The sequence below is a fragment of the Quercus lobata genome, chromosome 5 (genome assembly GCF_001633185.2).
Source record: "Quercus lobata isolate SW786 chromosome 5, ValleyOak3.0 Primary Assembly, whole genome shotgun sequence".
NCBI classification, from domain to species: Eukaryota; Viridiplantae; Streptophyta; class Magnoliopsida; order Fagales; family Fagaceae; genus Quercus; species Quercus lobata.
The window spans coordinates 57069879-57141967 of NC_044908.1; the positions used below are offsets into that span (position 1 = coordinate 57069879).

The 72089-nt window shown below is 33.0% G+C and overlaps 1 protein-coding gene, 2 long non-coding RNA genes and 3 pseudogenes across 3 annotated transcripts; 3 read left to right on the plus strand and 3 right to left on the minus strand.

The window, feature by feature from the left end:
* Positions 1 to 1951: 1951 nt before the first annotated feature.
* Positions 1952 to 5722, plus strand: LOC115990761 (annotated as a pseudogene).
* A 1102-nt stretch (positions 5723 to 6824) lies between these two features.
* Positions 6825 to 11724, minus strand: LOC115990762 (annotated as a pseudogene).
* Positions 11725 to 11915: 191 nt separating this feature from the next.
* Positions 11916 to 12353, plus strand: LOC115990763 (glycine-rich cell wall structural protein-like). Its single transcript, XM_031114555.1, has one exon. It carries the CDS (start codon positions 11916 to 11918, stop codon positions 12351 to 12353), a length of 438 nt encoding a protein of 145 aa, XP_030970415.1.
* A 1313-nt stretch (positions 12354 to 13666) lies between these two features.
* Positions 13667 to 18988, minus strand: LOC115989341. Its single transcript, XR_004091890.1, has 3 exons — positions 18829 to 18988; positions 15997 to 16146; positions 13667 to 14047 (listed from the first exon to the last, which is right to left on the minus strand). It is a non-coding gene; the product is annotated as an uncharacterized LOC115989341 (long non-coding RNA).
* Positions 18989 to 33318: 14330 nt separating this feature from the next.
* On the plus strand, positions 33319 to 35423 carry LOC115989110. The gene is made up of 3 exons (XR_004091781.1): positions 33319 to 33381; positions 33498 to 33587; positions 34983 to 35423. It is a non-coding gene; the product is annotated as an uncharacterized LOC115989110 (long non-coding RNA).
* A 22189-nt stretch (positions 35424 to 57612) lies between these two features.
* Positions 57613 to 60038, minus strand: LOC115990764 (annotated as a pseudogene).
* Positions 60039 to 72089: the final 12051 nt, after the last annotated feature.

The following is a 72089-nucleotide window of genomic DNA, read 5'->3' on the forward strand; positions in this document are numbered from 1 at the left end:
AATCTTCTTACAAATCGGGTATTTTATAGATTGGATAATGGTTAAAGTTAAACCCCAACAATTCTTGAACTACAGTATGTCTAAAAACACCAATATTCTTGAAGAGAGAGAGAGAGAGAGAGAGAGATATGAGCTATAAAAAATTGGAAATTGAGATGAATCTATATTCAAATTCTTGTGTTAACAACCTAACTATTTCCTAAAGGGAACTTCTCAAATTATCAAGGCAAAATCAATGGAAGCGAACATGAAATTGATGATGATGATTATATACATGATACTGCACTGATATCAATAACAAAGAAGACATAGATCGATTTATGGCAAAGGACTAAGGGCTGTTACCTAAAATCTTGCACGTTGGAATGAAATGCCAATCTGCTCCATACTTGCCAGTTGCCAGAAGAGAAAGGCAGCAGCAGTTAACTTTTCTAAAGAGAGGAAGGAGATCGACAGAATTTGTCAGCTTGTCATAACTGGAAGGTTAATAAAAGATAACAAATATAGCAACAACTTTTCCTGGAACAAAGTTATTGCGGAACATCTATTATATTTTACCAAACCCAATTGGCAACTTTTAGAATGTAACAAAATCATGAAAGTGTATATTGCAGCCTCAGCATGAGAATATAATTCCATTAACAAGTCAAATCAAACACCACCAATAAAAAATAATCGATAACGGTTTGAAGTTTCAACCATGCATAGATTTGAGTAGACAAGCGAGACGTTCCCCTTCGTAGCAACTATACATATGATTATCAACCCCAACAAAAAGTCATAAAATTCATTCAAAACAAAAATACTAATATTGTTGACAACCCAAAAAACAAAAACAAAAACAAAAAAGTAATGAGAGAAAAGGTCACCTACTCTTGCTCTTGAGGAGGAAAGAAGCTTGCTTTTGAGATTTCCATATCGTTTATTGAAGCTTTCTTTCTACTTGGCATGGTTGGCCGTCGGTATTTGCCTTTGCACAGCAGGTGTTTGACGAAAAGTCGAAAAGCTCCCGAGAGATTATAAGTTAGACTTGCGTTAAATTCAGACCCATAGAAAATTAAAAATTAAGCCCTTTTGTTCAATGCTCCAATCAAATCCGCAGTTCACATCCTCCAAAATATTACAATGCTTGGAATGAAAACCCAAAACATGAACAAGAACCAAACCGATTTGGAAGGTTGATTTGATAACCATAAACACAAGAGTCCAATTGACTGTGTTCTGTAAAGAGGCCTTAGTGGGTTTGGGTGTATTGTGGCTTTGTGTGATTGGACTTTTTGTGCAACTTTATGGTGTGGTGGTGGAGGTTTTAATTATTATTTGAGTGTCTTCTGTTTGGGCCTTAGTGGCTGTGGGCTATGTGGCTACGGCGGAGGTGGAGGAGGACTGAGAAAGTCAATTGGTTTTCTCACGGGAAGTTAAAAAAGGGGTTCTAGTGGCCAAGGGAGTCAAAGCCCATTGGGTTCCATATATGGCATGGCATATTCAAGGGTCTTCAATGACTAAAGGGTGACTTTCATATTATTGGGTCTTATCTATATTTATATCTATATTTATATATTTAGGATTTTTTTTTTTCAAAATAACACTCCTTTTTAAACAATTTTGTTAGTTTGTATTGTTTCCAAACTATTTATGAACGTAACATCTCGAGTCTAAAATAATCGACTTCTTTGTAGTAACTCGAGTCTATAGAAATTGATTTCCAATAGAACTCGAATTTGTAGGAAACGATTTCTAGTAGAACTCGAGTATTAGAAACAGTTGATTAATCAAATCATTTGATTACTCTTGAAGAAGGGTAATGAGATTTTTTTTTTTTTTTTTTTTTTTTTGATAAAGGGTAATGATAAAGTTGATTAGCTAAAGTGGTAGATTTCTCATTTCAGTAAGAAAAAAGAAAAAATTGCCTCACAGTCACAGCTAGACCAAAAAGTAAAAGAACTAATGAATGTCTTCGTCCAAAACGGAAGCTTTCACCATTGAGGAGTTCGGTTGTGTAGCTATTGTTCTTCAACTCTATGATATATATATATATATATATATATTTTTATATTAAATAGTTACAACATACTACAAATCTTGTAACTCGAACTTTGTCTCTCTTAGACCTCTAAGTACTCTCAGCTAACTTCTTTATAATTTTTTTTTTTATCCACTACTTCTTTATAATTAGTATGTGCTTGATGATCTAATTTCCATCATCTTATTTATTTTATAATTAATGTAAAGATATAACTACACTAAAAAAAAAAAAAAAAAACAGTGATAGGGAAAAACGTTTTACCAACCATCCTGGTCATCACTTGGCAGTTGCTAATTGATAGGTAATAATAGATGTTTTTATAATAGTTTTTTTTTTTTTTTTTTTTTTGAATGAGAATTTCAACTCATAACCCCCGCTCCTAATAATAGCTCTTTATTATCATACCAAGACACCAATCAGTTTTTAGTGTAGGCGGAGATTGAACCTCAAATCTCTTATTCAACCATCAAAGACTTTACCAATTGAGCTAACTGGAACCCACTTTTATAATTGTTAATTGATAGGTAATAATAGACCATAATTTCTTCATAAATTGATGTGAATGTTCACATATGTCCCTCAATAAGTTGTGAAAAAGATAGTAAAATTTACTGTCTGTAGCGTTGTCAAAATTAATTTAATTTCCATTATAAGAACTGTGCCTAATTATCACAGTTTGATAACATTGAATTGTTGCAGCAAAGAGTGTTGGTCTCCCAAATCTGGACTCTTACCTTGATTAATTCCTTGGGGACAAACTTCACACACGGTGCAAATTTTGCCTCATATGCATCCACAATCAGACTACCAACCAGTATTATACCTGCTGGTACATTTAGTCCCTTCTACCTCGATGTCCAATACTCACAATTTTTACAGTTCAAGTTCAGATCACATTTGCTAAGGCAAAAAGGTAAAGTGGGTCAATGGGTAAACACTTCACTTGTTCGTAATATTATGTATTTGTTGAGAATTGAGGGTGCTTATAACAAACATCTATGTTATCAAATGCATTTTTACTTTGTATTGGGCCTTTGATTTTCTTGTAGGAGAAATATATGCAAATTTAATGCCCAAGGGGGATTACCTTTCAAAAGCTTTATACACATTCGATATCGGTCAGAATGATCTTGCTGAGGGGTTCTTTTTTGGTAACATGACCATAGAGAAAGTCAATGATTCTATCCCTGATTTAGTAAACAAGTTCTCCATTAATGTTAAGGTTAATTTATATTAATATTGATTAGTGGTTGATAATGGGCTGGCTTGACCTAGACCTATTACTACAAGAAGAAACATCCTTTTGTTAAACCAATTACAACCGAAAAATAAAAAATGAAATTTGGTAACTAAACTTTGTTTTATTAGTTCTAATCAAGTGAAACTATGGTGTAGAATATATAGGAAAATTATTATGTACTCTCGGAGTATCATAAATGTGTACTCTCTCATCTCACATGAATGGTGGATCCCACTAATTAAATTTATGGTGAGACCCACCATTCATGTGAGAGGAGGGAGCACGCATTTATGGTACTTCCAGAGTATCTAATAATTTTCCGAACATATATAACTTGGGAGCTAGATCTTTTTGGATCCACAACATGGGACCAATTGGCTGCCTTCCCCTTATTTTGGCCAATAGTTCAAACTTCAAAGGGACAGTTATGGTTGCACAAAGCCTTATAAGTTATAATGATGTAGATCAATATTTCAACCACAAATTGAAGGAGGCCATAGTTCAACTCAGGAAGGATCTTCCTTCAGCTGCATTCACATGACATATGTGGATGTCTACTCTGTCAAGTACTCTCTATTTAGGTTGCATTTGAATAGTTTGTTTTTTGTCAACTTAAAGCATTCTCATCAGGTGTGCCAAATGCCAAATATTTGGCATTTGGCACACAAACACCAAAAAACCCTTCTCATGAGGTGTTCTACATCCTATAAATTTTGACACACGTGAACAGTACCGTTCTATTTTTGGAACGGTACAGACAAATGTGCTATAAAAAAAATACTTTTTTATTCCATTTCTCTCTCTCTCTTCATTTATGACTCTCTCTTTCTTTTTCTTCTTTCTTTCTCCGCCTCACTTCATCTTCTTAGTTCTCACCTCTCTTCCTTTTTTTTTTTTTTTTTCCTTCTTTCTTTCTCCAAAACCTCCACCTCTCCCTTTTTCTTGCTTTTATTTTTCCCCTTTTTTCTTTTCTGTCACTTTCTCTGTGCCTTCTCTATCTTTTTTTTTTTTTTCCCCTGTCACTCTCCCTCTCTTTCTTTCTTTTTTTTCCTTCGCCTAAGCCGTTGCCATTGAGATCGGCCGTCACCGTGGAGTTCGGCCTTGCCGTGGAGTTCAACCTTGCTGATGAGGCAGTCGCCATGGAGATCTTTGATTGTCACGCCCCGAACCCAACTATAAAGATAGGCACGTGACAATTGCCGCACGCTTATAAAGTAAGCACTCTATAAGTGTGCAAGGCTTTCTTAGCAACTAAAATTTATCCTCAAAAAAACTAAATCAATTAAATCCAAAATACCTCAACAATTTCTTTAGGAATAGATCTCCAATAATTTAATAGGAATAAAATCCAAACCTTACATACATAATGCCAATTGGCCAATAAATATAAAACTATTAGAAGACCATCCAATTCCAAAATCACTAAGCTTCTTTTCCCACTCACAACACAATCATCAAAACTCCCAAAACTTGTTATTCTTCATAATCTGAAATTGGAGGGGAAAAAGGGGGGTGAGTTGACAACTCAATAAGTAACCAAAACACTAATAAGTTCTATCAAGCAATAGATCTATAAAGTAATAAGATGTAATATGAGCCTTCAAAAGTCATAATATGCTATGGGTTTTCAAAAAAAATAACTAAAGAAATTTCATAGTCTTAAAATAATAAGTTGCAAATAGATTATATACTTTAATCTTACAAATATATCATAGATGGTTTAGGAAGTAGTTAGTTTTTCATATATCAAAAGTTATAACTTACAATAGGTTCTAAAAATACATAAGCAGTTTTAAAGACTCAAATTAGTTCAAATACTCAAACGTAATTCATATTCTTAACAATCTTATGACTATGGTCACGCTATATCCCCGTGACTGGGCATCAGAGTACCAATGAATAACCCCCATTGGTTTGGGTATCAGAATACCAATGAATGACCCCTATTGGTTGGGTATCAGAATACCAATGAATGAACCCCATTGGTTTGAGTATCAAAATCAATTCATAGTCAAATTGTCCATAATCATATGTAATAAATCATAGTTTCTAACAAAAATATATCTTATTCAAATACGTATATATAATTATATATTCAATAATCAAATATATTTGTGATATTTCTATATTCTTATTTTAAATCAATATAGCTAACAAATATCAATTAAATAAAATAAATCTTATATTCAGTGCTCATATGTATTTGTGAAAATTCTTTATTCGTTACTTTGAATCAGTATAGCTAAAAACAATTAAATAAGATACATCATATATTCAGTAATCAGATATATTTGTGATAATTCTTTACTTGAAATTAGTAATACATTAGAAATAAAATTGTAATATCTGTAAACAAATTTTAGGAGTTAAATAAAACCAATTAGGATAAGGTTACTTACTTCAATCCAAAGCCTATTCAAAAATCCTTGCAGGTTTCCAAGACCAATCCAATGTAAACCTTTTAGCAAACTAAATAAAGAATTTACTCCAAACAAGTGTGTCACTTAGATCCTTGGACCTCAAATCTCAAGGCCACCCAACACCACAAAGACAACAAGGCAAAGATGCTTTACACGTGAAAAGACTAAATCCTTGGAAACCTCCAAATAATTGGTATTGGCTTCATCTTTTATCTATTAATAAGGAACCTTAATGACAAGTCAGTATTGCCCATAGTGGCCAACACACATCTAGTTACGTTGCCCTCAATAAGAATCATGGAATAAAAGTGACATGCTTTTGGTGGTGAAATTTTGCTTAACTGGACATATACTGGTTGGCTTCTTAGATAGGAGAAAAGATGAGGAGGAGGGGGGGGGGGGGGGGGGTTGTAGACGGCAACTCCTCTTAGAAAATCTTTAGACATAAAAAAATAAATAAATAAATAAATAAATAAAAAAGCAAAGTCCTTAGGGTGGCTAGGGTTTACATGATACAATTAGGGTATTAATATTGCTAACTTCAATATTTGAAATTACTAAATTACCCCTAAAAAATAATCTCCTTTTTATTTTATTATTTTTTTTTTTTTTGGGGACCGGGTATTACATAAACAATTTTTTGCGGAGATGATCACAGTACGTGTTTCCCCACCCCAAAAAACTAAAGACCCCACAAGCCCTACTAATAACGTTGGAAACATAACAAAATTTAATAGTCTCTCTGCAATGACAGCATTCTTCTGGCTATTTATTTAATTATAAAAAAGAAAAAAGAAAGTCCAAAATTCATCCAAAATGGTCATTAATTCATTCTAGTTTATTTCATAGGACTAACTTTCTTTTTTTGAGAGAGATATTTAATAGGACTAACTTCCGTATGTTAGACTATTTCAGAATATAAACAATTGCAATAAGGAAGACAAAATTAAAGAGTACATTATAACCAGTAGTACAAGATTATTATTATTTATATTTATAGGTGCCTATGAATCTAAATGTCGTGACAAGCTATTTTCAAAGGTATGGGTGGATCTGAAAAAGATCCGGTTGAAATTTGACAAAAAGACAAACTTGTTAGCAGCCTCTATATAGTGAATTCCATCCCAATTTACTCTAACTAAGGGGCATTCACATAAACCAACAAATATCTGGCTTCCATTGACTGTAATTGTTCCTCCACAGCCAACATTGTTGCTGTAATTGTATATGCCACCATAGCCATAACAGGCAATGAGGGGGATTTCAAATCCTGTTATTTTCAACCAAACAATTAATAAACATGAAATTATGCTTCATTAATAAAATATTTTAAATGAAGGAATAAAAATGATAAATGTTAAAGATCATCTAAATCTATAAGATTGATCATCATTAAAAACAGGGACAAAACTACATTTGGACCAAAGGGTCGTGGCACCTTGATTTTTTTTTTTTAATAATATGTATACCAGTTAAAATTAAATTATAGTATAAACTTAAGTTTTTATGGTATTTGGTTTAAAAAATTTGTCAACTTATTAAAATTTATAGTTATTTTTTTTATTTTTTATTTTTTATAACTTTATTAAGCCCCAGATAAATTCAGTTGATCTTCGATTATTAACCAATTCAATCAGCAATAAATTTTCCTCTATCCAAGTTGCGAAAATCAAATTGACCCAAAGAGACCTCATGAAATAGAAATAACTAACTGGCCTAAATCCATATATAGTCCCCTTAAAGAAAAGGTTAATTAATACATGAACTGCCGGATGTGGATTCATGCAATTGTTGCACTGTCATGTGAGAGGGAAAAGTTATTTGGCTTTTTTTTTTTTTTTTTTAACGTTTTTAAATGTTGTCAATTTGTGCATGAATCTCTAGTGTTATCACAAAATCAATAAGGCAAAGCTCTTTGATCTAAGCATTAAAAAATAATAATGATGGTTAACTGTGTCTATAGTTTAGTGTGAATAAAACATAAAGTTGAGTATTTTTGATTGAGTAAATAAAATAAAATAAAATAACTATTTTTATGTCAAAATATTGGTCTTATACATTTTCTCAAAGTTGTATTCTTCTCTCTTCTCAAAGTTATATTTTTCTCTCATTGTCATAATCATAAATTCATTTCAATTTTTTTTTTTTTTACACTTTTTGGGTTTAGAAATTAGATAGTAGAGTAAATGTGACAACAAAATTTATGGTAAGTCTCTTGCTTTAGAATCAATGGAAATTACCATGAAATTCTATACATAAATCAATCATATATGATTTTTGGGATTTAAAAAAAAAAAAGTTAAAGATGATAGCAATTTATTAAGAAATTATTATTATTATTATTACTGTGGGGGGTGGGGGTGGGGGTGGGGGTGAGGCACCCTTACCCAAGTAGGCCTGAGGAGTGATTGGGCCCAATTCACAGCCAAGTTGGGGCTAGTCTAGCTGAGGTGCTCTACCACCGCTAGCCAAGCAACCCGGGGATTACTTTTCACCTAAGGAGGCCTCATAAAGGGTATCTTATGGAAGACTAGGAGGAAGCAACTGAAGCTAAAAGACAAAGAGTTACAGAATGGCATGGTGACAGGTGTAGGCAAGAGAGAAAGGAAGCTTTTGAGTAAAGCAACCATTACCTCCGCATTAAATACACCACAACAACCTAGTTTGTTGCATTAATGGCAGAATGACCATTGAATAGTGTCCATACAGCCTCTATCCTACTCTACCACCGCCAGCCAAGTAAGAATGTGACAAATATCTAGAAGTGGAATAACAGCCCTCTAAGTGGAAGGTTGGGATGTAAATCAAATGGCCACAAAAGTGGAAAGATCCCACATGAACAGGGATCGGGAAAAAAACAAAGGAAAGAGTTGGAGAACTGAAATTGCAAAGTTCAATCATGTGTAAAAATTGTCCTTAACCAACCTGAAGATAAAATACAAATTCAGATGTTATTAAGACTTAGAAATACAAGAGCAAATCTGGAAGTTCATCCTCTCATTTTTTATTTCATCTACCTACCGTCTCAAAAAAGCCTAAGTGTTGGTCTATATCCCTACCTATACAAAATAATTGTATTAGGCCCAACCACCAAGGCTTACCTTGGGTTTTTGACCCCCTACAATAGTTATTATTATTATTACCTTAAATTGATTTTAGTTTTATTTTTCATCTATTAATTTAATGTTAAATCTTTTTATAAATTCTCATTCTTAAATGGTTAATTTTTTTTTTTTTTTTTCATACTTTGGCCCCCAAAGGTTAAATTTTGGTTCTGCCCCTTTTTTTTTTTTTTTTTTTTTTTTTTTTTGTGACAATTCAATAGCTTAGGGAGGGAGAAATTAAATTTTGAATGTCACCATTGAAAACATTAAGATGACTCCTTACATGATTATTAATACTTTTATGTTATATAATTTTTGTAAGGGCACGTTTTACTCCCAAAGCCCAAATGAAAGGTCAATGGCCCAAAGAGCCCAGAATAATAAATTTGTAGAGAGTGGGCTTGGAACCAAACTTTCAATGAGTTAAAGTGGACAATGATCACTGTAGGTTAGTTGTATTGGAAAGCATAAACAAACGGTTTAGACAAGAAAAGTCCTCTTCGGATTAGTCTGAGGAAGGTTGTTCTTATATATTTCTCTTAGACTTATATAAAATTACAATTTTTCAGTTTACTGTCCTTTTTCTACAGAATATCTGATGATCCCTTTGTAATGGGATTTTCCTTCTTTATATTCCCCTTTCTTACTTCATCTTAGCCCTCCATGTGTAAATTAAATTGCTGGCTTTGATACTTGTCTCATCAGCACATTCCTGAAGTCTTTGTGGGTAGTTGTAAGGCTGAATGTTATTGTTCAAGTATCACATCCACATTAATACGACCAGGGGGTTTGTTGCAGAGTATTCAATACTATGGTAGCAGCTTTCCTCTCAGATATTTCCTAATTCTCTTTTGTCTTACCCCTATCTGATGTTTATCTTTGCCAACATGATTGTCTGTTGCCTTATTCTTGACGAAAGGTTGGACCTATGACCTCTACCCTGTTTAGCCAAGGAGGTACTTCTCCTCGAACGACATTTCCAGTTCCTCATGACCAAACTCCTTCCACAAACCATTGTCTTGCAAGCCTCCGTTAGTATTACTTGGCCTCGGATATGGGCCACAGCCCAATACCCATATTTGGACCCTTTATCCCTACAATTTTTAATATAAAGTACAAATTATCATAAGGCTTACCCTATTCCTTGGATTTACTAAAGGTTTATTTGTGATCCGTTTATTTTACTAAAACTAAAATTTTTTTGCTGAAAATATAGTAGAAAAAAGTAAAAGTTAGCTAAAATAATACAATGAGATCCATGAATAGTACCAAAAATTACAGTGGGACCCATAAATAGTGACAAAAATAAGCTGAATAGTAATACAAGTTGACAAAAAATAAACTATTCAAAAAAGCAACCTAAATAGAGAGTACTTGATAGAGTAGACATCCACATATGTGAATGCAACTGAAGGAAGATCCTTCCTGAGTTGAACTATGGCCTCCTTCAATTTGTGGTTGAAATATTGAGCTACATCATTATAACTTATAAGGCTTTGTGCAACCATAACTGTCCCTTTGAAGTTTGAGCTGATGGAAAACTGGCCAAAATAAGGGGAAGGCAGCTAATTGATTAGCACTAATAAAACTAAATTTAGTTCCCAAATTTCATTTTTTATTTTTCGGTTGTAATTGGTTTAACAAAAGGATGTTTCTTCTTGTAGTAATAGGTCAAGGTCAAGCCAGCCCATTATCAACCACTAATCAATATAAATATAAATTAACCTTAACATTAATGGAGAACTTGTTTAATATATCAAGGATAGAAGCATTGACTTCCTCTATAGTCATGTTACCAAAAAAGAACCCCTTAGCAAGATCATTTCGACCGGTATCGAATGTATAAAGCTTTTGAAAAGCAATCCCCCCTTGGGCATTAAGTTTGCATATATTTCCTCCTACAAGAAAATCGAAGGCCCAATATAAAGCAAAAATGCATTTGATAATATAGATGTTTGTTATAAGCAACCTCAATTCTCAACAAATTACATAATATTACGAACAAGTGAAGTGTTTACCCATTGATCCACTTTACCTTTTTGCCTTAGCAAATGTGATCTGAACTTGATATGTAAAAATTGTGAGTATTGGACATAGAGGTAGAACGGACTAAATGTACCAGCGGGTGTTATACTGGTTGGTAGTCCGATTGTGTATGCATTTGTGGCAAAATTTGCACCGTGTGTGAAGTTTATCCTCAAGGAATCAAGGCAAGCGTACAGATGTGGGAGACCAAGACTAATTGCTGTAACCATGCAATGTGATCAAACAGTGATAATTAGGCACAGTGCTTATAGTGGAAATTAAATTAGTTTTGACAATGCTGCAGACGGTAAATTTTACAATCTTTATCACAACTTATTGGGCAACATATGTGAACATTTGCATCAAGTTGCACAAAAAGTATTGTCTATTATTTATCTATAAGTTAATTAACAATTATAAAAGTCACTCCGTCTCCATAAATGTGTATTTCATCCTTCCACATTGTGGGTCTCACCAATTCAACTCATATGGTAGGTCTCACCAACTCAATAAATTGATGGGACCCACCATGAAAGAGGATGAAATACACATTTATGAAGTCCCTACTAATTTTCCGCTGAGAAATGCGAGCACCACCACTACCTTAACCTCTCCCACCGAGCCTCCATATCCACCTGACCCACCATCCAAAACCACAGAAACTCGAAAATGATCAAAACTCAGTTGCCCAAATGGCATTTCAGAACGGTCCAAATTCTTAAACTCGGCTTCATGGCTAGAAAATAACGGGTGAGATTAAGAGCGGCACGAAGAACAAGTACGAAACCCGCTAATCTGAACTGGGTTTGCGGGAATTCGGGTGGAATGTGAAATTGGTCTGTGAGAAAACCCCATGAAACGGTAAAAGAGTGGAGATTTGCGGATGAGTGATGCTGGGTTTTGAACCATTTTTGTTTCTGTGAAGATTGAAGAAAAACAGGGGTTGTGGGAAAGTCTGTGTGACTCTGTGGTGGGTTTTAGTTTTTGAGCTAAACTGCCTAAAAGCCTACTGTTCTCATAGTCTCTAATCTGATCTGAGAACGGAATTCAACAATTTTGTGTAAGTCAAGCTTCTCGATCCTCCTCCTCCTGTTGAGCCAATGAGCTCCAATAACATTCTAATTATTGTGGGTTTTGCTGCAATAGTACCTGGTTTTTTACTGATAACTCTTGTTGTTAGCCTCCTCTGTTATTGCTACCACAACAAGTTCACAGAGAATGATCAGCTTGCTCATGATAGAGGAGGTTCTCTTGATGTAGAGGAGGGGGGTGGTGGACATGGAGGGGACGAGAGCAGTGACAATAATGGAGGGGATGGTAGGAGTGAACATGGAGGAGGCAATGGTGATGTAGAGGAAGGGACAGGTGGACATGGAGGAGATAGCGGTGATGGAGGGGACAGTGGCGATGCAGATGGATGGTATGGGAGTGCTGATGGAGAGGACGGTAACGTCGAGGAGGGGACTGGTCGACCATGGGAGGTTGTCTTCTTATTTTTATTTTTATTTTTGTTACACACTGTAGAAGTTCTACTTTAGAGTTTAGAGTAATGCAAGCACCGTAGAAGTTCTACTTTAGAGTTTAGAGTAATGCAAGTATATAAGGATGTGGGGTGGACATCAAATCTACTGTATGGGGGAGGGAGAAACTTAGAAAAAATTGAAATCTCAAGTTGTTAATGATAATTTAATACACTCAATTTTATTTTATTTTAAACAATTTTAGTATTATGAATGATTCATTTGGGATTCTAAAGTTTGTAATTGCATAGTTTTAAAAATTAAATGATTAGATTTATAGAGTTAATATTTGATTATATTTTTTAAAAATAAAAGATAAATTAATTGAAAAATGAATGATGATGTGGCGCAATAGGAGTTTTGCAAAATTAAATACAATGCTTTCATTATTATAACATGTTTTGATTTTTGTTGAATATTATTTTTTTTATTTATTTATAAAAGATGTACACCATTTCACTTTAGAATATGTGCAATAAATTGCTTCACAAAATTTGTAAATTTAATTTCAAAGTGTAATCTTTGATTTAAATATGTCGTAATGGATGTGTTGCCTTTTTGCCATCAAAACGTTGCTATGGCTCTTCTAATATCATTAATTCATTTTTCTTATTTTTAAATGATATATATATAAATAATCTATTTGTCATGATTATGTTTTCCACTAGTCACTAACTTGCGCTGTGCGGGGAAAAGTTTTACATAAATGTAAAACTTATATAACATATGTACAATCATCTTGATTTATTTATATTCTTCTGTTAAATGCATTTTCAATTTGTCGTAAATATAAGTCAAAAATTATTCCAATCAAATAATAGTACCTTAAGCTAATCCAAAATAATATTAATTTTGCCAAATTCAACATTAACTTCTATTTGTCAAATCCCAATAGCTGAGTAAAAAAATATTATCAAAATCCTATTACTTAATTCCTTTATCTTCTTGAACTTCCACACTAACCAAAAAAAAAAAAAAAAAAGACGCCTAAAATTTAGGAGTATGTACATGTACCATCTAGCCAAATTAAGTACAATTTTAAAAAATAATTGAATTAAATTTTGAATAACATTCCAATCCCAAAAGCCCTTTTTCTTTTCTCACAATTTCCTATCAACCCAGCAGAGAAAAAAAGCTGAGTAATAATATTATTATCTATAAGAGGTGAAAAAAAAGGCATGTGAAATTTGATATTTCAATTTTTTTTTTTTAAATGAAATGCATGAAACTCCAATCTACCAAATCATCAAATTATTATAACAATATTACTATTTAAACGGAAAAAAAAAAAAAAAAAAAATACTAGCAATACAAAAATACATTCACTCAGCTAAAACCAAAACTTTCATCGGACCAAATCAAGACATTCTTCAATCTTTATGCACTGCCAAGTCTCTACCTAAAGCATGAACTGAAAATGATTTCTTTTGATCAAGAAAAAACAGTAATCCTATTAAATGCCAACTACCTTAATATTTGCTAATCTCTACTAGCTAACTATTACAGTACATCAATAATTATTGTATCTCTAAATTCAGTAGCATTTAATTGGTGCAACCTTAATGCAGCTGTAGCTCTTGAACAATACAGTCCAGTATGAGACTTGTTACCAAGTATTTTTCCTTCTTGGACTCCCACTTGAACTTCTGTTTGGCCTCCTCTTCCACAAGCTTCTAAGCAATGAGCTTCTCAGGTGCCAACAACACCAAACCCTACAAAGCAAGCAAACATTTATATACAAATCCTAGACGACAAAACCTTTATTTAAAAAAATAAATAAATAAATAAAATACAAATGCAACATCCAGAAAAATTCCATAAGAAACATATTGACACCTTTTTTTGGATCTTAAATAATAAAACTTTAAAATACAACCCTAGGCAACTGTCCATTCACTAAAAACAAAAATAGCAAAAGTTACAAAGAATGATATGTTGAGCACAGATTATTCCCATATCAACACAAACCTTAGGCTAAGAAATCACTCTGCACATCCCCATCATATTTTTGCAAGCCCATAAACAACCTCCTTCACTCCTTAGAGCATAAGGAACCATCATTATCCATTCTTTAAAGCCCATGTAGAGTTTGAATGAAAAGAACCCAATTTAAAAAGATTAGTAAACCAAAGTTTGAAATTGGACCTAAAAACCACAATTTCATTCCCACTTACAAATAAAGAGAATAGATAAGGGGAAAATCCTAAAATTAAGTAAAACCATCACTAACCATTCTTTAAAGCCCATGTAGAATTTAATCTTTTAGGATATTTCCCTAGATTCAAGGAAAAATAATAGAGCGGAAAAGGGAGGCTTGGACATGTTGATGGGAAATTGTAACAAAGAGTCAAATGTAACCCCTGCTTAATCATGTTCAGCTACAAACACACACACACACACACACACAAATGCAAGCACCTGTAATGAATGAAGAAATTATTAAGGTGTTCTTCTCATATGAATAATGGTGTAAGAAGAGTTCCCAAATCTATTGGATTGAAATAACCAACGAAAGTAAAATTTAATAGAATACCAAAGAAACATCTTAGTAGAAATAACATAACTACCATTCCATCTACAAAAAAGACTTTGACAATACAAAAAACTATAAAGATGAAACTGATTCCCCATCTCTGACATCAGTATTGATGAGTCGTGAGAACTTGAATGCTGCTTTTAGAACAAGTAATGCATTTGCTCTGTGACAAAATAACTGAAACTCTGAGAAAATGGTGGGCTAAAGATTGTTAAGATGGGAGCATCAAGAAACCGTTACTCAATGGTGCCTTCTACAAAGTAGGAGTACTATTGCCTGTCACCTTCAAGGAAAGTTCTTCAGTACCACACGAGTAACAGCAGTGTGGAGAAGCTAGGGTTTCTGTGGACAAAATCTTGAGCCATTTGCAAACTAAAATGGATTAATTACCATTCAGCAAGCCCTTAATCAATTAATTTACCTTCCTTTGCCTGATGATAGTTCATGGATGTAAACTTTCATAACTTTTGACTGAGGAAATCACTCTAACCAAAATCATTGATCTTGCAGTCCTTGCCCAGCAAAAAGAATCTTAGGGGGACTGATCAGAGTAATAGTTCCAGTGTGCATGCAAGATAATTGACGAACTTTAAGCTATAGAAAAGATGCCATGGAATCTTGCTTCAAAACAATATGAGAACAAAAGATTTCACCAAAAAACAAAAGCTTCATTCTATAGTTAGACAGATTGTGTTTCCATTTCATTCATCTCTGATAGTAAACTTTCTTTCATATGTTCATTCATCTTAGAAAGTACTTCCACCGAAAAATAATCAAGATCCCAATAATCATTCAATGATCTGATTTTACGATTCATTCCTCCTCAAGCTCTCAAACTCCATTAAACGGTGAGCTTGAATCACTTAATTAGAAAGAGAAATGTTCCAGAAGCATTGGCTACAAGCTTTACCTTTTTATGTCTCTTTCCATTTCCATCTTTCATTTTTAATCTATGCCCTATGGACTCCTATATGCATTTACTATTTCCATGGATCACACTGGTGCAGAAATAATGTTTAGTTCTAAGCAGCATATAATTAAAAGACTTGGGTAAAAAATAAATCACATTGTATTCATAAACCAAAAAGGAGGGAAGAGGGGGGGGGGGGGGTATTCTTCACCTACGTTGGTACCAAGATACATGCTGCAATTTGAGAACAGACTGACTAATGTTACTGAGGAATTTCAAGGTCCAGTCTCCTGTCAACTACTTCTCCTGTTGAATCATCTGGAAATGCATCCGGATAGGTAGCCAAAATCCTTAATTTCATGCTCCTGTTAATGAGAGAGAGAGAGAGAGAGAGAGAGAGAATTAAATCACCAAATGGCACCAAAATCTAGATAGCCAAGAGACAACAACCAAGAATTTAAACTTTTAAGTAAACAACTTGAATCAAGATAATAAAATAGATCTGGGATGATGTAAGAATAAGAAACTCGGCATACATAGAGCTTCATAATCAATAGTATAGTTGCAAAACACGTCAACTTTACAAGTCAATAGAAAAATTCAGACAATCGGGCAGTAGGAAATAATTCATATAAAAGAAAATAGAGAAGGTAAAGGCAGCAGCAAGATAAAGTTGGAGATCCACTCTAGCAAAATATTTTGAAATGAAGTGCAGCATAAAAGGCTGCACAAGACTTAATGATTCAACAGAAAATATGGTAACTGAACTCATAATATCTTCATCCACACAAATTTGGATAAAAAAAAACTTATGAGCCAAATAAAAAATTGCAACCTGCCATCTGTAATATAAAAATAGTTTCATACCAATACACACAAATCTTCATAGGTTTTGAACAAATACAGGTCTTTCCAAGTGAAGAATGAATATATGAATGGAAATCTTAAAGTTCTCTTAAATTATCAAAAAGCCCCACCTTGTTTTCATGGTATTGAATTTAGTTTTTTGATTATTGACTCCATGTGTGCCTGAAAGCCATTCAATTCCAATTTCAAGCATGTAGATATGGGTGTTCAAGACACCAAGAAAACTGAGAAAACTGATTGATTTCAGCCTTTTTCCTCAGTTATCATGGTTCACTTTGATGCTTATTCAGGAAAAAAGGCACCTATTATATCAATTCAGTAGAAGTCTAACACACCACTTAAAACCAAATCAACCAATCAAATTATAATTTAATTTCTAATTATATTAGTATGCATGGAAATATTTTAAGCAGAATAAAAAATCTTACAAATATGTTCACACCTAATAAATTCTTCTATTTTTACATCCCAAACACTCAAGCCTCCTAATCTCTTGCCTCCCAGACTACCACACATCTATCATTTCATTATTTTCTGTTCTAGTTTCTTATTCATTCTTTATTCTTCTCTTTACTTTTCATTATCTATTTTTTTAAGGGTCCTGTTAATGAGTGCCTAAGGCATTTATTAATGGACCACTTAAGGAACTTTGAATACCAGTTTTATAGGAAATAAAAAAAGCCATCACAAAAGTCAGTTGCTTTTTTCTTTTCCATAAAAAGTTTCTAAAAATATTTCCTAAACCAACGCCTTAGGGCATCCATTAAATTTACATTTTATTAATTCCCTTTCCTTTGACATTCATCTTTTTTTTTTATTTCTTCTCCCTTGTCTTCTCCATTTTCCTCTTTTCTTCTTCCCTTTGTCTTTGTAAACCAATTTTCTCTACTCTCTCCTCTCTACATCCTCTTTTTTTTCTCTACTGCTTCTGCACAGTTTTTGCCCCTCTTCATTGTAACCACTCACACTCAGACACCAGACACTGCAGATCACTGACCTATTGGAAATCTCCATCTCCATCAATATCTGCCATCCCATTCTAGGTCTTTGCCAATCTCTGCCGATCTTGGTCTTCTTAGCGTCTTTGGTTGCTCTGAAATTCACAAACCAATGCACTGCACCAACGGAACTTGAGCTTGGTACAGCTTATTTAGAAGACCTCCATCACTCAAAACCATCATAACAACCGACCCAGAACACCCCTAGTGTAGATAGTTAAAGATGATGAATTTGCCTCAAAGAGTAGTTAATTTCGAACTTATCAAAAAAAGAAAAAGAAAAGAGCAGTTACTTTTGCCTTTCAGTTATATTAGAAACGTTACAGTATTCTAAGTCTATTATAGTATTCTTAGTTTTTCTTCCATATTTCTACACATTACTGCCCATATCAATAAAATGTTCTTATAGAATTCGATTCTGTTGCTGTGAGCATAAAAAGGTAATCATTGATTTGGAAATATTATGCTAAAAGAAGGGAACAACACTAAACAGACAAGATGCTAGGGAGATGAGGGAGAAATAGGTTTCTAGGTATCACACCTAGATTGCATCAGAATCACTGTAGAATTTCTTCAGCATCACATATGGCCTAAAGCATCACACATATAATTTCTTCAGCATCACAAGTCAGATTAAGGTGGGAACACACAAACCTCAAACTAAGCTTTGCTTCAGACATTTTTCAAAACAACTTAAGTGAAACCATTTCATCCGTATATATAGGCATATAATGCTAAAACCTAATAGGACTTATTAGGCTTTGCCTCAAGTTCCAGTATGTGCCTAGCTAGACTTGATCACAATCAGAACAAAATTATGATATAAACAAACAGAATATATTCTCATCCTACAATTCTTTCCTATAGTAAAGAAGAAAAAAAAAAAACAATTGTAATAACCTATCAGCTCTGGAACAAGTGGAACTTCCTGGAGGGTGAGTCCTTGATTTCATTTGTAACTAAACCAATAATAAACTAAGCAAATATGAACTTAGAACAAGTTCAAATCCAGGAATGCGAACAGCATGAATTGGAGAGAAGCATTAACGAAGATTGAAAATATTCAAAAAGATTAATAAATGTGTACAAGGTTTTGTAAACTTAAAAAATTAATGAATTGGGACAAAGTCTTTGTCCTTCTTGTTGTTTTTGTTGTAATAGAAAAACAGCATATTGTCTAACCAAGAGAGAGACTGAGAGAGAGAGAGATGTCCAAATCGTCAGCATTGATAAGGGTTTTGAATTCACGAGAAACCTCAGCTGAAGCCGCTCTTATCGCCTCCTTCTCCGTTTGCTCCATCTCCATTTCTCCACCTACTGATGATCAGAGAGAGAGACGCTAATGATGAAATGAAACTTTGGGCTATCTATAAGGGTCTTCATATTTTTGGGCTTTTTATTTGGGTGGATTTAACAAGACCCAACAACTTAGATAATATAGGAGCTAGACGTTGGGCTTTTTTTTTTTTTTATACTGAATAAGCACACAAATCTAAAGCAATAATGATAAAGTACTAAAACAACACATTTCGTAACAAAGAAGACCCTCTTCAATAGAAAAATCATTACATAAAAATAGTTGCAGCAATCTACTACAAAACCTTTTTTATAGCTAGATTCTCTAGTGCAAAATGTACAAACAACTTTCCTTTTACATTTTTATAATAGTTGCCCTTATATTTGGAATCTTCCTTAACCATGACCTTCTCGTCAATTGAAACTAAAATTTATATATATTATATTGATAAAATCGTTCTTGTGTGAGTACAATAAAACAATTATATAAACTTTTAATCTTCACTTTTTCTCGCTCCACAAGTATAAATGCATGTAAGGTGTGGAGGGTAAGGGTCGGGGTTTAAGTCTCCAGAAGAGAGTTTTACAGACATATACACTTAGATTAAACTAGATTAGAATCTCTATCTTATATATATAATAATAATAATAATATATTAACTTTTCCTAATATAACTAAATTTATTTCTTTGATTAATAAACACAACCCCAATTGAATGAAAACAATATCACACAAAAAAGCCTAATAAATTTAGATAATAATTACAGAATTACTAAAATATCATTGAAATTGGAATAATCGAATAAAACATAAAATAAAATATAAAAATCTAATTAACTATGATGACCATTTATTCTTAGACTTTGCCATTAACTCAAGCTTTTGAAGAGTATATTGTTACTCTAACCACGTTATTTACGGTTGTGCCATCATTTATCTATGAGTATGTTTCGCCAAGTACGTAGGCCAACTTTGAGCCAAATAAAAGTGGCTACACCCATGTCTTTTAAGGTGGGATTAAAAGTTGAGTCATGTTTTCTTTTTTAACAAGAATAACCAGGATTTTAAAAAATCGGACAAGACAGCCCAATTCAATTAGTTCGACTTGGAATTGATCAACAATTTGGTTCGATTATGCTAATAAATCTCTATATTAATGGAAACTCAAAAAGTAGTAATTAGAGATTTGACCTATGAAATTACGAATTAGTAGGCATGGTAAAACAGGTCAGAATTTTCTGACCCAATCCGATCTAATCCGAAAAATACCTGACTCACTCGATTTTTTTGACCCGAAACAAAAATAGGTTGACTCGTGACCCAACCTGCGTTTTTTATGGGTCAATCTGACCCGACCCAAACCCGAGCCATTTTTTAAAAAAAATTTTGTGGTAAAAATAAAAAATAAAATTAAGACAATATTGGTTTAATTGTTTGTAGTGAACTTTAAGGAAACAATTAAGATATTTACATAACTATATGCAAATTAATTGAAAGATTAATGATTGAGCATTCTGTAATGAGTAAATATTTTTAGATATCAAATAGCAAAGTACATGCCAAGATAATTTGGTTACAATACAGTTAAATACATAGATTTAAAATTGTAGACATGTATGAAAAACATTCACAAGTGTAAAAATAGTGAAACCAAAATATCAAATTAACATAAATTATGAATCATTAGACCTATTTTTTAACAGTTTATGTCCAAAATAAACGGCTTTTCAAAATAAATTATGATATTTTCTAGAGTGTGTGTTGCTTAACAATAATATGATATTCATAAAAGAGACAATGTATAAATAAGTAAACAACCAAACTTTAATATATATCTCAAATTGAAATAGAGTGCCAACCACAATTGACAATAGATTATAAAATTAATTTTTAAGATTGTAAATTTCTTATATATTTTTTATTCTTTGTCAAATGAATTATCTAATAAGTTATTTGTAATTTTATTTTATATTTTAGGATGTTGATATTGTGTAGAAATAAAACTTGTGTATTTTTTTAACTTATCTTTGTGTTATTTTGTTTTAGATAGCAATGTTAGGATTTGTATAATTTTAAAATTATTGAATAAGTATTAATAAGTGTAATTCATTCTTAATATAAGTGGTGAATTCAAAGTAATGCATTTTACATCAAGTAATTTGTTGCATGACTTTCTAAATGGCAAAGACATGTTGTTTTCTTTTATAATTATAAAATAAAAAATAAAAAATAAAAAATAAAAAATAAATTCATGTGAAAAATATGGGTCAACCCAACCCGGCCCGAACCCGATTGACTTGAACTCGTTTTTAACCTGCTTAAAATGACATGTTTTGACTCACAACCCGTTTGACCCGCAACCCGACTCGAATGCGATCCGACCCGTCCGTTTTGCCATGTCTACAACTTAGAACAAAAAAAAATAGGGTTTTAGTGAGTTAGTTAATTGAGCAATAATAACACAAAGTACAAATATAGTCAAATTATAAAATTATTAAGATAACTTTATTCTTGAGTTTTAAATCCTAATATTTCAATAATAAATAAATTGTTTAAATTTCATTACATGATCAATATTCCAAATTATTTTTATTAAATATATTAATATTAATAAATTGATATGTATACAGTTAAGGGGTCAGGTTTTAGTTGCACAATGTAACTCTTTGTAATTGCACACCACATTATAACTTTTAATTAAAAGAGTACTGTAATAAATGAGCTTGCCAAACATTAATATCATTAGAAATCAATTATTGTTTCATTATAAAATGTTTAAAATTCTAGTTTTCTAAATTTTAAAATTATAGATAGAGCATGAGTTTGTAAATTACATAGTAAAATAATATCTAATTAATATGAAATTTGAAATACATATAAAGAGTAACAAAAATATGCAATCATAAGGTCAAGTTTTCAAAATAATAATTGTATATAAAAAAATAAAATTAAAAAAAATAATTATTTAGTAAAACATCGCAAAATGTTAAAACTTGTGTAACTTATAAATCAAAACTTTAAAGAACCTATTTTTTCCATCAAAGAACACTATCTAGAGCTCGTGATATTTGATCCACCAAACAATTCCTTTTACTGGAACGGGATCTATTGAGAGCTACTGCACCATGCAATTTCATTTCAAGAATTAAGGTTAAAAGCTAAAAAGTTCATTTTGAATTCCAACCTTTAGTTGGATCATTTTTTGTTGTTGAACTTTTTAATTTTTACCTTTTCACCTTTTGAACATTTTCCCTCTTACTTAAATTCTATTGCCCGATCCAAAAGTAAAAACACAAATTCAAACCTAAATCATGGGTCCGCCAATGTTTCAGACTCTTATTTCTCAAAAACCAAAAAAAAAAAAAGATTCAGACTCTTGAGTTGGAGATTTTTCCTCGCATTGGTTGGCGACTATGGAATCATCTAAACGAAGTACGTCGGGGATCTACTCAATTGTCTACAATATATATGCCTTGGCCTACATAACAATGATACCAAGAAAATTAGTATGAGATACATGAATGAACTTGGTTGTTGAATCGGACCCATGATCGTATTTATATTGAAGCTTCATCCAAATGGAATTGTCATTGATTTTATTGCAATATTGACTGTTAAATTGTAGTTAATGATCACAACCTGTTGTGTGCCTGGAAATCTATTGCTTTTGAGCTCTGCTCTGTTGAAGTTCTTGAAATATGTAACCTTTATGCTATGTTTGGAAGTTTGGAGGGAGGGGAGAGTAGAGGGGAGTAGAGGGGAGGAAAGTAGTGGGGAAGAGAGTAGAGATGAATGGTTATCCTCCACCTTATTTAGATGTTTTTAAAATTAAGTAAGGGGGAGGGGAATAAGTAGCATTTTCATAATTTGTAATTTTGTTAATATGGTAAGGGTAAAATTTATATGGTCAAACATTTCTATACTCTACTCTCCCTCCAAATCTCTCCAATTTGGGAGAATTAAAAAAAAGGGGTTAGAAGTAATTAGAAACCCTCCAAATCCTTCCAAATCCCTCCCTCTCCTCCCTTAAAATACATCCAAATAAGGTAATCTAACTTACTCTCCCTCCTTCTACTCTACTTCCCTCTGCTCTCCCTCCATTCAAACAAGCTATTAATCAAGCATATATTTATAACTGAGCCTTCACTCATGTAATAACTTATTAAAATTTGGTCAGAGAACTGAAAAATAATTAAGAGAAGGGAAGATGTTTTAAATAACTTATTTTTGACATTTTTCAATTCTTTGATATTCAAATGTTTAGTGACTTTAACATCTTCGTTTAGCAATTTGCTTGTTATGAAGCAGATACATCTTATTTCAAAGTTATTGATTAATTTTTCATTTTCTATTTTTTATTCTTAGATAAAGTTATTGGTTAGTTTTTAAGTTAAAATGGTTTAGATTTTTTAAAATAATAATAATAATAAATTAAAAAAATAAAAGGGTTTGGGTTAGGTATAGGTATCCATGGACAATAAATCTGGGTAAGAATTGGGTTTGGATGCTAATGGGTATTAGAATTTGGGTATCCATGAGCTAACATTTCTAGTTAGGTTTGGGTATACCCGATCTAAACCCTACCCAGGGCCATACCTAGTGCCATTGATAAGGGTTTTGAATTTATAAAAAAACCTCCTCTGAAGCCACTCTTATCGCCTCTTTCCCCGTTTGCTTTCTTTCCTTTCCTTTCCTTTTTTTTCCCTCCTCTAACCTTGTTACTGCATCACTATGATGCAATTAGGCAGTTGCCTAAGGTTCCTAAATTTTAACCAATGAGGATATTTCTATACCCTTAAGAGCATTAATCAAGTTCCAAATATTAGACAATAGGTATAAAAAAAATGTTACAAAGGTTAGGCCATTTTGTAAATGCCTGTAAGTCTTGTCTTCCCACTCCCTCCTTCCCCATTCCTTGTGTCTTCTGTTTATATTATCTATAAAAAAAAAATTAAAAATGTTTAATAATGCAATTTTCACAAAAAAATAGTTACAATAATTTAAAAAATTTTCCAAATTAACATGCCAACTAGGGCTGTCCACAGGTCGGGTCAGATCAGGTTTGGGGTTGAATCGCACCCGACTCGATTGAATCAAGTGAATGGAATATGGACTTGCGACCAACCGAAAGTTCGGGTCAGACCCAATGGCACGGGTCATCAGTTGAACGGGTTGAAACCATTGGGTGATTTCGGGTCTGAATCACAACAAGATACAAATCAAAACCCAAAACAAATAGTTCGAAAAAAAAAAAAAAATCAAAACCCAGAAAAAAGAGAACAGAGAAACCAAAAACCCAAACAATAACAAAGAAATCAAAATCCAAATAACACAAACCAAGTCAAAAACAGTAGATCCATGAGATCAAAATGAAAAAGAGGGAGATAAGACTAAACCCACACCACCAATCCTTCCCCCACCATCACCACATCCACAAAATCAATACAATTTTTTTTTAAAGAAAAAAAACAATAATTTTTTTTACTAACCCATAAACTACAAAGATTAGAGGAGATTTCAAGTAGATTAGAGGAAGGATTCATCGAGATAAGGAGTTTCAAGTTGACTTTTGAGTCAGCGACGGTGGCAGTAGGCCCAACTCGGCGACGGCAGCGATATGGAGGCTAGGGTTAGGGGTGGCAATAGAACCCAACTCAACAACAAGAGACGGCGGCAGTAAGAAGGCTAGGGACAAGGATTTGAGAGAGAGAGAGATCAGAGAGAGGGAGAGTGCTTTTCTGAAACTAACAAGTTTGAGGTGTGTTTTTTGTTTTTGGGAAAGGTGTTAAGGGCTGACTGCTGAGGTGTGTTCAGCATAGAATGCGAAAGATAGAAAGTAACCCAGGTCAAAGTTCTTTTTAAAATTATGGGCGGTTGGGTCGTTTTAAACGGGTTAGAATTCAGGAAACCCAAAACCGACCTGTAAAACCGATTTTTAAACTTATCAGACCCGCACTCAACCAATTTGGGGATTCAGATCCGCCCGTGGTCTTCATGTTGGATCGAGTCAGGCGGTTGGATTGGGTCAAACAGGTTGATGGACAGCCCTAATGCCAACTCACACATGGGCTCACCGTAATCTCTAATTTAATTTTTTTTTCTACGTTTAGTAAAAAAAAAAATATATATCTACTAATTTAGAAATATTATGAAAATTTGTGACCCTAGCATTATTCAAAAGAAATAGTTTAAAGTAATGCTACTTCCACAATATTCAAATCCTTGGTGGCAATTTATTATTGATAGGTAAAAAAAAAATAATATTAGTGATGGACCCAAATTAAAACCAATAACAAATTATCACATTGAATTTGTTGTGAATTTTTTATGAAAAATATTGCAAATGTATATATCGTTACTCAATTGATTATCAAAGACAAAAAAAGGTTTGTGGGGGGGGGGGGGAAGGGGAGTGGGGGAATAGCAATGTGTAGTTGTACCACTTTCTACTCAATTCTTTGTTTTTAAATATATTTTTTTAAAATCTTTGTAGCTTTATATATATATATATATATATATACACACACACGCACACACCAGCGAGGCTCTTTTTTTTTTGGGTAAAGGTTAATAATTTGCATCTATTATAATTTGGAAATATATTTTTTTATTTTTCAAACAAATAAAAAGGATAAACTTTAAAGATAAGGAAAAATAAGATGAACGTGAGGGGAAAGAAGACTAAATTTTAGGAGTTTTCTTAGTTTTATTATTATTTTTATTTTTTAAATTTGGGTGTTTTACTTTTATTCTAATGAAAAATGAATAAAAAATACTAAGAGAAGTTACCCTTCATTAATGAGATTATTTTTGAACTATGTAAAGTCCAGTTCAAAGAGAAAAATCTTCTTTTATATATATATATATATATATATATATATATATTACTTGTTAACGAAAAAATTCATTTTCGTAAAAAATTAATTAGGTCTAAAAATAGTAATCAGATAATTTGTTACTAGCAATGAGCACAAAATAATAGGTAAAAGAAAAAAAGTGAAAATCTCAAGAATAAGGGTATGTTTGGATAGAACTTATTTTGTTGAAACTGAAAACTGAAAACTGAAAACACTGTAGTAAAATAATTTTTAAATGTGTGAATAGTGCTGTGGGACCCATTTTTAATGAAAAAGTTGATAAAAAATGAAATTTGTGGGTCCATGAACAGTGCACAAGTACACTGTTCACAGTTGAAAAGTCAACAAAAATGGCTCTGAAAAAAAAAAAAAAATCTGAAAACGCTCAAAGTTGAAAACGTGAACATGGACGTGCTATCTAAATTGCACCTAAGTAAGAAAATTTTCAACAAAAGTTATACAATAATTTAGATGAACAACTCACATATGAACAAGAAATTTATTTTAAAAAAATAAAAAATTTTACATCTAAAATAATTAGAAGAATAGATTTTAAGTAAAAGAAAAATATTTTTTTAATTAAATTTAAATATATAAAATGCCTCAATTGTTTTCATTTATTCAAACACATATTTGCATTTATAAATGAAATTAAAACAAATTTTTTCTTAAGAATAATTAAATTCAATGCAAATATATTTATACATTTAATTGGAGAATCTAATGTCTTGCATATAAATAATTGTTTCTAGATTTTACCCACAAATTTCTTTTTTTTGGAAAATTACTTACAAACTTTAATAGTTGCTCTGCAATGAGATGCTTCTTTGGAAAGCCCAAACTTCATCCAAATTCGGTCATTCATTCTAGTTTATATTATATGACTAACTTCAGTATAGCAGGTTGTCTCAAAATAAAAACAATAGCAACAACGAAGACGATAATTTATCTTTTTATTTTTTTTAGAATCAAGAAGTTGAAAATTAAAGAGCAAGATGGCTGACAAGGGACAATATGGAGGATTTGTGTCACAAGACGAAGACGGCCTTCTACTTTGGACTTATGACATAATGCGGCCTTTTCATTTATTTTTCAACAGTGACTCTAGACCTTCTACTTTGGACTTGTTTGTGGCACAACACGCTTGCAAATTGAGCCACTAAATTGGGCCACTTGGGCTGTTACAAATATAATAAGCCACAGGTAAACCTTTAAAAAGAGGATATGTTCATCATATAATGTTTATTTGTTACCATACATGCAATTTTTATTCATAATCAATATCCGACTTATGATTCACATTAAATGAAATTTAGTAATTAGATAGACTCTAAGTTCAGCTGATGTGAAGTGTGAACTTCTATGATATTTAATAAATATAAATTCACAACATGTTCAAATTATAACAACTTCAAGGGTAATTCTTGTGTATTCCTTCTCTCTCTCTCTCTTTTTTTTTTTTTTTGTTCAGCTGATGTGAAGTGTGAACTTCTATGATATTTAATAAATATAAATTCACAATATGTTCAAATTATAACAACTTCAAGGGTAATTCTTGTGTATTCCCTCTCTCTCCCTCTCTCTCTCTCTCTCTCTCTCTCTCTCTCTCTCTTTTATTTTTATTTTTACAGTACTCACTAGTAGACAATTTGCTATATCAGGTTATCAAACATCACATTTAACAGTATCATTTTTAAATTGTGCAGTATCAACATCATATGTGATTGTACTTTTGTCACATTTAGTGGTTCCCTTATTTATTTTCTCATATTTGATGGTTTCATTGTCATATTAACTAGTACCAACATCACATTTTATCGTACCTTTCTCACATTCGGTGGTGCTTTAATTTTTTTTCTCACATTTGACAGTTCCATTGTCACATTGGATAGCACCAACATCATATGTGACTGTACTTTTGTCACATTGGGTAATTCCCTTATTTTTTTCTCACATTTAATGATTTCATTATCACATTAAACAGTACTAACATCACATTTGATTGTACTTTTCTCACATTTTGGGGTACGTTAATTTTTTTTCTCATGTTTGACTGTTCTATTGTTCACATTGGGTAGTACCAGCATCACATATGACTGTACTTTTGCCGCATTTAGTTGTACCCTTATTTTTTTTCTCACATTTGACAGTTCCATTGTCACATTGGGTAGTACTAATATCAAATGTGATTGTACTTTTGTCACATTAAGTAGTACTAACATCACATATAATTGTACTTTTACTATATTCAGTTATATCCTTATTTTTTTTCCTCACATTTGACGATTCCATTGTCATATTGGACAGTACCAACATCATATATAACTATACTTTTGTCATATTCGATTGTACCTTTATTATTATTATTTTCTCATATTTGAAGGTCTCATTGTCACATAGGATTGTACCAATATTACATGTGACATTGCTTTTGTCACATTTGGTGGTTACCTTATCTTTTCTTACATTTGATGGTTCCATTGTCATATTAGCAATACCAACATCACAAATGAATGGCCTATCCAAAAAAAAAAAAAAATTACATATGAATATACTTTTGTCACATTCAATTGTACCCTTAGAACCTAAAAAATGACCATAATGCACTTGAAACCTAAAAAAATAGTGAAATAACCATAGAACCTTAAAAAATAACCAAAATGACCCTAAAACTTTAAAGAATTTTGAAATACTCTTGAAAATAACCAAAATACCTCATAAACTTGAAAATGACCAAAATACTCTCGAAACCCTCAACAATTACTGAAAATACCTTAAGAACTTAAAAATGATCGAATGACCTTGAAACCTAGAAGATGACCAAAATGACCATAAAAACTAAAAAATGACCGAAATAATCCTGAAGCCTAAAAAATGACCAAAATACCCTTAGAACATAAAATGACTATAATGCCCTCAATACCTAGAGAATGTTTGAAATACCCCTAGAAACTTGAAAATGACTGAAATACCCTTAGTACCTAAAAGAAATTGAAATGACCTTGAAACTAATTAAATAACCGAAATACCCTCAAAACTTAGAAATTGACCAAAATACCCCTAATTCCTTCTAAAATTACCAAAATACCTTTAGAACCTAAAAAATATCAAAATACCTTTAGAACCTAAAAAATTACTAAAATACCCTTAATACCTAAAAAAATATTGAAATACTCTCAAAACCTAGAAAATGACCGAAATACCCTTAAAACCTAAAAAATGATTGTAATACCATCAAAACCTAAAAAAAATTATCAAAAGATCCATAGAACCTTAAAAAAAATGACCGTAATACCCTTAGAACCTTAAAAAGATAGTAATGCCCTTGAAACCTTAAAATAACTAAAATACCATCAAAACCTAAAAAATGACTAAAATGCCCTTGAAACTTAGAAAATGACCCAAAATACCCCCCCTAAAACTTGAAAATCACCTAAATACACCCAAAACCCTCTAAAATTACAAGAATAAGTTTTATTTTGTTGTATACTTATTAAAATTTAAAAGATGATAAATTATCTAAAATAAAAAACTATCTAGCTTGTTCAATTGTCAATAAATTTGGTGTGAGCACATAATTTCAAAAATAATACTATGTAAAAGTTCAATGTTACATCGATGGTTTCCCTTTCTTCTTCTTCTTCTTCTTGTTTTTATTTTTTATTTTTTTATTTTAAGGCTAAATGAAATTACTAAGATTGTTAGTTTTAAATGAAACTTTGATACTAGGCATTTCAATTAATTAAAATTTATCTTCTAGTTAACACTATTAATAAAAATTTAAAAAAATCTAATAAAAGGTTGATTATTTAATTCTACTAAATTTTATTTTTATTTTTTCACACTCTTTCTTCTACTAACTCCATCAACAACTTTTGACACCCCCAACATTTAATGTAATGAACAATTTTTTTTTTTTTTGGAAGGCAACATAAAATCCCACATTCACAACCACTGAATTTGCCAATTTAGACTCAAATTAGACCTGCACAAAATGAAATTTCAATGTTCAAATAGATACCAAATCAAATCAAATAATTTTGCATGTTCTGATGTAGGATGTTTTTGCCATTTAACATGATTTTCAAAGCAAGTTCATTAGTTGGCACGTTTTTTAAATATATTTGTAAACTAGCATCTTGAGTCTTAGTAACTTCAGATTGCTTAAGGAACTCGAGCCTTGAATATGAGCGAAATTCCCTCACTAACCTATAAAAATGACTAAAGTACACTTTAACTTTAAAAAAGAAAAAGAAAAGAAAAGATCAAAATATCCTTGAAATCTTGAAATAACCTAAATACCTATAAAACCTTAATTTAAAAAATGACCAAAATACATTTTTAGACTTCCAAAATTACTTTTAAAATTTAACAAAATAACACTAAAACACCAAAAATGATTTAAACATCCCTGAAACTTTCAAGATGACTAAAGTACTAACGAACTTTGAAAGGTACCATAATACTATTAGAACCACTATATATGGTTGTTATACTTTAACCTGTAGATGATTATTTTTAAGGTTTTAATCAAATTAGGTGCATTGTAATACACTTAAAATGAGAGGCATGTCATACACTCATATACATCATGTGAGTCTTGAACCACTCTTGATATATTGGGTTTGGCTTTTCAACATTACTGTCACTTACAGAGGTTAAATCATTATCATCACTTATTCTGAAAAAAAACATCCATCAGCTGCAATTTATATGAAGCTTTTGAAGAAGCTTGGCTTATTTGGGTTTGGGTTTGGGTTTGGGTATGGGTATGGGCTTTTCAATTTAAAACTCGGATTGTTCATTAAAGAGGGGCTTTGACACTGAATTTCTTTTTTGACACTGGAAAATGGAATCGGTCCCATCATTTTATTTTTTACCTTATTGCAAGAATTTTATATGAGGATTCCTTAGTAATCAGGTGTTTGGCATATAGATGGAAAAGAGAATGGAAGAAGGATAATTGGGCAATGGGTTGGTGAATTTCTTCAATATTTTTGTAGGCCATTTTTAAAGGTTGTGGTAAAAATTTCTTGGATTGGGCCAAAATTTGTTTGCCATTCAAGAAACTACTTGGGTAATTGCCCAATTGGTTTTTCTTAAAATGAATAAACCAGGAATGTTTAAATCGATCATTTTGGATGTAGAATGTTTTAGTCCATGCACCCATATAATCCTAATAACTAAAATGTTATAGGTCATGTAGTTGAGACAATCTTTTCATTGTGTGTGGTTGTTCCCCTATTGGTTGATTGTGAGGAATCCTTTAATGTTGCACTTTGAATGAAAGATTTTTGAGGGGTCATTTGGTACAGGCATCTGGGTGAGAATTATAGAACTTGTGTCTACTAGGATGAATTTATAAATTTTTGGGTTTTCTCTCTCTGGATCATTTGGAATGAAATGCCATTTGGATGGAAAATATTTATGGACAATTGATGTAAGATTTGATTCTTGATCATATTTGGGCTCAATTGTAAAGAAAGGATGACAACTTGATTTGGTACTATGAAAGCAATTCATGTCTTTTTTCTGAAATTTGTATTTGCCAACAAGAACCACTAATTATGTCAAAATTTGAGAATATTGATGAATTACGTAATTGGCTTAAAAGATCTATTTTTCCTTTCTAATTAAACAATTTTTTATTTTTTTAAAACATAAAAGGAAAAACAAATCCAAGGGGATTTCATTTTTCTAATTTTTCCTTTGTCCAATAACTCTTGAATTTCTTCTTGCAATATTCCATCAATTCCTGATTCATTTGAATGGGTCTTGCTTTGGTTGGTATATCTTTATCATTTAAGTCTTTTTCATAGGTTAATTCAATATCGTGTTTCCTACAGTTCCAAAAGGCATTTGGGAAGTTCGAACAAACTTCATTTTCAAATTTAAATTTAAATTCTTCAACTTTTTTTTTTTTGGTATATTAGGATCTTCTGGTTGTTTTCGATTACTTGATATTGTAGTTCTTGTCGTAGAAATTTATTTGTTTTAACTTCCTTGCTATTCTCTCTTTTTATTGTATCAATGTGTTTAGAAATTGAATACTGTTTAGTAAAGTGATCTCTCCCTTGAAGGGCAAGTAAAAATTTGAATTTTACTTCTTGTCCTAAGACATGTTGTTATTTTTTCACTGCTAGTATATGGAATGGGTATAATAAGGTTAAGAAGGGACTTCCCAATATTACTTTTGAGGTGATGTTCTTTACCAATATAAAAGTAGTTTTAAAAGCATGTAGCATTATAATACCAGTTGGTAAAATTCCTATGAAGGGTATTTTAGTGCTCTATATAAGTTTTTTATTTTTGATTTTTTGGAATAAAATAGGTTTTAAGTCGTCAATGAGAATACCAATTGCAATGATTTTAAACTATAGAGGTATATTTTGAAAATTGCAAATTTATGGTTTAATTTAAAAGCAAGTTCAAAATTTAAGGTTTATTATTTAACTAGAAAATTTCTTTGGAATATGTACAAATATTTAGAGAGTTGAAGCCCTGATTGCTGTTATTTGATAAGGGAACTACTGTTTCAATAAATTAACCTCACATTGAAGAGACAGAGACAGTGCACAAGCACTTTTCTTAAATTGCTTTTAGAAAAGACTGAGTTTTAACTCTAAGGGGTAACACAATTAGATTGATACCTCGCCTTATGAAGTGAAGGTCACTAGTTTGAATCTTCCCTTTCCTCGACTAGAGGGTCACTTATAAAAAAAATGAAAGAAAGAAAGAAGGCCTAAATGTTAACCAATTGTTTTTTGTTTTTTGTTTTTTGTTTTTTTTTGGGAAGGGGTGGAGGGGGGGGGGGGGTATTAAAGTTATTCTAGTTGTGTGTTTTTTTAATTTTTCATCTTTGCCCTGCATGCTTGTATTGATTGCTTAACTGGCAGAGTCATTTTCGAATTATTGTAGGAAGCTTCACCATCTGTTGTTTTCGTTAAAGACCTTGAAATAGTTAGAAGCCCCAAGACCACTTCTGATGATGTCAATCTTATTGAGGATGAAAATGCAAAAGTTGACGGGACAGGTTCAGGCTTCATCTGGGATAACTTTGGTCACAATGTAAGCACTCCCTTCTTCTGTTCTCGTATTTGAATCCATCTTTAGCATTATATGCCATTGCTTCTTTGTTTTCCTTATCTGCAAAGTTCAGTGGCGAGTTCCTAAACAATAATTATCATCAGATTATGTTTGCAGAAGAAAACATCATGCAGCACCTGGGTTTTGTTGAAGGTTTAACATCCTTTCCTAAACAATTTGAAAAATGAATATCATATAACAAAATATACCATATTGCTAACATCCTGACAACCAATGTTGCAGCCGATACTTACATATTTACCTGCATTTATACTGTTCTCTAGAAAATTGAAAGAGGGGTTCATTTTAAGCTTGAATTTTATGTATGAATTAGTGATATGCATACTTACCAATCTAATTATATATATTTTTAATACTTCTGGGTGATTCCTCCCATATTAATGAGAAAAGTCTTATTTTTGTGTGTGACAGGTAACCAATCACCATGTTGTAGCTAAATTGGCAACAGATGGGAGCGGAATACATTGTTGTAAGGTTTTGGCTCTTTTCTTCTAGTTATTATTATTTTTTCACTTGTTTTGACAATCATCATTCATTTAATGTACTAGCCCTTTGTTTGAGTAACAATGCTTTTGGTGCTGTATTTGCAGATTTATCTAGCAGACACAAGAGGCAATGGCTTTTACAGGGAAGGAAAGATTGTTGGTGTTGATCCAGAATATGATCTGGCTGTCCTTAAGGTGTGCACTGAAACTATCATTTAATTTCTTTGCCACGTATTAAGCTTCTTATCATTGATATATAAAGTAGACTTACTTTTCCAAAAAAGAAAAAAACTTTGGGTAACCATTTTCTTGGAATCATATTTACTAGAGAGAGCATGGGGATCTGTCGAGTAACACTTTAATAGAGTGATTTTGCAAAATATAAATATATATATTTATATATATATATGGGCTGACATTTAAAATAAACAAAAGGTTTTGTTCAAAACTAAAGTTGATAGCAAGCCCAAGCCCATTTTATAACTTATATTAACCCCAGCCAACTCTAATAAACAATAAATAATAACTCCTACAATAAACCCCAAGTACCGTACAGATAACAACACTCTTGGCTTGGCTTTGAAGTTCTCTCTCATAATGCATGTTTGTCATAAATTGTTTTCTCTTTCTAAATACATGCTGTCTTTGAATCTATGCATAAACTATTCACCCCCTTCCAAAACAACAGTTTGCAGTCTCAATTTAGTGATAAGTTGAAGCGATAAAGGTGGAAAATTAAGAGATTTTGGTGCTCCTTGGTTTTTGAAATGAAAGATTTTCTCCCAATAAATGATAGCTTTGCTTGTTGATGCTGTACAATTTTTTTTTTTTTTTTTTTTTCATATATATCCATTTCCTTTGGCCCATGAAATTCCTCCATCAATTCTTTCGCAGTCTCTTGGTTTCCTTTTTTGAAAGGAATGTTAATTTATGTCGAAAATTATATTATAACCAAAAAAGAAAAAAAAATCTCGATTTGGTTTTTCAGGAAATAATTTTTATGTTCAATATTGTTTCTTTCCCTATTTTCTTTGGCTATTTGAAACAATTTAGAATTACTCACAAATTTGAGCTGGGTATTAGAGAACATTAGGCCTCAGTTTTGGCTAATTGAAACAATTTTTTTTTTTTTTTTTTCTCAATGGCAATTAGTGCTGACCCTATTCAACTTCTAAGAAAAGGTTCTGCTTCTTTTTTTAGGAGCCAACGATAAAATGTTATGTCAATGGAAAATTGTAGTAATGCAGCATGTACTTGATTAGTGAATCTCACTGAAATATTAAGCAATTCTAATTGAAGATTTAGTTGCAATTCATTTCTTGAATTGGGAAAAAGGTGAATGGTCTTTAGTTATAATCCTAACATGCAATACTACCCTGAGCAAAACCAACTGCAATCTGATGTAATGCAGTCTTTTGGCATCATACAATGACTTGAGGCAACTCTTGAATTCCATAGATATTGTATCACATAGTTTTTATCAATTCAATGCATTAAGACATGATAAAGCTATTCACAGTTAACATTATTTTTTGGGCTGAAGTTTCAACAGAGCTAACTCCTTTGTGGGTTTTGGGCTGGTTATTATAGTTGACTAAAGAAGACGTGCAAGCTTGTGTTAGATAGCCTGAAGTGAACATAAAGAACCTAGATTGCATAGAGCTATCAAGGAAAGGGTTGAAAGAATTGCAAGAGTGGATGGTGGACAACTGGGTTCCTAGAAATTGCTAAATTCAATTAGATATTGAAATGGCTATTGAGGGAAATTTAGAGCGAGGAAAATGACTAAAATTAGAGTTGTTTCTGAATATGTTTCAATGGAGATTTGAGATATTTGAAGCTGGCCAACCTCATATTAAAATGAATTTCTTCTGAGTGTCTCTCAATGGTCCTGTATCCAAGCAAAGTTTGATTGCTTCAATTTTTTAGGATGGTGCTTTATTCTTGAATGAGTTCCCAAATAATTTGTTTTCCTTTTTGTATTCACTTGCTAACTATGTACTTTGAGGTTCCATAATGAGATGGAAGTTCTTTCAAACTCTTATCACTGATTCATTAATGGGTGCTACCTATGTACTTTGAGGTTCCATAATGAGATGGAAGTGCTTTCAAACTCTTATTACTGATTCATTAATGGGATTTGCGTGGTTTCTTTTTTATACTATCCTATTTTGTTGTGATGTGTTAGGGATATGGCACCAATTGCATTTTGGTTTCTATATTGTCTCTATGGAATTGTATAGCATGGTCTTCAATTTCCTCTTGAAGCATTATTTGTAGAATTAGATCCAATCTTGCTTGAAGAATAGTAGCTCTTTAGAAGACTCATTTGACATTTGGAAGAACATAAGTTCATTACAAAACTCAACATTTGTAAGAAGGTGGCTCATTAAGTTATTTGCATCTCTATCATATAAACGCCTAAACATTCCTCTTGGATATGACATTTTATGTTTTATGTTTCATGTTTATTTTTAAATAAATTTTAGGTTTAATGTTATACATGGTTAATAGATCTGCGACAAGTAATAATTTACCTTAGCTGTATATGCAGGCAAATTTTGAGGAACATAAACCTATTAATATTCCCAAAGGGTTTTTTAAAAACACTATTGAGATTTTCACCCAACTCTTCCAACTTTTGTAATCTCTTATCAAATATATGATGGTGATATATGCTCTACATAGCATGCACTTATTTTTATGTATACATGGATTATACCTTTACACACAGTTTTTCCATGCATAGAGAAATATCACATTTTGCTTAAATTTTTTACACATCATAAATATTCAACTTAGGCTATAAGATAACGTTTTATAAAAATATTTTAAGATGCACCGTGCGTTCTGCGGGACATTGGCTAGTTGTATAAGAATTGGTCATTAATGGCAAAGAACTTCCAAAAAAATTATATTAATAAGGATGGGGAGAACGAAGAGTTAGATGTTCCATTGTTGGTCATGGTCTTGGTATAGAAACTTCAATCGGCCTTGAGCTCATGATTTAGGTCCGCCCCTACCTTGTAAAGGTCACTGGACTTTGAGGATAAATGCCTTTTGGACCAAAATGGAAAGAAGCAAAAATGACCCTCCAACATTCAACTACTATTAAAAAGTCCAAAGGCCGAATCTTGTACCCAGGTCGGGGTCCAACAAAATGTAGATGGATCAACAATTGCTATTTACTTGCAAGACCAAAAAGAGAAATTTTTTCAATTCCAGATTTTATTAAATCAAATTAATGTAGATTTCAAGTTTAATGTGCCCATTGTTTTTGCTAATACCAACCAATGTTATCAAAATGCAACATTAACACCACACTCTTGTTCACTTTTAGTGACTCTACTTAACTTAAAATTCTTCTAACAACAAATTCTACCATAGGAAATTAAAAAAAAAAAAAAAAAAAAAACTCTTGAAATAGACATATAAAAGAGGTTTAGTACAAAAGGTATATTTACATTAACTGCTTCAGCTGTATGATAAATAAATAATAAATAATTATTGAAAGCTCAAAAGCATTGATATGCAAAAGTTGGTAACAAAGTCAAAAAGGGGGAGGAATTCTTTGGCTGTGTTTATTTTATTACTGGGGTTTTGATAAGAACCATCCTCAAAACGACTCAGTTGTAAGACACATCGTCTCTTGGTCTTCATTTAAAGCCAAACGATGCCGTATTGCTGCCGCAAGGCTCAAGCCAAACTGCTCATACGTCAAATGCTGTCTCATCGCTGTGTAAAGGATCAGTGTTAGCCTTAATACAAAACGGTGGCACTGTTCTTTATGCTATGTGTTTTAGTTTCACATGTGATTTGTATTGATCCACGTGTCTGCTAATGATTAGTTATAGATCAAATTTGGGATGACCAAATCTAACACATGTAATTCAGCAAAAAAAAAAAAAAAAAATCTAACACATGTAACAAATACTATTTCTTTTCTCCATTAAAGTATTAAAATGTTGTAGCAAGATTAGACATTTATCAAATAGAGAAGTTTTTTTTTTTTTTTTTTTTTTAATTAAAAAAAAAAGGTCAAAGAAATTGGATTTAGGTTGGATATGGATATCTATAAATAAACAAACCAGGTAACATTTGAGTAAAGATAGTCGGTACTAATTGAATAAGGTCATTGAGTATTTATGGGTAAAATAATCGGGTTGGGTATGGGTATACTTGACCCATTTCTGATCCATAGCCATACCTAGATCAAATTCTGTTGTAACTGTTCCTAAGAGCTACAAGTTAATTTCTGGGGTTTGAGCATTCATGTGTTAGGCTTAATGCATTTTTAGTTAGTCTATAAACTACACTTTTGTAAGTTTGGCTAATGTACTAATAATCACAGCCACATCAGTTTTAATACTCTATTACAATTCCATTCAAATATTATATTATCTTTCCCTAAGTCTTTTTTTTTTTTTTTTTTTTCACCCAATCCTTCCCAAACATCTCCCACTCTACCAAAGATTAAAACAGCCAACTACATCAAATAAAACAGTTTTTAGATCAACAGTTCAAGCTTCAAGACTTGGGGACTTTGAAGTATTTTCTCGACCTTGAAGTGGCAAGATCATCTAAAGGCATTAGCTTGTGTCAGAGGAAACATGCACTGGAAGTGTTAGAAGATGCTGGTCTCACTAGTTGTAAACCTACAAAGACTCCTATGAAGCAAAACCTGAAATCGAGCAAAAATCAAGGAAAATTGCTAGTTGAGTTGACCCTGGTGTTTACAGAAGGCTTGTTGGAAGGTTGTAGTACCTCACCATTACAAGACTAGACCTTACATTTGCTGTGAGGCTGTGAACAAGTTTAGTCAGTCAGTATATGACAAAACCAAGAAGACCCCACTTACTTGCTGTTTTTTGAGTGCTACAATATTTGAAGAAGTGTCCAGACCAAGGTATATATTTTCCATCAAATTCAAGCCTACACATAAAGGGTTTTGCAAACTCAGATTGGGCAGTTTGTGTGGACTCAAGGAAGTCAACTACATGTTATTGTATCTTCTTAGGTGACTCCTTAATGTCTTGGAAATCTAAGAAACAATCCACTGTGTCAAGGTCCTTAGCTGAGGCTGAGTACAAGGCTATGGCGTAGCTGTTTGTGAAATATCTTGGATTCTTGCTTTGTTAAAATATTTTGAAGTTCAACATCATCAACTAGCTTTGTTGTTTTGTGACAACTAGTCACTAACCCATGCGATACACAAAAAAATTCAGAAAAATGTTCAAGCAAAACTTATTTATTTATAAGATTAATCCCTAATATTCATATACTCCATTCTAGAATTGCAAAAGCGAAAAATTTATAAATCTTTTCTCCTCCTTTGACAATCACATTTATTTCTCAATTAAGTTGCCTTGCTTCTCATTATTGGTACATTTTGTGGTTGGAAAAGAGATATGCAAGTGAAATGTTTAGTTCATATTGAAAAGTTACATGCAACTTATAATTTATTTCTAAATATTTGATGATTGATCTATTTATTAAAGCCTATTATACAAACTATATCCTAAAGTTGTAAGGAACAAGAACAGCTCAAGTAGTTCAATAATTAAACACAGCCTTTTGTAACTCTCAACATTCCTTTAGAAAAAACTTTCAATATCCAGCCTTATTCACAATTTGTTTTTTTTCCAATAAGTAGCCTAATTTTCAAAATGTTTCCTCTTTCCTTTAGATTCAAATAACCAACAAGCTAGACCACTCCCCTCTTATATCTCCAATGAACCAAAAACTGCACTTGAATTTGGCCATAATTATTTCAAAGATCAACCAAAGAACCAAAAATAACACTTGAATTGGCCTCAAATGTTTCCTCTTTCTGTTTTTTTTTTTTTTTTTTTTTTTTTTTGGGGGGGTAGGGGGTGGTTGATTAGATGTTTAAACTTTGTGTTTTTGATGAATTTGGGGATACCCAGATTATATTTTTTTTGTATGGATGAGAGAACGGGTACTTAATTTAGAGTCAAATCCCTCTCATAATAAAAGTTTTTGAGTACATGAACTAAGTCGTGCCTTCCTATGGTCTATACATATTGTTTGTCCTTTGCCTTTATGTATTGAAGTCAATATATGGTGATAGCTACTTGAGGTGTTGGACATAGATTTGCCTTATAAACATGCACTTCTGTTGTTTTTGCATTAAATGCTTCTACAAATAGTAATTGGGTAGTTAGATTTTACCATATCAAAGCTACCTTGAGATTTCATTTGAGAGGAGAAATTGAAAAAAAAAAAAAAATTGTGCTAAGTGTGCTTCTTTTAGTTTTCTTTTAGAGTTCTCACATGTCCAATTAAGCATTTTGTTAACTTTGGTACAAATTTTTCATGTTTACGCAAAATGAGAAATTTTTTTTATTTGAAATGGTTGAGATTTAAGGAGCTGTTGTTGCCATTGATTATTAGTGATGATCTCTACTAATTCTTGCTGCATCAATATTGGTAATATGTTTCTAGAAAGAATGACCAGTTTGTGTTTTTACTTTAACCTTACCTCCTATAGAAAAGATTGTTTTTAATCCATTCTACATATTTATTTTAATTTGTTGAAGTGTTTGATTAAAACATTTTCCTTCTATCTATTTATGTCTAACAGCAAAGGTGCAATGAGATTTAAAGATGTGTGCATTGTTTTTAGAATTACTCTTCATTCTCATGAAGTTCTCTTTTCTCCTCCATTTGATGTTAATAGTTTTAGAACTAATTCCATTTAAATTTGATGATTTATCTACACAAATCAGATGGATATTGTTCAAAATCCTAAATTCCTTGATGTGTGCTATAGCAAATTTTCATTTGAAAGTCAGATTACTTTGAAATTTTCATAGGATTTATTAAGATGTTCGACTTTATTATCTATTTCCCTTCCCATTTCGCACTTTATGATTTTTTTTTTGTGTGATTGATCTTAATCTATGTAGCAGATTGCATTGTTGTTGACTACAAGTATTTTTTTACATGGGTTTCTAGTGGACTCGGATTATCATAATTGGGTATTATGATACTCGTCCCCTTATGGCATTCATCATCATGTCCATTTTCTCTTTCATCATTAGCATATCCTGGGCCATGCGCATCACACTGACTTCCATTTCAAAGGGACGGCTAGTGTCTTCCGAACCGTCTCTTTTGCTAGGGACGTTGCTCTCTTCCCAATCTTCCCTCTCTTGTTTGCCCCCTGTAGGTAGGTGACTACCAATTTGCTTGTCAGCATCCCGCTCGTCACTTGGGCCTTCTTAGCATCACTTGTTCCTTTGGTTTAACTGTTGTTCCAACCCCTACTTACGATGGGTGGATTCCCTGTTTCCTGGTTAATGGTAGCCATTGAACGCGTCTGGACCATACAACTTTTTCTTCTTAGAAACGGTGATACGGCCAATCACAGTGTAATTGTTTCCCACAGACACCGCCAACTGATGATGTGCTAAAATCATCAGTGAGTTTTAGGCTCCAAGTCACTCTAATGGGTACTTGTGGATAAGAACAAATAGACCAAATAGAAGGCACTGGTGTGGTATCGGCCAAAAATCTTCCAAAAGTCAAGTTAGTGAATGAGAAATCTCTTACAAACTCTATAGTGAGAGAGCTAGAGAGTTTCTGCATACTTGAGAAAATGGGAGGTCTGGTGCTTATATAGTAGTGAATGATGAATCGAGATCCCTTCAAAGTAGGGATCTTTACTTGTGGGGAGGGTTTGGCACTCTAGGGTTTCCAAGATTTTAGGGTGCCTTTTCATATGAAAAAGATATGGGCATTATCTTGTGTGTTTTCCAAGATGTTTCTATGTATAGGTATCCGTAGAGTACAAGTTAAGATATGCTGGACCCATTGGCCACTTGCTTCATCCAGAGGTTCCCTGTCGGCGTATGGAGGCGCCCGTCGAGTATCAAGGTGGGGTCGTTGCTCGCGTCATCATCACTTTTGGTCCTCTGCTTATGCCCATGGAGCCTACAAGTCCATAGGCACTGTCGGCTTCTTGGTATGATACATATTAAATCATTTTTCAAGAATACCCTTATCAATTTACAAGAATATAATGTTATTCTATTATATATCATGCCTTGGATAATTTGGTGCTTGACTTATGACTATATTTTTCATTTTGATGCTTCTTTTCTCATTTTATTTTTTATTTCTCTCAAAAAAGGTATTTACTCTCTCTCTCTCTCTCTCTCTCTCTCTCTCTATATATATATATATATATTATTTATTCTGTTTTGATAAATCATTGTATTTTTGTATATAATACTATTGTGGGTTAATACAATTTGGTAGTGTATTTGATTTTTTAAGTTTTCCATCACAAGTCCTTTCTCTCCCTCTTTTAGCTTTTGTTTGATTTTTTTTTTTTTTTGGACATAATACTTAGTTATTTAGAAGTAAGATTTTAAATTTATATCAAAATACAATGTTGGCTATTTATTTGAATGTGTCTATCAACTATTAAAATTAAACTGCCCAAGATGAATATGTATAGACAATATTTTAATTTTAACTTTTCATTGATTTATTATTTAGATATAACATCAAAATTAAAGTAAGTGAGTATGTAAAGTTAAAAATGTCTAAGATGAATTTGTAAAGCCAATATATTTATATATTTGATATTGTCAAAAAATTGAAAGTAAAAAATAAAAAATAAAAAGAATAATGATGTGGCCAATGATGTGACAGATAAGAATGCTTAACAAAAGCATAGTAACAAAAATACGAAACGAAGATCCAGTTAAAGGCAATTAAATCTTAATAAATAAAAGAGTATGTAGTGAAAAAAAAATAATTTTAATCATGTTCTCTTTATGTTTTTATACAAATTATTTTCTTGATTATTTTCTTTAATTTTAATAGGTGAAGTGTTCAATTTTGGACATAAATTTTACTTTTTTCTTACATATTATTTTAAATATTAAATTTATAATATGGTATAGTCTCTTAGGAATGTCTAAGAAATATGTTGTTTCAATCTCATGTATCTATATTAGTAAATAAAACTCAATCAATAGTTCGAAGCTACTTTTACAATAAGAAAAATTATAAATATAATAATCTCTTTTCAAGAGAATGAAAATTTTGAATAGTATATTTCAAACTCAAACAGTTTATTTGTACAGGAAAAACAAATTAGGAAAATATAATGCACGATAACATAATTTATCAAAATATGAACTGCCTAAAAAATGATTAATATCAATAAAATAAATCCAAATAATAAAATGATGATGTATTTTTTGAGATAGATAAATGAAAAATATTTTTAGAAATTGTTTACGTTTTATTTTCCACAAAATTTATAGAACAAATTATATATTATACCATAACTAAAATAAAATTATCTATTCCCACATAGCAATTTTTGATGTGCATTATATATATATATTTATATTTATTTATTTATTTATATCTTTGTTGTTTGATTGTCCTTCCTCACATACTAGAAGAGTTTTCCATTTGTAGCATCTATGTGGAGGATTTAATGGCAGTAGGAGTGGAGAATGGAACTACTATACAGTATCCCTCCAGTCCCTCCTATCAATTACCCTCACTGTTTAAGTCTAAATGTCTTTTCTAATGGCTTCAAGCCACATAAAAAATTATTCCTTTTGGAGGAGAAGTATTTATGAAATTCTTAATTAAGTACATAAAATGTAACTAAGAGACATGATGTTATGATGTCTCAAGTGGCTTGCCCAATGAAGTCATCAGTAGAGAATGTGTCCTTATCCATGATGTTTAGAATAAGTTTGTATGAGTCTCCTTGTCCGGATACTCTACCCTGAATGTAATTTTCTCATTCCTCACTGGAGATCCACCTTGACCTGCTCCAATATTGGTATATCTCATTATTTCTATAAAAGAAGCTGCAACTATAAAAGCAGTATACCTTATACATATTTGATTTGGTGCATTCATCAAACAATTTAAAATTTGAATTTTAAAGTCAAAATCTTAAGGAACAAATACAAGACTTAGAATTAAAAGCAAGCCTCTCCCTTTCTCTCCCTCGATCAAATTATATGTTCTAGAACCCTAGTCCATGAATCCTAAGTTGGACCAAGTTATCATAGGTTGAAACAGAAATTATTGTTAAGTTTTCTCGTAACTCTATAGTTCGAGAGGTGTCGAACCAAGTATCGAGATTCATTTATTCTCGATTGATCAACAGGTAGAGAGAGATATCAAAATCTTGTTTTCTTGAACAGTTTCTTGTACAGTCTTTGTTTTCAAAGAATACCACTTGGACATTCCTTGAACACACTTAAACTAAGACTCAATTACATATAAAGTACATTTCATCACGTGTTTGCTAATACACAAAAATATGACCCGAACAATTTCCCCATTTAACAATCTGTTGACAAAACCATAAGAGTACATTAAATGTCCTTAAATATATTCTACTCAAATTTCAAGAAAAATAACCTAATCTAAACATTTAGTCTCTTGAAGAACTTTAAAAAAGAGAGCTCTAGTATTGATCTAGTTTAGAAACCTATCTTTCAATGCATTGAGTTCAAGTTATACTTGGTGTAACTCTAAATAATGTTACACCATCGAATAACTTGATATAAAATTCATATTTTGAAAATCTCACCCGTAAATTACATGCTTTATATGTTCTTAATATTCATACCAATTTTCATGTTACTTGGATATTATTTACTATTCAATCCTTAAACTTATCTTTTATGTATTATTTTAAACTATAAAAAGTTGAATTTAAACAATTGATTGTTGACATGATTATTAAACAATTAATTATGTAGGTCTCTTCCTATTTCTTTTATTGGACCTTATCTTCCTAACAAATTCTTCTGGAGAGGACAATTTTATGGCAAGAATGATGATTTCAAACTTTTTTCATTTTTTAGCTATGCCGCACTTGAGTTACTTCTTCAAAGTAAAAAATACGATGTTAAAGTTATAAGTAAATCATATTTTTTTTAAAGTAAATCAAAGTTATACCGGTCTATATGATTTACTTGAGTAAACTTTGATGCAATGTTTGAAAGTAAAAAAATATGAGTAAATCATATTTTGATGCAAAGTTTACAAAAACTTTGATGCAATGTTTAAAAGTAAGGGTCCGTTTGAATTGAGCTTATTGTTGCTGAAACTAAAAACTGAAAACTGAAAATACTGTAGCAAAATAATTTTTAAATGTGTGAAAAGTACCGTGAGACCCATTTTTAATATTTTTAATGTGTGAACAGTGCTGCTACAGTACATAAACAGTACTGCTACAGTGCATAAACAGTAATTTTTGTCTCTATACAGTAAATTTACTGTTCATGCGTTGAGGGGGAAAAAAAAAAAAAAAGGACAGAAATGCAGAAATGAAAACGTGAACGTTGGTTTCAGCTGAAACCAAACGCTCACTAAACATTTCATATCAAAGTTATTCCGGTCTATATGATTTACTTATATTTCTTAAAAGTAAAAAAATATGATTTACCTCTTCAAAGTAAAATTTTTTTCATTTTTTTACTTCAAAGTAAACATTGCAAGTTCAAACTTCAAAGTAAACATTGCCCATCGTATTAAAGTTAGGTTGGGGTTTAGGTTAAAGCTATTCATATTTTTCTAAGTGCATCAAACTTCTTTTATATAGACCGGTATAACTTTGATATGAATGTAGTTGCTTCCACAACGTTGTCAAAATACAAGATTTATATCTCCAAAATCAATCAGAGTCGGTGAAATACCTCCTATTAATAATAGTGCAATAAGAGGAACAATTAAATTTGAGTTTATTTATATGTTATGAAGCACTAAAGTAGAAGAGAATAGATAGCATTTTCTCAGAGTATTTGCAAGTACATAGAGTTCTTCGTAAAAAGTATATTTTCTTTAGCAATCAACTATTGGAAGTTTTCCCTTTGAAAATCCTTCCAAGTCCGGAAAATGCTAATGGTCCCTTGTTAGTAAAGGTTGCCACCAAACCCAATCCTTCCTTTTCCGCATTGCATGAAATGTGAACTAAGAAAAATGGAAGTCAATGCCTTTTGTTATAAGAAATAACCTTTCTTGCCATCGTGTTAATGAATTTCTAGATCATAGACAATCTTTATAAATGGATTGGGTAACCTTTTTTTTTTTTTTTTTTTTTTTTTTTTTTTTTGGGAAAATACTCATTTACCCATTCCCATTGGATCTCTCATCAATCAATTCATTGACTACATAGCTTACGAGATTGCCAGTTGCCAACTAGTAGTGATGTTTGAAAACATTGTCAAAATTTCTACCACTAATCTTGAACTCGGAATACTAAGTTGAAATATAATTAGTTTCAGTTTTACTCCTCCTTAGGCAAGTTTGATGAAGAACTGATTGATTTACAAAAGGGGCCATTGATATTTGATTTCATATGCATTTTGCTTTCTTTCTTAAATCTTATAATTAGGGGAATGATTATTTGATTATTGTATGCAAATTTGTATATCATTGGTTAACTTTTTCCAATGAGTCCATCTTGATTCAATTGTCGCCATATTCCTGCTACATAAGTATTTGGTGTACATAAGTTGAAACAGTCCATCATTGGTATAACGAGAGTACTCCCATTGTAGCCTTTTACTGACAATATGTAAATAACTAAAAAATTTATCCCAAGTCATAAAGACAAATGCAAATATTTTACCTTTTTCATGTTCCCATGTCCCTTCCATGTGGCGTCATGGGGGCGACAAAAAGGGGATCAAAGCCATGAATTAGTTCAATACCTAGGAAGCAACAATCTTTCAATTGAGTTCAATAATAACAAATCCAATTTACTTCATATGTTTTAGCACTAGCATTCTAGCAAACAGAGACAATGTAAACAATTTTTTTTTTTTTTTCAATTGTTATGACAAGTGAGGTAGAGAGGGATTCCAACCTTGCTTCTCCTCATAAAGGAGAAAAGGTAATGTCACTCACTAAGTTACAAGACTGTTAGCTAGACATAGTAAACAAGGTAGAAAATCCAAACGCAAAGAGCTGATAATTCTCCCCCCTAAACTCGAAAGCCGTTATGAACTTTAGAGATAGTAAGCATATGACACCTGCAATTGAAAAGGTTCTCAAAGGATATAGTCAGTGTATTAAATTTCAAAAACCTCCTGGACTTCAAGATCACAATGTATCTATAATCGTTAATTGTACATCTCTCTCTCTCTCTCTCTCTGTTAAAGTTTTCCTTGACATGAAATTTTGACACAAACTAAGCCATAAATAAACTACTTCTCACCATTTCTAGATAGACCTCCCCAAAACCTTTTTTTTCCAATCACTTTTCAGTTTCCATCCACATATCTTTGCAGTAGTAACCAAAAAGAGCCCCACCCAATAAAAATAAAATAAATTACAAGGTTGCAGTTCTTAGGATTAATTGGAATGAAATAAGAAAAAACAGCAAATGAATCATTAGGTAATGTAGACAATATATTGCAAAAATAAGGTTTGAATCAAATATTTAAGCCTGAAAATATTGAATTTCATAGGAGGAAAAAAAGAAGCTCTATAACACAAAAAGACAGTTGATTGAACTGTAGAAGTGCTTACTTTGTTAGTCTTAGCTAATTAAGACATAAGTCCAGGAAAAGACACCAAAGGTAACTTGTTATTAGTATTGTAAAGCTAAATAGCATCCACCACAAAGCCTGAACAAGATAAGAGCAATGAAAGAGCAACAAATTAGAGTGAGAAACCACATAAGGCTCTTCTTTGAATTTGCAAAGCAGGGAGTTTTGACCAAAAGCCCAGAGCCAACTAATAATTTTATTTCTGTTTTCACTTTTTTATATTTCCTAATGACCTGAGCAATAAAAAGTTTAAACGGGGCAAGGCTTTTCAGCATGACCACTGGTTATGATGAGAATAATTGTCCTCAGTAAGTTTTAAATATGTGTGTTAGTTTTTAATCGGAAGTTTAAATATCTAATATTTCCAGACATCCAACTTTATTTAGATATGCTTCACATAATTCATGTAATTAATAAGGTAACATAATTAAGATATACTAATCTCCTTTCATTCTCTCACACACTTACTCTACTCTAACCATGAATGTATTAAAACCCAAACAATGTGCTATTCACAAAAAGAAAATTTGGCCACTTTGTGAAACGAGTTAATGATTATATGGCAAAGGCCATTGGAATTATGATATATAGTAATTAAGTGCTTTTTCTTTTTATAAGTAATAATATTTCATTATATTAGTGGAGAAACATCGTGCATGAGTGTGCACACAAAGTTCCCCTAGAGAATTACATGGTCCTTACATATGAAGAGAGAGAGAATCAATAAATCTACAATAGAATTTATATCACTTGTGCCAAGGGCGCAAGACCACTCAAAAACTTATAAAAAGAGGGAATAAGTGTACTATGACAAAGCACATAAAATGGTTTTGCCCCTTTTCTTTACAAAGAGGTCTCATAAATTAGCACATGAGCAATGACAAATCAAGTTTAGGGAAATGAACACCCAAATGGAACATTAAGAGTATGAATTCTCAAGAAAAGTACCTTATAAATCTGGATCCTTCATTCCGCTCTTCATCAGTGATCCAAATTCTTTAGGAGGCCATATCTACATACAAATGAACACATATCTATAAAATAAAACAGATTGACAGTGATATTTTCAGGATGATAATTTTGAAGGGTCGAATATCAAACACCAACCAGTGACATTAAAGTCCTAGAGGTCATGACATGAGTGTGAACTTGATACATCTTGATAACGGTTTCAATCACCCACTCAAATGTTGGGGACAATAAGAATAATAATAACAAATGTTTCATTAGCTGTCCATACTTTCAGAACTTCAATTAAAGGCTATAACCAATGGCTTCTGCAACTGGCTGTCAACTTTATGCAGTTATCCCCCTAGGCTTAGGACTTAAGAAACCATGACTTTGACAATTTCACTTATTTTCGTTAAGGTGAACCAGCCAATTAGAACATTAGCATTATAATTGTTAAACCATGAGTATAAAGTGAGCTATATGATCTTATCAGGTTATTCACACATAGATCACATCAAATTCTCTTGTCCCAAATGCAATGATTTACCATGCACTTCATATGGATGTTGCGTAGAGTGTGGACAAGTGCATTTTATGTGGAATCTCAACTATGTTGAATTGACTACATAAATCCTTCTTTCAGTTGATGCTTCCTCATCCTATAAGTATTTTGTCCATCTTGTCTTGAATTGGTGAACTTCTAAAGCTACATAGAATTCATTACAAGACTGCATGTATGTTTTTCTTACGTATGTCTTGCATTGCCTCTCAAGTCTCATCCATCTTAGTCTTTATCCAGCTACTCTGAACTTTACTTGATAGCTTAGCATTCCATATATAACAACTGAAGTTGTACAAGGATTGCTATCAATGAAATCGATATAATGAATATCAAGAACAAAGAACCATACAACAATCTTTTTACAAATTTCACCCATTCAGAACATCATATATACCCTTTCTTTAAAAAAAAAAAAAAAAATCCTATTCAGAAATAAATTTTACAAGAGAATTATTTCCAGACAAAAAGCTTCAGATCCATCCAAACCATTCTGATCCAAAGTATCCATTCAAAACATAAAATGCATGTAGAAATTCATGCAATCATCCTCCTAGGCTTTGGACTTTAGAAACCAAGACTTTGCAAATTCACTGATTTTCATTAAGGTGAACCAGGACCAGCCACCTAGAACATTAGCATTACACCTGGAGTATAAAGTGAGCTATAAGAGGTTATTGGTGTTATTCACACATATATCATATCAAATTCTCTTGTCCCGAATGCAATGATTTACCATGCACTTCATATGGATACTGTGTAGAGTGTGGACAAGTGCATTTTATGTGTAATCTCAACTATGCTGAATTGACTACATAAATCCTTCTGTCAGTTGATGCTTCCTCATCCTAGAAGTTTTTTCTGCATCTTTTCTTAAGTTGGTGAACTTCTAAAGCTACATAGAATTCATGACAAGACGCATGTATGTTTTTCTTACATATGTCTTGCATTGCCTCTCATCCATCTCAATCTTTATCCAGCTACTCTGAGCTTTTCTTGATTGCTCAGCAATCCATATATAACAATTGAAATTTTACAAGGATTGCTATCGATTGAAATTGATAAAATGAATATCAAGAACAAAGAATCATACAACAATCTTTTTACAAATTTTACCCATTCAGAACACATACACCCATTTTAAAAAATAAAAAACTATTCAAAAATAAATTTTACAAGAGAATGATTTCCAGACAAAAAGCTTCAGATCCATCCAAACCATTCTGATCCAAAATATACATTCAAAACATAAAATCCAGGTAGTATTTTTTTTTTTTTTTTTAACCACCTCTGAAAATACCGATTCAGAACAAATATTGAATGTGCTAGAAGTCTACACTATATCATCTTTTGGGGTTTCATTAATAAAGAATCCACACCACAATAGAGAAAAAAAAATGCAATGATCCATATAATCAAACACCATAACAAGACTTGAGACTTACCCCAAGTAACTATGAGGAAGAAATTTGTATAATTGAGGCTTACCATGAATCTTTAGTGAAGAGCAAGGGATAAACAGAGATAAGATGGTTAGGATCACCACAGATAAGATGGATGGGTTGATCATGCTTGAAGGCAATCTGGATATGGTGCGCTCAAAAGAAAATCCCACATTCAGTGAATCTATCAAATGACGCCTATTTTGATTGGATCTAAACCAAGAATTTGTCACCCCCGCAAACCCCTTTTTTATTTCCCCCATTAATTTGCACCTTATTCTTTCTTCAAGCAAAACAAAGGAATTATAAAATTCCATTCCTCAAATTCCGGCTCTCCCTCAAATTCCCTTTCCAAATCCTCTAACCAAACACACAATAAAGGTATTAATCGGTTACTAATTTTTAGTAGTTCTTTAGCAGGAATTATTATATGTATTAGAGGGTCTTTATTGATTGAATCTAATATACTAGAACTTGATTGAGAGATTTTCTTCTCTGTTTCTCTCTTTTCTTTGTCATGGGTGGTTCTTTCTTTTTCTTCGTAGAGTCAAAATCTTTTGAATTTTGTGTTGAAGAAGGGGGTTCTTTTTTCTCCTTACGTATTTATGAGAGAGGCAGAAATTCTTTACGATCTGTGTTCATGGGCAAAGAGTGTGCTAAGAGATTATTATCTGCGTTGGAAGACTTTATCTCCACCGAACCCCCTGGTCACTTTGCGCGAATTGTTAGAGATGGAGAGACGGTTTTTATTCTACAATTGGGATACAACGCACATGGCTCTTTTCTTATGATTTTAGAATTTTTACGTGGCCGTCGGAAAGGTTTAATAGTTGTTCTGGAAGGTAATTTGGGTTGTGGATGGAGAGGATTTGGTTTTCACTTGAGGAAGGCTTTAGCTCCGGGGACTCCTGCCAGTAATCTGCCCCCAAAGCCTTTACCTGTGTCTGAATATAAAGCCTCCAAATCCTTTGCGGCAGCAGTGGTGCAAGGCCGACGTACTGAATCCAAAGCCCACAGGCAGGTTGCGGTGGAGAATAGTCAGTATGTTGGCATCGGAGGTCACAAAGGAAAGCATTTATTGCTGGATACTCAAATTCCAAAGTCAGCAAATCCTGGGTTTCAGAACCTGGATTCTCGCATGAGCAGTCTTGGGAAGGAGAATGCTCAGAGTAGCCTTGGTAAGGAGGATGCACAGATCGGTGCAAAGATCTCGCCTGTCTCTTCAGTTGATTCTGAAGATGGAGTGATTTTGGACCTCTTTATCAGGCTGGAACGCCCCTCTTAGTAAGTGGGGAATTAGCTGGTCCAAAGTTAGTGAGGTGGTCCCTTCAGTTGGCCTTGTCTCTAACCCAAAGCCCATTGTTTATAATAAGCCTAATCATATACTTCCCTTTCGGCTGACCTTATTCCTAACCTAAAGCCCATTGACCTTAATAAGCCTAAACCTAAACATATTTTTAAATGAAAGCCCAAACCCTCTCGGCCCTCGTTGGCAAAAAATCAGACCAACCCACACTCTTTATACCCCTCCCAGCCCTCTACGTCTCAACTTCAGACTCTCCCACACTCCAAACTCTCCTCGCAAGTCAACCCTTCTCATCTAATCGCATTGGAAGCATCTTCAACTGTGTGCGACAACTCTGTTTCCTCCTTCTAGCCCTCTTTGTCTCATTTTCCGACACTCCCACCTTCCAATTTCTCCTCAAATGTCATTCCCTCTCACCTAATCCCTTCGGAATCTTCTAAAGCTGGTTTCGATATGGCCGACGCTTTGCATTCGCTAACCCATTTGGAACCGGCATGCACCGAGGATCTTCTCTTAGTGCTCGATCACTTTGATGCCTCCGTGACTGAGTCCGTGTGTTCTGATGCTTCTGTGGATGAGTCCCTATGTTCCAATGATGATATGGCCTTGCAACGAGACATCCAACGGGTCTTCCATGAGCATTTAGACAATGTCATCAAGAAGTGGGGAACTCCGAGCAATGGGTTCTTGAATTACGGGATGGGAAGAGGGTGGCAATCTCGATTCATATTTCTTTGCCACCGGGAGACATCACTGTCAGAGTGGACGTCTCGAACCAATTGGCGATGGTACCAGGGGTGTCATCGGAATCTAAGGAGTTTCATTTTGATTTGGATAGAGAAGTTGATGGTTTTGTGGAGGATTGGGCTTCTGATCTTTGTTCTGAGGTTGCTCTTCAGTCTACTGATTCTTCGCCACCTCTTAATGTCGAACCTCTGGCTTTCTCTTTGCCTAGGGACGGCAAGGATATTTCTGAAGGGTCAACAACTCGGGATGTGGAGAATTTGCTGGGTAAGGTCAATTACTTAGTTTGGTTTCAGGAAAAATTCAGTGGTTTTGATGATTTTCTTGGGACATCCCTCAAAGGTTTGGAAGAGCCAGTAACCAAATTTCTGTTGGCTATTGAAGCTGAGTTACAGGGGAGGGTTGTTAAGGAAAAAATAGAACAAGCCGTGAAGGGCTCAGGTAGGAAAGGAATAAGGGAATTAAGGGGTTTATTTAACTCCATTAATTATGGTTCAGCTTCCTCGAGGCAATTTGGTAATGGTAAAGACAGGGCTCTAATTATTCCCCAATGAATTTGAAGATTTTATCTTGGAATGTTAGAGGTTTAAATCAGAAGGAAAAACGGCTCAAGGTTCGTAATTTTTTACGTTCTTGGAGAGCTGATATTGTTTGTTTGCAAGAGACAAAATTGGAATGGGTCACAAGAGGGCTTGTTAGAAGTATTTGGAGTTGTCCCTACATAGATTGGTTATATTTGGGTTCTGAGGGTGCTTCTGGTGGAATTCTGCTCATGTGGGACAGAAGGGTGGTTGAAAAGATAGAGGAAGCAGTGGGGCAATTTTCGATTTCGTGTAGGTTCAAAAACGTCAGTGACCAATTTGAGTGGGCTTTCACTAGTATCTATGGTCCTAATCTGAATAGGAAACGTCAATTTATGTGGGAGGAATTGGCTGGCTTGATCAGTTGGTGGAATTTGCCTGGGTGTTTGGGAGGTGATTTTAATGTTATCCGTTTTCCTTCAGAGAGGTTAGGGGCGGGAAGATTTACTCGCTGCATGTTCGACTTTTCAGATTTTATTTCTCTCCGTGGGCTAATGGATATTCCTTTGGAGGGTGGTCTTTTCTCATGGTCTAACTCCTTCTCTGCTTCTAAAATTGATCGGTTTCTCTTCTCTCCAGTCTTGGCTGAATACTTCACTCTTTTCTCCCAAAAAAGGCTTCCTAGAGTGTTATCCGATCACTTCCCAATTCTTTTGGAGAGTGGGAGTCATCGAAGAGGGAGAATTCCTTTTCGCTTTGAGAATATGTGGCTGAAGGCGGAGGGGTTTTTAGATAAGGTGAAGTCTTGGTGGGAGAATTACCACTTTCAAGGGACTCCTAGTTACATCCTTGCCAAGAAGTTGACTGCTCTAAAATCAGACCTAAAGAAGTGGAACGAACTAGATTTTGGCAATATTATAGCCAAGAAACAGCTTTTATGGAGTAAGCTGAATGTTTTAGATTTAAAAGAGGATCATCACTCTCTAATAGAGGCGGAAAAATTGGAAAAAACAATGTTGTGTACCGAACTTGAAAAGACAGCCTTGTTAGAGGAGATTTGCTGGAGACAAAAATCCAGAGTGTTGTATTTAAAGGAGGGCGACTCCAATGCGAGGTTCTTTCATAGGATGGCTAATTCTAATAGAAGAAATAATTGTACTGAAAACCTTATGATTGATGGGGCTTTGTCATCCAACCAAGATAGGATTGCTAACCATATTGAACATTTCTATATGAACCTATACTCTGAACAACAAGTGTAGCGTCCTTTCCCTGATGTTTTGGATTTTCCTAAGATTTCAGGGGATAATGCGGTTTGGTTAGAAAGACCTTTTGAGGAAGCTGAGATTTTTGAAATCATCAAGGAGTTTAATGGGGATAAATCTCCTGGGCCTGACGGTTTTCCGATGGCTTTCTTCCAAGCTTGCTGGGGGATTCTCAAATCAGACATCATGGTTGTGTTCCACCATTTCCATGTTATAGGTCAATTTGAAAAAAGCTTGAATGCAACTTTCATTGCTCTCATTCCTAAAAAAGCTGCTGCGGTGGATGTAAAGGACTTTCGGCCTATCAGCCTTGTCAGGGGGGTTTATAAAATTCTTGCTAAAGTTTTGGCTATTCGTCTTTGCATGGTTTTAGGAGAGATCATCTCAGCTCCCCAGAATGCCTTTGTTCTAAATAGGTAGATTCTTGACTCCATTCTTAATGCCAACGAATGCCTTGATAGTAGATTGAAGTTTGGTCAGCCAAGGTTGTTATGTAAATTGGACATAGAGAAAGCCTTTGATCATGTGAACTGGGGTTTTCTTACTCAGGTGCTTGAGCGTTGTGGCTTTTCTGTTAAGTGGAGGCGATGGATTTCTTTTTGTTTATCTACGGTTCATTTTTCTATCCTTATTAATGGTACTCCCCATGGGTTTTTTGGAAGTTCAAGGGGGTTGCGGCAAGGTGATCCTTTGTCCCCTTTGTTATTTGTGTTGGTTATGGAAGTCATCAGTAAAATGTTGGATAAGGCTGTCCATGAAGGTCGTTTGTCAGGTTTTAATGTTGGTGTTTCTGCTGGAAGGTCATTGATGGTTTCCCATCTCCTTTTTCCTAATGAAACTCTAATTTTTTGTGATGCTAATATTGATCAAATGTTGTTTCTCTGTATGGTGCTCATTTGGTTTGAGGCTGTGTCTGGTCTAAAGGTACACTTAGGTAAGTCTGAGCTGGTGGCTGTGGGAGCAATTCATAACATGGATCTCTTGGTGGCTGTCTTAGGCTGCAAGCAAGGGTTTCTCCCAACGAAATATTTGGGTCTCCCTTTGGGGGCAAAATTTAAGGACAAGTCAATTTAGAACCCAATTCTAGAGAAGATGGAAAGAAAATTAGCAGGTTGGAAAAAATTATATTTATCCAAGGGGGGGGGGGGATAGAGTCACTTTAATTAAAAGCACTCTCTCTAATCTTCCTACTTACTTTCTTTCTTTATTCCCTATTCCTGCTTTGGTGGCCAACCGAATTGCTAGGAGCTAGCGGGATTTTTTATGGGGTGGCCTTGGAGATGAGCCTAAATTTCATCTGGTTGATTGGTCTACGGTGTGTTCTCCGCTTGCTACAGGTGGGTTGGGGATTAGGAACCTGAGAACTTTTAATGTAGCTTCATTAGGGAAGTGGTTATGGAGATTCGGCCATGAAAGGGATGCTCTTTGGCGTCAAGTGATAGAGGTGAAGTATGGTTGTGATTGGGGTGGTTGGTGTTCTAGCTCTTCCTCTGGTCCATATGGAGTCAGTTTGTGGAAAAATATTAGAAGGGGGTGGAACTCTTTATCTCAGTTTTTTTCTGTTTGAAATTGGAGATGGTTCAAAAGTGCAGTTTTGGCATCATAGTTGGTGTGGTTCTTCTTCTCTCGCTGATCGCTATCCTGAATTATTTAGGATTTGTTGTAGCAAAGTGGCAAGTGTGGCGGATCTAATGAGGTTCACCAATGGTGTCCTCCATTGGGAGATTCATTTTTGTAGGGATGTGCTTAATCGGGAATTGGAAGCTTTCCGGAGCTTCATCAATACCATTTATTGCACTCCTGTAAGGGGGTTCAGAGAGGATAAGAGATGTTGGCTGCCTTGTAAGAGTAAGGGGTTCACGGTTAGCGCTTACTATCATCTCCTAGTTGGCCATAGTGAGCAGTTTTTCCCTTGGAAAAGCATTTGGAAGCAGAAGATTCCTTCTAGAGTGGCTTTCTTTGTTTGGACTGCTGCCTTAGGGAAATGTCTGACAATTGACAATTTAAGGAAAAGAAAGGTTTACATTTTGGATTGGTGTTATATGTGCAAATCAAATTGTGAATCTGTTGACCATCTTTTCATTCATTGCCTGGTTGCTTCAGAGTTGTGGGATATGGTATTTGGTTTATTTGGAGTTTATTGGGTTATGCCAATGTCTATTGTTGGGCTTTTAGCTTACTGGCAAGGTCAATTTGGTCACCATCGTAATGGAGATATATGGATGGTTGTTCCTCATTGTTTGTTGTGGTGCATTTGGAAGGAGAGAAATAGTAGGTGTTTCGAAGACAGCGAGCGTTCCTTACTTGACATCAAGCTTCTATTTTTCAGAACTTTATTGGATTGGTTGTCTATGTGGAGGAATCATCCTTTTTCTTCTATTTTGGATTTTCCTGATTTTTGTAATGTTCGTTCTTGATTTGTTCACCCCTGTATACCCCTTGTGTACTTGGGTGTCTCTCCTTTTTATCAATGAAATTTTTTATTACTTATCAAAAAAAAAAAAAAAAAAATTAGTAGTTCTTCACTTCTACTTTTGACTTTTGTTGTGTCTTTAAGCCCACCTATCCAAACATTCTTCAATGCTAAGTTATATCTTTATAGTTTCCATTTAATTTAACATATATGCTAGTTCTATCAACTAGAATTTCAGAATGACATATTCTTAGGTTTCTCATCTTACTAATAAATCTTCCCTATTATTGATCCCTAAAAAAATTATCAATTAGAAATGTATCATCCATGATTTAGGCCTAGTAAATTCATCAAAAATCAATGCAGAAAAAATGTACACTTAATCACATTATCTTTGACTACAAAACCAAATGCACTCACAGGAACTTAATTGAGCATCACTTTCAATTTGCCCCCAATGTAAATTGAAAGAAAATCAAAGGCGATTACTATACATTCCATTGCCAAAAGAACAAAATTTCTTAACAGAAAAATAACTTAAATTATACCCTCCTTTTGTTTTTTGGCTGGGACAAAGACAAAGTACAATTAATAGCATAAAAATTCAACATTAAATGGACTAAAGAAAGAAATGTAGTCACCTTACAGAGTGGCCAAAATGGCCAAATGGCCATAAAATTGTAAGTATATAGTTAGTAGACCCAGTTTACAAACATTATAATTTACTAGCATCTCGAGTCTCCGAGACTCGATTTTGGCAACCACATGGAAATCGAGTCTTAGAGACTCGATTTACAACCTTTATATACCTCAAACTAGAACCCAGAACTTCAGAGAACATAGAGAAGAACCCAAGAAAAAAAAAAAAAAAAAAAAAACCTAGAAATAGAGAGAGAAGATCAAGACCCAGTGCGAGACCCAGGCCACGCCCAAGCTGCGCGCGCGCGGCCTAGGTCGCGCGTGAGACCCAAGGTGCGCACCGTAAGCGACCCATCGTGCGCTGCCTGGGCGCGGCCTGGGTCGCACGACCCAGGCCGCTCCTAGGCAACGCGCGACCTATGCTCTTTCCGATCAGATCTGAATCTGAATCTCTCTCTCTCTCTCTCTCTCTGTTGTTTTTTGGTTGTAGTGAAAGCTTTGAACGCGCGACCCATGCTCTTTCAGATCAGATTTGAATCTCAATCTCTCTCTCTCTGTTGTTTTTTGGTTGCAGTGAAAGCTTTGAACGAAACTTTTACGAGAGATTTTGACTTAAATTTTTTTTCTTAATTTTTTTGTTTTTAAATTGAGTCTTAGAGACTCGATTTTCAGGTAGGAAAAATTGTCACATCAGGCTTTGGAAATCGAGTCTTTGAGACTCGATTTATAGGCCAAAATCGACTCTTAAACGCTCAAGATGCTAGTAAATTATATTGTTTCAGAACTGGCCTACTAACTATATAGTTAGAATTTTATGGCCATTTGGCCATTTTCACCAATACTTTGCCTTCAAGGAGGCCATAGGGAATAGGACCAAATTGTCTTGAATCTCTAGAATTATAGATGTTGTCTCCCTCTACCCAAACATGTCCCTTTGGAACCTATGACAACACTAACACTAGCTATAACAAAGCACAATCTATAACTAAAAGCTTTAGCAACAAAATCCAAATTCAAAAAAAACAAAGTTAAAGTGATGAATGATAATAGCTACCACAATAGTGTCACATCTATCACTTTTCATGGGGTCGACAACATAGGTGATAGAATGAGACTCCAATCCCAACAAGCGCTTCACCATGACTTTTCAAGGAGATTCATGAGAGCGTAAGAGGACAATATCTCTGGGGCCCACTTTACCAAATTTGATGGAGAGCCGCTCAGCCAGGAACATATCACCGGTTAGATTGAAGGTCGAGACCATGCTGGGACCATAGGCCTGCAACCACTCAATTATTATCATTTCTTCCTAAAACATGTTTAGTAAAGTTTAAGGAAAAATGTTTTACGAGGGCAAAGGTGCAGAGGTAGGTGTTGGTGACGTGGAGGACGCAGAAGAACTTTGCCACTGCAAGGGTTTTTCCCGATGCTTCTTTCACTATGCTCTATTGCTCTTATATTGTAAGTTCCAGTCTCCCAACAAGCCCCACCATGTCTGATATCTCTCTGTGTCTCAAGCGAAGCTCTTTTCTACTTCAAAGTCCTGAGTTCCAATTTCAAAATACGATTAAGACAACTGCTATGGATGAGTCTACTCACTCCGGTCTCTAGCAACCAACACTGCCTCTCAGCCTCTGCTTCTAGTGGTCTCTCTCTCCTCAGAATACCTATAGTATGGACAAAGAACTTTGTGCTCACATACCCAAGTCCAACCCAATTTTAATCTGAAAACCAAACCCACTTTCTTATTATGGGTCCATTAGATTTTTTGAGCCCAAAAACCAAAAAAACATCACAGATAGGAATACACTTGTGATAAACCTCAAGACTATATATATATATATATATATATATGAGAAATGATATGTTCACAATATTTTTACAACAAATCCTAAGTGGCAAGTTGTTACTGGTTATTATTGTTAGGACAAAAAAGTAATCTTAGTGTTAGGTTCAAATTTGAACCAATTACAACTAACCACTTATGATTTGTTGTAAAAATGTTGTGAAAATGCTGTGGACATAGCACCTCTCTCACTATATATATATATATATATATATATATATACTTGTTGCTAACTCAAGTGATGCACGGGATAGTTAAATAAATATATATAAATATATATATATATATATATTTTTTTTTTGATAAGTAAGAATGATATATATACGAAAGGCTACTCTATGCTAGAAAAACAAAGAGCAAACCCAGGAAATACAAGGAGAAGAAAACAAAGAAAAACAAAAAAAGAGAAAAACCAAACAACAAATTAATTACAAAGAGAAAGAGAACTAAGGAAAGAAGGGAGAGAATCACTAGTCGTGAGTCCCCAAGCCTGAGACCAATCAAAAAGAGTTCCACTAAAAGAAGCAAGCATCTGATCACCAGAACTAATCAAATTTTCAAAAGTCCGCTGATTGCGTTCCTTCCAAATACACAAAAGGATGCATAACAGAACTAAATTTCAAATCTGAGACGAGTGCTTCCCCAACCAATTCCACCACCAAAAAAGCAAATCTGGGATCGATCTAGGAATAACCCAAGACAAGCCAAAAGTTATAAAGACAAAGCTCCAAAACCTATAAGCCATCTCACAATGAAGAAATAAGTGGTCTATTGTCTCTCCACAAAGATGGCACATAATACACCAGTCCACAAAAACCAATCTCCTCAATTTCAGGTTATCACCCGTTAGGATCTTATTCCAAGCAACACACCAAACAAAAAAGGAAACTCACCTAGGGGCCTTAACTTTCCAGATAGCTTTCCAAGGAAAGACAGTTGAGGGAGAGTTCCTTAATTTGTTATAATATGACCGGATGTCAAAAACCCCATTAGGCTTCAACTTCCATCTCATCTAGTCTCCCACATCCATTGGAGGAGTATTAGCTCCCAATATATGAAGAAAATGTAGCCCTTCATCCATCTCCCAATAATTAAATTCTGGAATAAAACAAACATCCCAAATTCTTCTATCCTCCACCCCTTGCCTTGACAAAGAAGCTTCTACAGAAACCTCTTTATCAACGGCAATACCATATAGCCTTGGGAAAGCCAAGAGAAAAGGTTGATCCCCATACCACCTATCCTACCAAAACCTCACTCTATTCCTCAACCCAACAACAAAGTGACAATATTTGCTAAAATCCTCCTAACCTATGTGAATACCTCTCCACAAACCACACCCATGAACTCCCCTACCCAACTTTGAGGTCCATCCTCCCCATTCTTCCCCATATTTTGAAACTACCACCCTCCTCCATAACCGACCCTCTTCCTTCCCAAACCGCCACTACCATTTCCCCAGTAAGGCCTTATTGAAAGTGGTAAGTTTCCTTATCCCTAAGCCACCATTGGCTATAGGCGCACATACTTTATCCATCCTACCAGATGAGTCTTGCTATCACCCCATAGAAAGTCCCTTTGCAACTTTTCAATTTTATTAGCTATGTGAGTAGGGATTGTGAATATTTAGTTTACTTGAAGGTACTATGACTTGAAAATGATAACTAAACTTAGGCTACATGAATGCAATACATATATATATATATATATATATAAATCCATTGCTATAAAAGTTCTCTTATTATTTTCTCTGATAAGTACTAATAATTTTAGAAGACAAAAGAATTACTACATAGTATAAACAGATAACTGCTCTTAATGTACTGACTTCTTATAATTAAGCCTAACATCTACCTAACCAATTGTGACTCCAAAAGTTCTTACATGTAGGCACTTTGAACAATCCTTTTTATATGAGATTAGTGAAAAAGGTTTGAATCCATTATGTGCAAGGATACAGTGGTAACGATACAGAATATGGATGGAAAACTTCTTCAAGTTAGTTAATGAATATAGGCCCAGCATAGTAAATCTAGAAGACATTATATCCTTATACTGCAATAAGCAAACTAAGATTATGATAATTGGTGAATGGTAAATGAATGTGGTGGCACTTAGGAAACTAATTATCTTCAAATAAGAGGCCATATTTAATTTGAAAATTGCATAAGAAAGTTTAGTGCAAACCTTATTTTGGGTTCTTGCATTTGTTGGACCTGATTCTCAAAACTTTCATTTCCTACCCAACCCTGCAAGTCTGATTCCAAAGAAGAAAACCTGTACCCCATTTAAGATGGAAAATTGTAAGTTTAAAAAAAGGGAGACAGAAAAACAAAGCAAACATGAGATAAATGGAAGAGGAACATGCTACTATGTCTACACTATCATATAAAATACCAACCCAAGTTGAAGCTTAATCCTATTTATAGGGAAGATGATAAAATAACCACTACTTGTTGGGGCTATAAATAAAAATGAAATGAAATAAATAAAACCCATTGCTTAGAGCTTTTTAAGTTCCAAAAGTGGTGTTTCCCCAATAGCCCAACACTATCATGACATCCCACAACTTGTTAATCATCTACTGTTACAACAGTCCATCTTAGGCAAACTTCCTCCTCGCCTACTAAATGGGCTTTCAAGAGGAGAAACACCTCATATGCCTATCATTCAAATGGCTATCTGCAGATAGAACCTGTACCCAATGCAAGACCTTTATCCAACCTATATAAAATTATCCATAAAATTTAACTCAGACCTTTTGTCAAGCCCTTGCCTCCTTATTGTCAGTCACCGAAGGCCCTCTTGTTGATAAAGCCGTCATCACCTTACCCTTCTCATTGCAGATCATAGCAACCAGACCTGAGCAGTTTAAGCCTGGAAAAGTAGCAACATCAAAGTTCAATTTAAACATTGATCTTGGAGGAGGTTGCCACACCTGGGAACCCATATTTATCACTGGTGTTTGCAGCAGGTCCTGGGCTTGCCAAAACTCATCTAGATAATCAGCAGCCCTTCTGTTCAGCCACATCGAATCCTTTAGCTTCCCTCCGTGATACAAAACATTCCTTTGGTTCCAAATTAGCCAAGCTTGAACCAAAAATAATTCAAACTTAGTCGTGGGCAATCTGCTCAATAATTCTTCAAATAATTGCACTACATCATGCTGTTCAAGAATATATTTCTGCAATTTGACTGAAATATCCGCCCAGATGTCTTGTGCCACCCCACATTCCCATAACATATGTATCCCCAATTTGGCACACCTAGTAGACAACAAGCACTTATCATCCTCAATAATCTGTAAAACAAAATTACAAAAAGCAGTGAATGTTAATTACTTTGCACATTCTTATTTCACCAATAGTCATGGTGTAATTACGTTTACATTTCGTCAATAAATTTTCTGACATTTACCCAAAAAAGAAGGGTTTGATAAGCTAAGAAATTTCATATTAATAAAAAAAAAAATCTGAAAAACGCAAAAACAATTTGTAATGTGTAAGCTGTGAGCAAATTTCAATATCATTTAGGGAAAAATACAATTTATGAGACATTATGCAAATCATACAAGAAATCAAAACAACGCGTACATGATGTTTTATTAAGCAAATCGTACATTAGTGAGACATTTTGTCCATGAGGATACAAATGTAAAACAGCACATTATTATTATTATTATTATTATTATTATTATCTATCTATACTACTATTTAAGGGACTGCATCTGTTTGGACTGGATCTTTTTTTTATTCCAAAATACCCCTATCTCTCTAAATTTAAGTAGAGATAAAATTAAAGGATAATTTGGTAAAAATACAGGCCTAACTTACACTAAAATATTGCCTGCAAAATAGAAACACTCTCCCACTAATCCAATTTTTCAAAGCAACTACATGTTTATTTATTTTTAAATACTATTAGTTTTTTTTAAAAAAAAAAACACCCACGTTAAAAAAAAAAAAAAACTAAATAGTTAAAAAAAAAAAAAAAAAAAAGCTAACACACGTACTGATTAAAAAACTAACACAAGTATTGATAAAATGTGGTGTTTAAGCACATCTTTTTTCTTTTCTTTTTGGGTAAACTAGAGTTTTATTAAAAGCAACTAAGCAGAGAAAACAGGAGCAGCAGTGCTGCGATCATACAAAGTTTTAGCCGAATTTAAATTCAAAAGTAAGGACACCTCTGGCGGAGGGTCAAGAAAAACTACAACTCCAAACCTCTACAGTTATTGAAAAGTACACCCACATTTTAGTCAAACACAACTCCAAACTTCTACCTAACAAATTTAAATCTCTCCATTATCATTAAGTAGTTATAATGTTATCAAATTACTTCCTATCTCTTCCATAAAAAAGAAAATACTTCCCATTTCCACCCTCCACCCTCAAGTCCCTGCTTTTTATACTCAGAGGAACAATAGTAATAGGTGACTACGTGCCAAAGGAAGCCACTCAAAAAGGTATTTACTCATCATTTTCTTTCCATTCATGTCAGATAATTTATGAGTTCTATTTGAACTCAAATTTTTTTATATTCACGTTTTCAAATATGAGTTCTTATATTCCTAAATGTCATCACATGCAATTCAATGGATCAATGCAAATTATTCTTAACATAACGGTATTTCCCTTTAAAAAATAAATAAATAAAAAAACGTAACAGTGAAGGAATGTTTGCTTTTCAGCCTTTATACAGTTAACTTTCATAAACTAATAGTCATGTTCACATTCTCAAATATGAGTTCTATTTGAACTAAAATTAGTTTTTTAAAACTCAAATTGATTTTTTATTTTTTATTTTTTTGAATTAGTTCAACGCTAACTTAGAGTTTAGGGGGAAAAAAAAGCTTATTCTATTATCGCGATTTGGAGTCTGAAAGGAAAAAAATAAAATTCTTTTTAACTCTCACCTAAAATACTATCTACAAAATATGATCAAACTTTGTTATCATTATCCTTTTTGTCTATCTTCAAGATTTTCGTACCTAAACTTCAAGGAAACGTGCACTGGGTGTGGATCTTCAAGATTTCCGTAGCAAAAATGTAAGTATATTTGATTACCTCTATTTAGATGCCTCATGAGTGTTGGGTTCTCTGTATTACAGCAAATTAAGTTTTTTATTTATATTTTTTTTTAAAAGGTGTCATTCAGTATTTGTTTTCCTGTATTTGGTTTATATTTGGTTTCCTTACTTTGTTATCATTATCCTTCTCCTTAATCTCATCTCACATTGGTTTTTTTTTTTTGGTTCAAATATCTTTGTTTTGAATTAAAAAAAAACAAACAAACAAACAAACTCATGCGTTTGGGTGTTCTTCATCTTCTTATTTCCTTATGATTATCTTTTATTTAGGAAAAATTTGCCAAATAGTAGATTTTTAGAAAAAATTTTGCTACATAGCATACGGATGCAACATTTTGATTAGTTAGATTGTTTTTGAAAATTGAGTTTAACAAACTCGAGTTCCAACCCATTTCCTCTTAAGATGAAGTCTGACATGGACCAAAAAAAAAAAGGTGGAACTCGAGTCTAAGAAACTTGAGTTTTGTGTGAAAAAACTAGGAACTCGAGTTTTAGAAACTCGAGTTCTATTTTTTTTTTTTTTTAAATAGTCTAACTAATTAAAATGTTTCCTACACATGCTTTTTTGTTAATATTTTCCCAAAAAGATGCTTTTCTGCAAATTTTTCCCTTTTATTTATTATACTATGTGTAAGCCTTTTCTTTTTTGTGTTAAGAAATGCATTTTCTATGGGGCTATATTTGGAACTCCAAACAATTTCTCTTCCTTATTTTATGGACGTCAAGGTGAGGATAAATCCCTCAAGATGTTGGAAATTAGTTTTAACTTTTAACATGACTGGTGTGTTATCATGTCCCATAAATTCGGTGCATAGAGAGCACAGTTGTAGGTAGTTAATTGGCACCATCATGCATCATTTTGTAACAAAAATATAGCATTCATAGCATCAACGTGTAACTTCGAGAAACGTGCACATTCTCACTGGGTGTGGATATTATCCTTTTTTTTTTATTTGAACAGTTTGATATGTGTTTAATATTTTATCTAATTAATGAGTCATTCTTTTATATATATATATATATATATATATATATATATATATACTGTCTATTATTTTCTGGTTATCTGGTTTGACTAATTATTTTAGTGTATGTATTCTAAGTGGTATTCTCTTTTCCTCCTATTATTTTTGTTTATTGTTTTTCTTGTATTTAAGCCTTACTATCTATTTTTTTTAATCTTTTAAAAAAAAATTTGTTATTAACAAATTTTGTTAGATTGCATAGCAGGCACATTAAATGAATTCAGGTGAGTGAAGTGATAGTCAATCTATCAAATAGTTGTTAAAAACCTTTTTTTTTTTTTTTTGGGTAAAAGTCATACCTATATATACGCCTATATTTATTAATTTGTGTAACACTACGTTTTTAGTTAATTGAAATTGTTACACGTAACTTCATTTTTCTCAATTGAATCTCTTCCATATGAAATTTAATATTGTCTTTTGTTGTGCCTTTCATTGCACTTTTTTTTTTAAACATTTTTTTCAAAAAATTAAAGGAATTGTAACGTTGATGGCCCTTCTTAGGTTTTTTTTTTGGATAGTTTTTTTAAGCATGCTAAAATTTAGTTATGAATGTGTACTAAATGCCTATCTTTTAGGATTAAATATAATTACATACTACCATTTAAAAAAATTGAATTAAAAAAATTCTGCATTTACAACGTGAGAGTCTTTAGCATTTCAAATTTTTGTTATGGTTATTGATGTGTAATAACTAGCTACCTTTTAGGACTAAGTGGCTGCCTTTTAGGATTTTTTTATTAAAAAAAAAAAAATTGATAACTCTCATTTAAATATGTTCATTGTGACACTCTATGACTGGTATATCTTCTTCTGTCATTACAAAGTTCACAATCCAAAAGGATTAATTTTCATTCATTAAACTTTTGGGCTTGGGTTCAAAAAAATAATAGATGCACAAGAAAAAATTACATCGCTTGATATTAAACTTAGAGAATAGGTGGACTTCTTAAACAGTATTCTTGGTGCTTTAAGAAATTAATACAATTCAAAATTTTTTTTTACTTCAAATGAGCCTTAATCCTATTTCTAGCTTTGTTAAAATTAAATCTGAGGGTGTGAGAGACATTGAAAATTATATATTACACTCAAAATTAGCTACCAATCAATTTTAATCCGACCTAACAATTAAATAAATTGCTATACAAATTAAATCAAACAAAAAACTATATGCACAACGAAAAATACACAAATGTATATAATAGAGACTTTGAAGTCTCTATTATTTCATTTCACAAGATTATGCTTGATGCTTATTGTACTTATCGTTATTATGTACATTTTAAAGTCTCTATTAATAACACCAAGTAACACATTTTGTATCATAGGTTCATGGAAAATGCTGCTGGAAAGCAATTAGAATGTGGAACAAATAACATTGCTCCACCAACTTCTCCACCATAGCTGGCATAATATTAATAAGTTCACCTATTCCATGTTTCAAATGTAGTGAATTATTTTACAATTTTACCAGATGTAAATATTTCACTTTTCTACATTGATCTATCAACTTCTTCATAATAGCTTTTGTAAAGGTCAGCACATGTATTTTGTAACTAGTTTTATTGTTATGATTTCATTATGCATTTTCATTATATACACTATTTATAAGATTTATTCAATGGATATTTTTTTCCTCCCTCTATAGGTTAATACTAAATTATAGCATCATAAAAAAAAAAAAAAAAAAAAAAAAAAAAAAATACCAAGGGGTGTGATGAGTATTATGTGTGGTGAAATAATTTTTTCATCACACTTCTAGATTTTTTTTTGTGATTAGAAAATAAAGTAATCACAAATTATAATAAATGCTCTAAATTAACCCTTACCTAAAAAATAAAAGAGCCTCTGAGCACGCGCTCACGCGCGTGCTTAGAGGGTAGTTATTATTATTATTTTGCTTATAAATAGTACGCACTCACCCCCATATTAATTGATTCATATGCCCACGTTGAGCGCGTGCTTAGAGGGTAGTTATTATTATTATTTTGCTTATAAATAGTACGCACTCACCCCCATATTAATTGATTCATATGCCCACGTTATTGGAGTGAACACAACTACTTGGTCATTTTACGTGCAAATTAAGGTGAAGAGATGATTCTTAGTTCATTTTATTTCTTTGAACTGCATCTTTTGAAATTTTACCAATTTTTGTGTGATGATTCATAGTTCAGTTCATTTTATTTCTTTGACCTGCATCTTTTGAAATTTTACCAATTGTTGTGTGATGATTCTTAGTTCATTTGATTTTATTTCTTTGAACCGCACCTTTTGAAAATTTATCAATTTTTGTGCGGGTGGGTGTGTAGTGTATATATTTATTTTTAGCTTTGTTTGAATGAAGTATTCACAATTAGTTCTATGTTCTTATTGTTGGCTCACATTTTTAACTTTATTTTTTATTTTTTTATATATATCTGAGATGATTTTATGAAGTTATTTAATTCTAGGAAATATTTATTTTCATAATTTGTATAAATAGATCAATGACTTTTAGGTGAAAAAGTGACAATCTCTCGCTTTTAGATTTTTGTGGAGCTTAGCGTTAATGGAAATTATATTGCTGTGAATTGATTTGGTGGATTAGATTATTAAGTCTAGAAATCCTGTAGTGAGTTGGAAGAATTTTCAGGGTTTATGTATAATATATATTCCAAGTTCATTTGCTTTATTTAACAACAGATCTGAATTTCTCTTTTTTTACTTAATTGTGTGCAGATCTGTACTGTACCACGCGGTGCCCAGCTCCAACATGACCATGAATATTATTTTTATTTTCTCTCTCTCTATGCTCCCCCTCATGATCTTTGCTTGTCCAATTAATTTTGGATATGTAAGGAATATCACTCAGTTTGATCCCACTTGCTTTAATACAAGCTCTATAATTTCTAATGAAACCCAATGCTGTCATACCCTTAAATCATTGTTTTCCCTAGGCTTAGCACAACACTTAAATGTGTCTTCAATGTTTTTACTTTCTGATAACCATACTTCTGTGTCTTGTTTGAAGGACTTCCAAGTAGAGTTGGCTTCCTTGGAAGTCCCAACTCATTGGGTTCCCACTTGTTTGGACCCAGAATATTTTGTGTCCACTCCTACCTTTTGTGATAGGATTGAGTCATTAGATGATTGGTTTAGGATTGCAGGCAAGAAAACATCAATCGACTCTTTTTGCAAAGATAACCTCAACCTCTCTAATAATCATTGTGTCAATTGTTTGACTGCAATTAGAATAACTTATCGAAATGACTTAATGCCAATTAACCATTCTAATGCTGAATCTTGCTTACTATTAGCTCAGCTTTATGCAGCTGGTTCAGTGAATATCCATGGCCCTGAGAGCAAAGACGTTGCAAGTTGTATTTTTCAATTGAATGGTACTTTTGTAAACATGCAAATGTAGACATGTAATTTTACCTTCTGCTATACTCTTGATGTTTGGGCTTGCTTTTCTTTTAGAGATTGGGTTATTAGGAAGTGAAAGAGTATGTGAAAATTCGGCGGTTGGATCTTGTATGCTTACAATTTTAAGCTTTATAATGAAGTTAGACAAACTACTATTCATCAATCTTGTTAGGTTTGTTTTATGTCTTTTTATTTTTACTATTATTATGATTGAGGCATGCAAGTAGACTTATTTCTAGTGTTAAGAAACAAAAAAATGATAAAACCTATTAAACATACTTTATTTCACATAACTGTGTACACATAAGTCACAATTTTAGTGCAAAATGTGTGTGTACAGTTGTGAGGAGTAAGGTATGTAATAAACATCAGCCCAAAAAGAAAAATTAAATATCAATATTTCTAGATTCATTTTTAAATTTTAAATTTTTTTTTTTTTTGCAAAATTTATTGCCTATTTTAGAATAAAAATTTACATTTTTTTTTATTTTACCCAACCATTTTTTAAAACACTCATATATGGTTATTTATTCCGTCTAATGTGGCTAACAATCAAAATTTTAAAAATAAAAATTATGCCACTTAGGATGTCATCTATATTGTCACGTGACCTAAACTAATTTTTTTTAATAATAATTTAAAAAAAAAAGAGCTGAATTGAATTTTCCCACCGGACTAAAGGTTGATTTGCTTTTGACCTAAACTAAAATAATTCCAAACTTTGAAAAGTACCATGAGAGCATCAAAGCCACTCAATTTGGTCATGTTAGAGTGATATTTTGGTTCTTTTTAGGGATTGCAAGAATATTTTGGTTTTGTTATCTAAAGGTTTAAGGGACAATTAAATTATTTTTGACATGACCAAAATATCACTCTAACATGACCACATCATGACCAAAATATCACTCTAACTCAATTTGATGCGTCTAAATTGTAGTGGCCACGTCAGATAAAAAAGCCATGTTTTTTTTTTTCCCCTTTCTTTATTTATTTATTTATATTTCTTACCATTTCTTTAATAAAAATTAAATAAAAAAATAAAAAAAAATGAAGAGAGCCCTCCATCTCTCTCAGTCTCCTCAATCTCCTCCTTAATCTCCATCTCTCAATTTCTAAGTCAACACTTTGTTCTTATATGTCAAAATCTCTTCTTACATGTCAAAATCCCACCATCAACTAACACCAACACCTTCATCCCAAAAGCTAAAAATTCGAGACCCACAAGCCACCCACCAGACCTCCATCAACTAAAGGCCCCAAACCAACAATTGAAACTCATCCCTAATCTACTGGGTATAAACCCATCCCAAAAGCATTGCTTGGTGTTTGGAGTTTACATACAGTCTAGTGCCCCAACACCTTATGACAAATCTATTGGATACCACAGCAAAAGATTTTTTGATTTGATTGTGGGTTTGATTTCGGTTGATTAATAAAATTTCAGTCTAAGACAATCCTAACTCTATAACCAATGAATTTTTTGTGATGTTTTAAGGGACAATTAAATTATTTTAGACATCTCATGGGTGGTTTAGTCAATTTTTATTTATTTTTTTATGTTTCAGTGGAATTTTTCCTTGGAAAATATTTTACAACAAAACAAACTATTCCTCATTCAATGTTTCCTCAGTCACATTGAATGGTATCGTCTTCGCGTTAAATGATACACCAATGTCCCAATTAGGAATACCAGCGTTCATATGTAAACAAGAGTTTACAAAATTTCAGTCTTAGACAATCCCAACTCTAAAACCAACAAATTTTTATGATGTTTTAGTACTCAACATCCTTGGACCACACTGTCTTTTCTCTTATAGAATTTCATAAACACAAAGATAACTCTGATCTATTGTTGTTGGACTTCTGCTCTAGTGCACTATATGCATCTCCCTGGTAAGGGGAAAAAAAAGGAACCAAGTAAAAACAGCTGAATCTATGAAATAAGAACATAATCAAAATCTTTTAAGACCAGAGAATCAAATGAGAGCATAAGCCCAACACGCAAAGCAACAGTATCTCCAAAATTTAGACTTTATATGATACTATGCACAAAAACGTTTTTGCTGTTGTCCTCACGCAGTAGTATAACTGAATATCAATAATCAAGTTATATTTTGCCAACTCTGAACTTTAATGTTGAAACTTGGAACCCAAAGATCTTGGTGTTGCCCCTAAAATTCACAGACTCATAGACTAATCAATAAAAATAATTAGATCATTCAAACCCTCAACAAGAACAGCAAGACAACATTTTTACATTCAAATAGATGTTCTTGGAAGTCCTTTATTGTTAAGGTTTTATACAGGAGATGGAGTCAAGTTAATTATGTTAGAAAGCATGCACAAAAAATGTTCTCCATTACATTAATGTCCAATCGTGACAACCCCCTGCAGAACCCTTCCACCACTATAAAATGCATAGGTGAACATTATAATTCACATTATGTGCCAAATTGCCAATACCAGTTTTTCTATACAATTGAAAATAAAAATAATTGAAGGCCCAATTGAATTTAGAAGCTAAAATGATGCTCACAACATTATCAACCATAACATAAATTATCACAACTGATTCCTGCGAGCGTAATCAAAGAAGCATATTTCCAATGCTCTTTGCACTGCATGTGCCCTTAGGACTTGTTAGCACCAACAAAACCAATAAAGCAGTGGCAAACACCTATAGCCTAGTTTATCATCATACACAAGACCATCTACACTTTCACCATATTTACAAAGTTTTGAATCCAGACTGCCACTTAACAAATACAGATTCGAATATTATCCCTAAAGCATTCAGAGTAAATTTCACAAATTATAGAGAAAAAACACATTAATAAGTGAAAAACCAACTAACCATCTCATCATAAGCTAGAACAAGAAACTCGTCATCATCGAAAGCTCAACCTATTTCAAGGAGAACCAAAGATATAAAAATAGAGCTTGACAAGAAGAATCTCTTAAGAAGATATCCCCATAATTTTATACACGGCCATACCTAATACTCATATTCGACCATATCAAATAGAGAGAGGAATGATATGCAGCCAACACTGATCATTTGGAAATTAGGGGTAAACAGCAGCAAAATTCAAGGTTCTTAATTCTCTGCTATAAAGAAAATCAACATCATGAACTAATATGAACTCAGGCACACCGAAAATATCATTCTTCATTTAACTCTTCTATAAAGCCATGTCCTCCACTACAGAAGTCACCCAAGAGAAATTTACACACCAGACTCAACTTTAGTCTCGGCCTCTGCCATAGCTGCCAGTGGCTGAAGAGCTTTGAGAGGATTCATAATGATACCATCTATAAGCCCATATTCTTTGGCTTCTTTTGCACTCATGAAGAAATCTCGGTCAGTATCCTGATGGGTCCTGTCAAGATTTTAACCGGTGTGGTAGGCGAGATATCCATTAAGGTTTGCTTTATGATGCAGCATTTCATTTTCCTGAGAATCATGTCTCTTGTTTAGGAGTTAGGATACTGTTTATAAGATAATATAATAAAGGAGATGACAAGTAGATAGATAGAAACTACAGTCATTATATAGTAATAAGAATGTCCAAATATTAAATGTCACAGGTGGGTTTCCATTCCTTCAATTTCTTTATAGTTCAACCTCTAACTAGAGTCAAGTAGACTACCAGAAACAATTGATTCTAAAACATATAATTGAGTTAATATTTGACATTTGGAATGGATCTCCTCCTTGGAGACACCCAAACCACCAGTTTTTTTCCCCTTCTTTTTATTGGCAAGTTAAACATGGAATCGAAAGTGTTGTTAATTTGTTACTAACACAAAGTCAGCAAAGATTAAAAAGTTGAAAGGCATATCAGATTTGGCTAATTTAACAAATCAAAGCACACCAAACTCTATCCATGATTAACCATTAAAGAAGTAACTACTAAGTTC

Excerpts from the sequence above, each read along its gene's own strand:
- LOC115990763 (XM_031114555.1), top strand. The coding sequence starts at position 11,916 with ATGAGCTCCAATAACATTCTAATTATTGTGGGTTTTGCTGCAATAGTA.